This window comes from Oncorhynchus kisutch, linkage group LG5 (assembly GCF_002021735.2).
Source record: "Oncorhynchus kisutch isolate 150728-3 linkage group LG5, Okis_V2, whole genome shotgun sequence".
Classification (NCBI taxonomy): Eukaryota; Metazoa; Chordata; class Actinopteri; order Salmoniformes; family Salmonidae; genus Oncorhynchus; species Oncorhynchus kisutch.
The window spans coordinates 13919267-13991355 of record NC_034178.2 but is presented as its reverse complement, the minus strand read 5'-3'; the positions used below and the strand labels follow the sequence as shown (position 1 = coordinate 13991355).

Sequence of the window (72089 nt, the reverse complement as noted above, 5' to 3'; positions counted from 1 at the left end):
TTGTAAGGCTGATTTCTATGCCAAACTTAGCGATTTCATAATTGCAAACCTGCCACACACTGAAAGCCTATAGGTTTGCCACTTCGCCATCATGTCTATAATACATATAAAGGCTGTTAAGATACTGTATTCATGTTTCAAGAAAGGAGTGTATATCTTTGGCCTGGCGAAGCGCTTTTATGCGCTGACTGAATGGAAGCTGATAATTATTTGTTTTTTTACTCTGCTGGTCTTGGCTGGTCTCACTGTTCGAGACCGAGTGAAGACCGAGTCCAAATGTATCTAACACCAAGACAAGACAGAGGCACTCAGTATGTGGTCTTGAGTACTACAACACTATACCAGCCCCAGGTGTAAAGTAGTAAAAAGTGGCTACTTCTCAGAGAGTTTTGAACTGTCAAGAGGAGTTAAAGAAGGGTGTCTGCTGTCACCATTCTATTCATTATGACCCTTGAAATGCTAGCTTTTGGTGTACATGTATGCCGATGACTCAAATGTTATATTAAGTCCGCAAGCTAGATCCCTGCAACGTCGTATTGAAGCTCTAGATAATGTTTCTGGCATCTCTGGACAAACAATGATAAGTGTACAATATTAAGAATTGGATCATTAAACAGCACAGCTTTTACATTACCCTGCAGTTTACCTATAAAATGGGCTGACGGTGAAGTAGACATACTTAGTATTCATATCACAAAATATATAAATGAGCTCTCCACAGTGAATTTCAATAGAAAATTCATAAAATTAGACAAGACCCTGCAACCATGGAGAGGTAAATACCTGTCTATTTATATAAAAAAATTACACTGATTAACTCCATAGTCATATCTCAGTTTACTCACTTACTTATGGCACTGCCTACTCCTGATGATTCGGGGGTTTTTTTCAAATCACATGAGCAAAAAATATTTCGCTTTATCTGGGATGCTAAACCAGAGAAGATAACGCGTGCCTATATAGTGAATATGAACTGGGTTGGTTGAGATGATTAAATATTAAAGCACTAAACCTCTCTCTAAAAGCTTCACGAGTTTCACTTGAACCCAAAATGGTTCTCAAGTAGATTACAAATAGAAAACCTCATCCACTGTTAAAAAAATTGCCTTTTTGCCTTTGTGCAGATTGCCATGTCTCATATTTGATTAATTGAAAATTAAACCTTCTTCAAAGTATCTCTCATTTTCAACCAAGCATTGCAATTTCATCCGCCAGAAAAGATAGAACAAATATTACAACAAATATTATGGTTGAACTCAAATGTGCTGGTTGATAAAAGACTGTTATTTATGGAAAAGATGTTAGAAAAGGGTATTTTCTTCCTAAATTATATTGTAAATTGGATTGGTAGAGTTATGTCTTTCATGGAGTTATGGGAAGGTCTGCTCATTTCAAGATTACAACTAATTGATTACAGCACTACACCAAAAATGGAGGAGGCAAGTGGCAGCGGTAGGAAGTAGGGAACTCGTCTGTCTGTCCAATATAAAGGATCAAAACTGGCGGAGGAACAAAAATAGAACAAATAGGAAAGTATACCAGTTTCATTTGAGGACCAGGATGTTGACAGCTGTGCCATACAGATTGTAAAAAATAACTGTGAATAGATTTTTTATGTACGGATTTCATGGCACAGGGTGTAGGACTTGATATATAAAAAGACGCAAGATTCAAGACATCGTGCTTTTCAGTTAAAATGCTTGTACAGAATTCTTGCCATCAACAAAATGTTGAATACTTGGGGCATACAATCATCGCAGCTCTACACATTTTGTTGTGAGGATACAGAATCGATTGACCTTTTGTTCTTGTCTTGCTCTCAGGTAGCCTGTTTCTGGTCTCCAGTTCAGGAATGCTTGAAAAAGCATAACATTAATCTAAAATTGACCATAGAAATAGCATTGTTGGGAAATCTGAAGAAACCTGGTTGGTCAATTACTAATATACTACTACTCTTAGTAAAAGTATTTATCTTCAACTCGCAATTTGTGGATTATATTCTATTAGATAGATTCAAATTGTATGTTAAACATCACAGTATAGTTGAAAGATGTATGGCGCGTAGAAATCCGGAGAGGGTGGCCATCAGAGATAGGTGGGATGGGCTGAGGGAAATTGAGTGTTGGGATGTGGAACTGGAGACAAGTGGGAATGGAGTTGCTGGGCGAGGGATAGAATGACGGTCAAAGATACAAGTAAAAAATTATGTCAAAATAAACAACAACAAAAAGCTGAGAGTGGAGGGAGAGGTTTTTTCTTCAGGGCGAGGGACTTTGGGTGGGGGTTTCGGATGGTTGAGGGGCAGCTCTTGGGGAACTGTCGGGGGATCTTGGATGGTTGGTAGCCTGGCAGTTGGGAGCTTGGGCCGGTGGCTGAAAAGTATTTTGTTCGGGTCCTCGATTTGACTTGGTGGGAGATCTGTCGATGTGCCCTTGGGCGGGGCGCTTGACCCTAGATTCTCCTGTGGGCCGCTCTGCATGGGAGTCTGCTAGATGACTGAATGTAATGTCAATGTTGGAGCGGCTTCACTGCAGGTAGGTTGTATGTTTTAATATTCAATAAATACACCAAAAATGAAATTACTTTTTTTTAAACAATCCAGTTTCTGCTAGAATTACTTCATTCTCCAAAAATTCTAGCCAGGTTATTCTGGATGTTGATAGTTTAATCCAGCTAATGGATGAAAAGTGATTTGGAGGACACTAGATTAAGATTAAGATCAGGACTAAGACCTTAAACACAATGTAGTCCTGTGTGGCTCAAAAAATGTATGCACTCACTACTGAAAATTGTGCTTTATAGGAGTGTCTGCCAAATGACTTAAATGTAAAAAGTGATCTCTCCCTTTCTGACTGCATATCAATCTGAAACTATTTACCTGTAAGTGTTATTGAATATTGTGACAATAACATGCCAGTTATTTTACAAGGCCATTAGGCTCTTTGACTTAAAGGGTTAATTGTGTGTCTATGTGACAGTGCTGATCCTCTTTGCTTGTGCTGTAGGACTTTGTCTCAACAGGATGTGGTAGCCCAAGGTAGCTAACCAGCCCAAGGTAGCTAACTGATCTATATACTTAGAAGTGATTAAAAGCCTGCTATGCATGTGCTATATCCCCTGTTTGATGATGACGCAAAACATGTTTGTTTAACATATAGCATTGCATCTGTTGTTCTCAGGTCTCTCTCATACTCAGGTCTCTGGTATGCGGGAGAAGAGAGTAGGCAGAAGGCACAGAAGCTACAAAGAGAAAGTCAACTCTTATCTACATGTGCATGCATGCCTGACAAATGACCAGCACAGGGAGCAGGACATGACCTTTGACCTAGATGCTCTCTATCTGGGTGCGTCTCAAAAGCATCCACACTTGTACTTTACCAACACTATAGTGTCTACATTTGTTTGCTATAGCCTGTTCATGGAATCCTGTATAAGGTCCATCTTATGGCAACACCTATGTTCACCACCCACAGACTGTGCCATGTAAAAACACCCTTTGGATAATTGTAGAGGAAGAATGCACGCCTGACTGTAAGTCACAGGATAAAAGCTGTAGATAAAAACGTCTGCTAAATAGCATATATTATTATTATTATATTACATGGTCATATAAAGATACAGGGCTCATCATGTAATCATATAAACATACACACCTCACACACACACCTCACACACCAAATGGATATGTGCACTCTGTTATAGACTGCTTGGTCACATGGAGTCAAATCTTCAGTTTTAATCTGCTATTAGACACAGTATGCAGACGTGTACACTTAAATGTACAACCTTTTATATGCCTTATTATAATAATCATCCACCTCGTCACATATGAGACCAGAAGTTAATAGTTTTTTCCTCGAACGCACAGTTACTGCAACCCGAAGATTCAGAGTTTACCGCCTTAGTGGTGTACGCCACCTGGCACCAATGGTAACAATGTGCAAATATAAATTGACATGTTGTATAGACTATGGGTTTTTCTTTAAAAAAAAATGTGTGTGAAACAGACACACAAACAGGCAGAATTTTATCATACAGATGTCGGATCTTAATTTGGCCTGTTTAATCAAAATAATCCTGCAGCAGAAGGGTTGGAATAGCTGAAGAAATATTTAGAATGACTGCCAGAGGGCAGCTAGAAGCGGTATTTATACAATGCAGTACCTTACATTGTGCCTTAGACTGCAGGTTCACTGGGTGCCAGTTCAAGTGGTCTATGTAGGCTACATGCAGTCTACAGCGCATCTCGCATGTGGATTATAATACCTGAACACATGTGTGGGGGTAAATGTATTTTTATGTTAGATTAATTGTTTTAGATCAATTATTTTACATGTTCAAGGCAATCAATATGCAGAATCAATGACTAGTGGCCTCAGTGCCTGTGTGGTCCAGCGGTTACAGATGCTGACTTCAATACACCTATGTTGGAGTCTGCATGGGTGTACACACACACACACACACACACACACACACACACACACACACAGGAATTCCAATAAAATATAAGCTACTGTACTACCTGAGAGTTTGAAGCACTCTATGCCCAGCCATCATGTTGCTTGCTATGACTACACACTACTACAACAATCTGAGCTGATCAAGAGTTTAGTTTTCTTCTGCTCCCTATTGGTCACAGTGTGATGAAACATGATGTCTTTTCAAATAGTTTATCTTTTCACATTTACAGAATCATGCTTCTCAATATGAGCTCTTTTTGGAGTGTATTTGGCCTAAAGTAATAATCAAATATTTATTACATTATCACAGTATTTGACACTAGCAGACACTCAAATAAGTGCAAGTGGTGAAAGTCATGGCCATTTATAATGTGTGTGTGTTCATTTTTTATTGTGCCTTTTATTTAACCAGATAATTCATTGAGAACACATTTTCTGCTACAATAAAGACCAAGATGAGAGCGATGAGACTGTGTGTGTGTGTGTGTGGGGGGGGAACAGGATATCCTAATACAATCATTAGCATTTATGACGTGTTGGTTGAGAAGTGAGAAATACATTTTTGCTACTTCTTTTGGACTTAATGTATCAAGACAGTAAAGATAGCACTAGTCAAGAAACAATAAGGTGCTGCTTGCATATTGTTTTGTACTACTGTATTTAAGTATCAAGTAAGAGAGAAGTTTTGAGAGGATGGCCAACGGTTTTTTCATGGTTCTGTTTGTCTTTTCAACATGCTGGGGTAAGAAGTCAAAGGTTTTACATTCATATTATGCAAAGTCTATATTTTTGTTTTGTATTTTTATGTATCTTTACAAACAAATTACGATTCAATCCATTTTATTTCCTCTTTGTAACACAATAAAATGTAAAGAAATCCAAGGGGTCTGAATACTTTTGCAAGGCACTTTATATTGTTTTATGTCCTGCGGATTCGAGAAGAAAGATGACAAGTTCAACAGAAAAGTGAGCCTGTCAGGTAGCCAGTAGCCTTCATTCTTTCACAGAATCTAACTGTGTTCTTTTTGCAGAGATGTGTGCTCTTTTGTGTGATGTATTCTGCTGATTTCTACAGTCTGTCGATATTGTTGTTACATATTATCGTGTACAAAACATCTTTATGTATGGTTAGGATTACGTTTATCAACCTATTGGACACACAGGTTCACATTCTCACAACCAAAACGAACATGGTGACAATGGAACCACCGGAACTGATGGGAAAACAGATGAAAAAAACCATGGTGAGTTACAGGATGACATGAAAATGTACTACACATCTGTAGTTATTAAATAATATATATGCATATCTTATTCAAAACATAAAGGCTCTGTACACACAACTGATGTTCAATACATTTGACACAGTTGTTGTGATATACACTCTCAGAAAAAAAGGGTTCCAAAATGGATCTTCGGTTGTCCCCATAGGAGAACCCTTTTTGGTTCCAGGTAGAACCCTTTTGGGTTCCACGAATAATACTCTCTGTTGTATCAATCGATCTGCCAAATGTGTTGTACGTCAGTTGTAAGACCTGACTGTGTACAAGGCCAGTAACATTCATGCTATGCAGTAGAATTACCATTAAGCAACAAGTAAAAGCATATTTTTATTTCCTTCTTGTCCTTCAGAAAGGAGCCGACTTCCTGATTTTACTCGACTGTCGATCACGTGTCTGGGTTTGTCGTTCATGCTCATTCTCTCATATGCTGTCATCACCCTCCTTCACAAACTGAAGATACACAGGTAGGTGATCGTGGCCCTGTTCGGATTTTAGCAGTACAATATCATATATGACCTTTAACAAAAACAATCAAACTGGATTTGATAAATTAATGCCTGGATTTTTTCAATTTCAGTGAGTCTCTTATTCAATGGGTAAAAGTAATGTATAGCAACCCAGTGTTGTGTTCGAGACCACCCAAAGCGAGACTGATTCAAAAACTAAGACCAGAGCACATTTTCATAAATTCTTGGATTGTTTGGAAATTATGTATACTAAGGCATTTGTAAAAATTCTATAGCAATATGAAGTGGGAAAGTGGCTGTGCTGTTTGGCCTATTAATAGACACTGCAGTAAATATAACCGAATAAAAACACAGACCTACAAAGACCGGTGCGCTATAGCCAATCAGAGCTACAGTAGGCCTTTATATGAACAAGACATTTGCCACCCATACCTGCAATCATTCACTTTGAACTGGACTGTGTGTAATCAGGCAGTTGCAACAGCGTGACTTTAGATCATTTGAGCACATTTGCCAAAAGCCACAAATAAACCTAAATGGATTTCTGCAAATATGTAAACACCACGGGAGTCCAATTACATTTGGGAACTTTACATTCCTATTGATCAAACAATCATGAAAATATATTCTCTCTCTCCCTCAGTTATAAACATCAACAACAACAAGATCAACAACTAGTGCAGGCCAGAGCAAGATGAGCTGAAATCTAACAAAGGAACATTACATAAACCCTCTCAAACTTTTTCAGCTAGTTGGCTGTCAAAATTGCACTGATAAACGATGGGGAATTGTAGCCTTGTTGTTCTTCTGCAGCTTGCATGCTTGTCCCAAGTAAGCACCCAAGCTAACTGTGTAAAGTTGGCTAGCTTGCTCGCTAGCTATTTCCAGAAACAAATGAAAGAACAACTCTGACCATTTTACTCACTGTAGCAGAGCTGGTTGGGCTGTTTACATGGTATCTAGAGCCTTCTTGACTAAATATTACATTTGTCTACGTTTACTGACACCGGTCATATTCAGCGGGTGTTGCACGTTCATAAATTCATCAGTTGTTCTGTGCTCTGGCACACTCAGATGAGAGTGCTCTGAAATCGGAGTAGATAGCCAGAGTGAATTTGCAAACACAAGAGACATGCTAATTGGATAACGGTCGTTCAAGTTCTTGCTAGCTAAACGAATGACACCTGTATTTCTAGCTGTGTACAGCCTCCGAAAAACGATATGAGGGGGAAGAGTCAGTCACTTACCCACTCCTCCAATAGCATGACATCCTCTTAGCAGCTATCTAGCTATCTAGCTAACGTTAGGCTCTTGGTTTTTACCTACATTGCTACATAAATAGATACGCTAGCCTATTAACCACATTATGACTGACCTGTGATCATTGCCCTTGCTAGTTTGATTGCATTGACATTCCCAGTCTTAGTTACATTCATCTGTTTTTGTCCAGAATATTGAGTCATTGAAACTGAAACTGTGCATCCTGAATGGAGGCAGCAAACAATGTACCAGGCCAGCTGTGATTTACAACCTGATAGCAATATGTTTTGGACTACCAATAAATGTATTGGTGAATTATCTTAATCATGCATTGATCATTAGTAATTTAGGTCAACATTGGATCATTCAGAGATCCTCACTGAACTTCTGGAGAGAGTTTGCTGCACTGAAAGTAAAGGGGCTGAATAATTTTGCACGCCCAATTTTTCAGTTTTTGATTTGTTAAAAAAGTTTGAAATATCCAATAAATATCGTTCCACTTCATGATTGTGTCCCACTTGTTGTTGATTCTTCACAAAAAAATACAGTTTTATATCTTTATGTTTGAAGCCTGAAATGTGGCAAAAGGTCGCAAAGTTCAAGGGGGCCGAATACTTTCGCAAGGCACTGTACATAAAAGTATTCAGATCCTTCACTTAGTACTTTGTTGAAGAACCTTTGGCAGCGATTACAGCCTCAAGTCTTCTCGGGTATGACGCTACAAGTTTGGCACACATCTATTTGGAGAGTTTCTCCCTTTCTGCAGATCCTCTCAAGCTCTGTCAGGTTGGATGGGAAGCGACGCTGCACAGCCATTTTCAGTTCTCTCCAGAGATGTTCAATCGTGTTCAAGTCCGGGCTCTGGCTGGGTCACTCAAGGACATTCAGAGAGACTTGTCCCAAAGCCACTCCCGCATTGTCTTGGCTGTGTGCTTAGGGTCATTGTCCTGTTGGAAGGTGAACCTTCACCCCAGTCTGAGGTCCTGAGCACTTTGGAGCAGGTTTTCATCAAGGATCTCTCTGTACTTTGCTCCATTAATCTTTCCCTCAATCCTGACTAGTCTCCCAGTCCCTGCCGCTGAGAAACATGCCACCACCATGCTTCAACGTAGAGATGGTGCCAGGTTTCCTCCAGACGTGACGCTTGGCATTCAGGCCAAAGAGTTCAATCTTGGTTTCATCAGACCAGAGAATCTTGTTTATCATCGTCTGCGTCCTTTAGATACCTTTTGGCAAACTCCAAGCGTTCTGTCATGTGCTTTTACTGAGGAGTGGCTTCTGTCTGGCCTGATTGGTGGAGTGCTGCTGAGATGGTTGTCCTTCTGGAAGGTTCTCCCATCTCCACAGAGGAACTCTGAAGAGCTGTCAGAGTGACCATCGGGTTCTTTGTCACCTCTCTGAACAAGGCCCTCCCTTCCCCCGTTTGCTCAGTTTTGGTGGTTCCAAACTTCTTCCATTTAAGAATGATGGAGGCCACTGGATTCTTAGGGACCTTCAATGCTGCAAAAATGTTTTGGTAAACTTCCCCAGATCTGTGCCTCGACACAATCATGTCTCGGAGGTCTACGGCTTTGTTTTTCTCTGAGATCCAATGTCAACTGTGGGACCTTATGTAGACAGGTGTGTGCCTTTCCAAATAATGTCCCATCAATTGAAGTTACCCCATGTGGACTCCAATCAAGTTGTAGAAACATCTCAAGGGTGATCAATGTAAACAGGATGCACCTGCGCTCAATTTAGAGTCTCGTAGCAAAGGGTCTGAATACTTATGTAAATAAGGTATTTAAATTTTTTGACAAATTTGCAAACCTGTTTTCGCTTTGTCATTATTGGGCATTGTTTGTAGATTGATGATACATTTTTTTTTTTTAATCAATTTTAGAATAAGGCTGTAACTTAACAAAATGTGGAAAAAGTCAAGGGATCTGAATACTTTCCGAATGCACTGTATGATTGACTGTTTGTTTGTTTCAAGTAGTTAAACTGCTGTCAGTTCCACTTTAAGTTTGTGTGCTAAACGTGAAATGGGACCAACTGGCTAATTATGTCAGTTTATGGACTGCTTATCCTTTCACATCATGCTGTGTGTGACTGCTGTCTTTCCATCGGCCCTATGCAGTGGTGTAGTGGTGCCTGGAGAAGTGAATATACTCACATTTTTCCCAAAAGTTCCTAAATGTACAGCCCATCAAAGGAAAGGCCTCCTGTGTGAAAAATGCTATTATTTCTTATGTTTTACAATAGATTTTTAACATTTTCACTCTCAAAATCACACTTTTTAAAATCTTTTACACAAATGTGATGGTCTAAGTGTCACACCCTGACCTTAGTTATCTTTGTTTTCTTTATTATTTTGGTTAGGTCAGGGTGTGATGAGGGTGGTTTGTTTTGGTATTGTCTTGGGGTTTTTGTATGTCTAGGGTTTTTTGTAAGTTTAGGTGTTTATATGTCTATGGTTGCCTAGATTGGTTCTCACTTAGAGGCAGCTGTTTATCGTTGTCTCTGATTGGGGACCATATTTAGGTAGCCATATTTCTTGGGTATTTTGTGGGTTCTTATTCTATGTTTAGTTGCCTGTCTGCAGTAGCCATATTAGCGTCACGGTTCGTTTTGTTGTTTTGTATAGTTTGTTCAGTGTTCTTTCTTTCATTAAAGAAGTATATACACTTACCACGCTGCGCCTTGAACGACCGTTACACTAAGTCCGCATCAATGCTTAAATCACATCAATCTGATTCAAATGTATTTATATAGCCCTTCTTGATATCAGCCCAGCTGATATCTCAAAGTGCTGTACAGAAACCAAGCCTAAAACCCCAAATAGCAAGCAACGCAGGTGTAGAAGCACATTGGCTAGGAAAAACTCCCTAGAAAGGCCGAAACCTAGAAAGGAACCAGGCTATGAGGGGTGGCCAGTCCTCTTCTGGCTGTGCCGGATAGAGAATTATAACAGAACATGGCCAAGATGTTCAAAAGTTCATAAATCACCAGCATGGTCAAATAATAGTAATCACAGTGGTTGTCGAGGGTGAAACAGGTCAGCGCGGCCAGGTGGACAGGGGACAGCAAGGAGTCATCATGCCAGGTAGTCCTGAGGCATGGTCCTAGGGCTCAGGTCCTCCGAGAGAAAGAAAGAATTAGAGAGAGCATACTTAAATTCACACAGGACACCGGATAAGACAGGAGAAGTACTCCAGATATAACAGACTAACCCTAGCCCCCGACACAAACTACTGAAGCATAAATACTAGAGGCTGAGACAGGAGGGGTCAGGAGACACTGTTGCCCCATCCGATGATACCCCCGGACAGGGCCAAACAGGCAGGATAGCATGTGCCTATCAGCATTTTTCACCCAGACCCGTCCATGTCTACACCCCTGATGCAAACAACCAACACTTTGGACTAAACTTTTCAATACCTGGTTTGCATACCCGTTGTTGACTTAGCATTTACTGGTAGTTATCATAAGTTCAAACATCTTTCCTACCCTACCTGCTACTGATGGCATTCTTCTGTGAGCTGCTCCATGTCAAAACCAGTTGAAAGCTGCAAACACTTGCTGTCTGCAGATAATATTCAGCTAAAACTAGGCTGTGTGCGGCGCGCATGTGAATATATTTCACGTGCTTTGCGATTGTGTAGGCTACTTTGTGCATGATTTCTCTATTGTACTACATAATTCATAAATCGTATACCTCCACTACACTACTTTGATATGCAATCAGTAGGAATTAAGAAGTGAGTATACGCAATGTGCACTGAAAAAAATGGGGTATATGGTTTATACTGTACCTGCGTATTGCCTACACTACACCACTAGCCCTTTGTGTTTTACAAAAAGTGCACTCTCCTATAGGTTTGCCACTTTGCCAACATGTCTATAATACATATAAAGGCTGTTAATTAAGATACTGTGTTAATGTTTCAAGAAAGGAGTGTATATCTTTGGCCTTGTGAAGTGCTTTCATGTGCTGACTTATTGGAAGATGATCATTTAGATTTTTTTACTCCGCTGGTCTTATGAAGAAATTACAAGTCCTCACTGTCCGAGACCGAGTCAAGAGCCAGTACAAATGTATCTAACACCAAGACAAGACACTCAGAATGTGGTCTCGAGACCGAGACCGGTCTTGAATACTACAACATCGTAGCAACCCCAGGTGTAAAATAGTAAAAACGGGCTACTTCTCAGAGAGTTTTGAACTGTCAAGAGGGGTTAAACAAGGGTGTCCGCTGTCACCATTCTATTCGTTATGGCCATTGAAATGCTAGCTATTAAAATCAGATCAAATAATAAAATTAGAGGTTTAGATATCCAATGAAATCCAAACAAAGGAGTCCATGTATGCCGATGACTCAAGTTTTATATTCAGTCCACAAGCTAGATCCCTGCAAATTCTCATTGAAGATCTAGATAACTTTCCTGGCCTCTCTGGACAAACAATTTTGATACGTGTACCATATTAAGCATTGTATCTTTAAAAAAACAGCATTTACATTACCCTGCAGTTGACCTCTATAATGGGCTGACGGTGAAGTAGACATACTTGGTATCCATATCACAAAATATATTAATGAGCTCTCCACAATGAATTTCAATAGAAAACTAGTAAAAATAGACAAGATCCTGCAAACATGCAGAGGTAAATACCTGTCTATTTATGGAAAAACTACACTGATTAACTCCATAGTCATATCTCAGTTTACTCACTTACTTATGGCACTGCCTACTCCTGATGATTTTTTAAAATCATATGAGTAAAGAATCCTTCTCTTTATCTGGGATGCTAAACCAGACAAGATGAAGCGTGCCTATCTATATAATGAATATGAACTGGGTTGTTTGAGATGATTAAAAATAAAAGCACTAAACCTCTCTCTAAAAGCTTTACAAGTTTCACTTGAACCCAAAATGGTTCTCAAGTAGATTAATAAGAAAAGCTCATCCATTGTTTAAAAATGACCTTTTTGCCTTTGTGCAGATTGCCATGTCTCATATTCGATTAATTGAAAATGAAACCTTCAAAGTATCTCTCTTTTTCAACCAAGAATCACAGAGCTGGTTACAATTTCAATTTCATCCCCCAGAAAAGATAAAACAAATATTACAACAAATATTATGGTTGAACTCAAATGTGCTGGTTGATAAAAGACCAGTATTTATGGAAATAGGACTAAGACCTTATACTCAATGTAGCTCCGTGCGGCTCACTTCGTAGAGCATTGTGCTTGCAACGCCAGGTTTGTGAGTTTGATTCCTACGGGGGAACAGTATGAAAAATATATGCACTCACTACTGTAATTGTGCTGTATAAAAGTGTCTGCTAAATTACTTAAATGTAAAAAGTGATCTCTGCCTTTACGACTGCATATCAATCTGAAACTATTTACCTGCAAGTGTTATTGAATATTGTGACATAATGGGTTAATTGTGTGACTGTCCTGATGCTCTGTTTGTGTTGTAGGACTGTCTCTCAACAGGATGTGGTAGAACACCAGCCCAAGGTAGCTATCTGATCTATTTACTTAGAAGTGATTGAAAGGTGTTAAAATGAAGAAAAAAAACTAATAGTTTGTTTTGCAAAGCCTGCTATAAATGTGTCTGTTTAACATATAGTATGTGATGATATGTAGACTCTGTTCTCAGGTCTCTAGTATGCACAAGAAGAAATTAGGCAGATGGCACAGAAGCTACAACGAGAAGGTCAACTCTATCTACATGTGCATGCCTGACAAATTACCAGCACAGGGAGCAGGACATGACCTTTGACCTAGAAGCTCTCTATCTTTGTGCGTCCCAAAAGCCTCCACACTTGTACTTTTTTGATCACTTCATATAGTGTCTAAATGTGTTTGCTATAGCCTGTTAATTGGAATGCTGTATAAGGTCCACCTTTTGGCATCATCTATGTTCACCACACTGAGACTGTGCCATATAAAAATACCCTTTGGATAATTGTAGAGGAATGCACACCTGACTGTAAGTCACTTTGGATAAATGCTGTGGATAAAAGCGTCTGCTAAATGGCATATATTATTATTATTCTATTACGAAACGCTCATTACGTGGTCATAAAAAGGTACAGGGCTCATCATGTAATCATATAAACATACAATGAGGAATGTCATACCTTACACACCAAGCCATACTGCCCACTTAACATGGAAGCCAGCAGCACCAATGTTTTGGAGGAAACACCATACAGCTGGCAACCGAAGTCAGCATGCATGCACCCGGCCACCACACTGGGCCAATTGTGCGCTGCTTCATGTGTCTCCCGGTCGCGGCTGGCTATGATGCAGCACGGTATCAAACTTGGATCTATAGTGATGCTTCTAGCACTGCAGTGCAGTGCCTTAGACTGCTACACTACTCAGGAGGCACATGCCAGTTACTTGACAAGATCATTAAGAAATAAAACATTTTTGGACAAAAAAGTTAGATTGTGAGCGGAAGGCCAACATAAAACATGATTATAAATAATACAAGGTAGGCTAAATTGATTCATAGAACATGCACAAACCTGTCTCAGAGCATTTCGTATTATTCTTTACGTAAATCCGATACACCACATTTAGTATGACATGTTACGTTTCGTATGGTATGTATTCATTTGTGGATGTCCATCATCCAATTGTTATGATTATGTTACGAAGTACAATTTGTTGTGGCTAACGTTAGCTAGGCTAAGTGTTAGGGTTAAGGTAAGGCTTAAGGTTAGGAGTTAGGGTTAGCTAACATCCTAAGTAGTTGGAAAGTAGCTAATAAGTAGTAAGTAGTTGAAAAGTTGCCAATAAGCTAAAAGGCTAAAGTTCTCCGTAATGAGATTTGAACATTTTGGGTTTCTAGACATTTGCATTATCCATCCACCCATCTTTTTTGCCTTATGTAACCATGTCTTTATGTAACCATACCAAATGTAACATAGTAAATGTACACTCAAATTAGTATGCTATGTTACGTGTAGTCTATGAGACCAGGCTGCAGACCTAGCAAGCAACAGTAGATGCTTTGCTAACTGATTACACCATTGAAAGAGAAGACTATATATGGTGATATTCAGGTCAGGTCCTTCAGAAAACTGTCTCAGCTCAACAAAATTGTCTTTGGTTAGGCTCAAATGCATAAACCTCTTGAAAGCTTTATGAAGTGAAATATTAAAACCACACAATACAGGCTTTATATCAACAAGGATGACTGGCATCAAACTGAAAGTACAGAATTCTCCATTGCTGTGACATGGTTGCTAGTTGAGATTTCTGCTCTTCACTCACAGAGTGAGTGAGTCAGTTTAGCCAACATTTCACTGATCTTAGTAGCAGAAAGCATGTTTTATTTGTGTCCTTCAAGTCAGGTCAATGATCACGTTAGGCTGCGGTTCATTTTTTGGGGGGCGGTTTGATCACGGGGAGGCACTAGTAATGTCTGCAGTTTTCGGTTTAGCTATTTGTTTTAACTGTATTAGTCTATAAATACATCTATTTGCTATTTGTTTCAAGTGTATTAGTCCATAAATAAATCTCTTTGCCAAAATTCGTCATTTCTCCCATGTCTTATTCTACTAGTAGTTGTTCTGAAATGTTTATTGCTTGCCTACATTTTACTCCCTCATCTATGTTTAATATAACACACATACATAATTTCCGTTGCCTATCCTGACTTGAAGTTTGTTCTATAGAAAGTATTTGACTCTGATGTGTGCCACAGAAAGTATTTGACTCTAGCCACAAAATTAAGGAAATTAGGGGGGGGAATTTCGGCTCGGCCCCAGTGATGTACTGAGTGTTTGCATCATTCTCTGTAGCGCTTTGAGGTAAAGGGCAGTGCATTTGTCATACCAAATGGAGATGAAGGCTTTCCAGATGCTCTCAATGGTGCAGCTGTAGAACTATTTGAGAATCCGAGGGTCCATGCCAAGTCTTTCAGTCTTCTGAGGGGAAAGAGATGCTGCCTTGCCCTCTTCACGACTGTGTGGGTGTGTGTGGACCATGTTAAGTCTTTAGTGACGTGGACGCCAAGCGAATTTAAGCTCTCGACCTGCTCCACAACAGCCCTGTTGATGTGGATGGGGGCATGTTCTCCCCTCTTTCTCTTATAGTCCACGATCAGCTCCTTGGTTTTACTGACGTTGAGGGAGAGAATGTTGTCCTGGCACCACACTGCTAAGTCTCTGACCTCCTCCCTGTAGGCTGACTCATTGCTGTCAGTGATCAGGTCTTCAGCCAACTTGATGATTTTATTGGAGTTGTGCGCAGCCACACAGTCGTGGGTGAACAGGGAGTACAAGAGTGGACTAAGCACATGCCCCTGAGGGGCCCCTGTGTTGAGGGTCAGCATGGCAGAGGTGTTGTTGCCTACCTTCACCACCTGGGGCTGGCCCATCAGGGAGTCCAGGATCCAGCTGCAGGGGGAGGGGTACAGTCTCAGGGTGATGAGCTTGGAGGGGACTATGGTGTTGAACGCTGAGCTGTAGTCTATGAATAGCATGCTCACACAGTTATTTCCTCTCTGGTCCAGTTGGGAAAGGGCAGTGTGAAGAGCAATTAAGATTGTGTCATCTGTGGATCTGTTGGGGCGGTATGCGAATTGGAGTGGGTCTAGGGCAGTGGTTCCCAAACTTTTTATAGTCCCATACCTCTTCAAACATTCAACCTCCAGCTGCGTACTCCCTCTAGCACCAGGGTCAGCGCACTCTCAAATGTTGTTTTTTTGCCATCATTGTAAGCCTGTCGCACACACACTATACAATACTTTTATTTAACATAAAAATGAGTTTGAGTTTTTGTCTCAACCCGGCTTGTGGAAAGTGACAAAGAGCTCTTACAGGACCAGGGCACAACTAATAATATAATAATAATCAATAATTTTGCTCTTTATTTAACCATCTTACATGTAAAACCTTGTTTGGTAATCGAAAATTGTGAATAACTCACCCCAGGTTAATGAGAAGGGTGTGCTTGAAAGGATGCACATAACTCTGCAATGTTGGGTAGTATTGGAGAGAGTCTTAGTCTTAAATAATTTTCCACACACAGTCCGTGCCTGTATTTAGTTTTCATGCTAGTAAGCCCGAGAATCCACTCTAACACAGGTATGTGGTTGCAAAGGGCATCAGTGTCTTAACAGCACAATTTGCCAATGCAGGATACTCTGAGCACAGCCCAATCCAGGAATCTGGCAGTGGCTTCTGATTAAATTCAATTTTCACAGAACTGCTTGTTGCAATTTTGATGAGGCTCTCTTGTTCCGATATCGGTAAGTGGACTGGAGGCAGGGCATGAAGGGGATAATGAATCCAGTTGTTTGTGTCATCCGTTTCGGGAAAGTACCTGTGTAATTGTGCACCCAACTCACTCTGTCATGTTCGTTGGAATGAATATCGGACCAAGGCGCAGCGGATGTTGAGTTCCACATTATTTATTAAAGTGAAACTATAAAACAAAACAAGAAACAAACAAACGAACAATGAACCGTGACTCCAGAGATGCTACGTGCAATAACTCAAAACACAGTAACACAAACAATATCCCATAACCCACAGGTGGAAAAAATGCTACTTACGTATGATCCCCAATTAGAGACAATGATAGTCAGCTGCCTCTAATTGGTAATCATACCAAAACCCCAACATAGAAAAAACATTATTTCACATTTGACATTGTCCGTAAGCTTGAGTTAATTTGCACACAAAAAAACCATACTATGATGGAAAGACCTGTGTGTTGTCCTTATTAATGCAGACAGAGAAGAGCTCCAACTTCCTAATCATACAGTCAATTTTGTCCCGCACATTGAATATAAAGTAGTTGTGGAGAGTCCCTGTAATCCTAGATTCAGATCATTCAGGTGAGAAAAAACATCACCTAGATAGGCCAGTCGTGTGAGAAACTCGTCAGACAAGTGAAAATGATGGTCAGTAAAGTAAATTTTAAGCTCGTCTCTCAATTCAAAAACACGTGTCAATACTATGCTCCTTGTTAACCAGTGCACTTCTGTATGTTGTAAAAGCGTTACATGGTCGCTGCCCATATCATTGCGTAGTGCAGAAAATACACAAGAGTTCAGGGGTCTTGCTTTAACAAAGTTACCATTTTCACTGTTGTGTCCAAAACGTCTTTCAAGCTTTCAGGCATTCCCTTGGCAGCAAGAGCCTCTTGGTGGATGCTGCAGTGTTCAACACATCTTGACCACCAAAGTCCATTTGATGTCACAAAGCTGTCCAGTACTTTAAAAATAACCTCTCCGGTTGTCCTGGTTCCAGTGGTTTGCTGAAGAGGATGTCTTCCTTAATTGACCCCCCATAAACGTAACGGACATATACCAGGAGCTGTGCCAGGCCCACCATGTCTGTTGACTCATCCAGCTGTAATGCATAAAATTCAATGGCTTGTATGTGAAGCAATAATTGTTTCAGAACATCTCCTGCCATGTCACTGATGCGTCGTGAAACAGTGTTGTTTGATGAAGCCATTGTCTGTATAGTTTTTTGGGCCTTTTCTCACAGTATTGTCCCAGCCATGTCCCAGCAGGAAGAATTAAGTCCTCCAAAATAGTATGGGGCTTGCGAAGTAATTTACAACATTAACAATGTCTACACTGTATTTCGGATCAATTTGATGTTATTTTAATGGACAAAAAATTTTGCTTTTCTTTCAAAAACAAGGACATTTATAAGTGACCCCAAACTTTTGAACAGTTTTATAGTTCTCATGATATTTGCACCTTTTCAATGGTCCAACGTCCCTGTCTGTTGGATGGTGCTTTCCCAGGTGAGGGGGCAGTAGCTCTTCGGCTGTATCAGATTCACAACTGTTAGTGTCCATGCTAGCTGGGCTAACAACAAATGTAGATTTACTGATGCTGGCATTCGATGTGCTCGTGGAAGCAGAACAACTTGTGTCATCGACAGGTGAAGTTGTAGTACTGCTGGTAGTAGCAGTACTTCCAGTAGAGCTGTTATGTGTCTCTATGGACATGGGCCTTACTTTTTTTAACCATTTATCAATTTTCGAGCAAAAGGAATGAGCAGAAGCTACATTTGGCTACACATGGACCGTTAGTGGAATTCCCGCGAGAGAGTAACGGTTCATGTGATTGAATGCTTATTAGTCAAATATTTGACGAGGCTACCTGTATTTGACATTGTGTTGTTATTTCACTGAACACTAGATGGTTTAATTTTATTTTTGGCAGTGTAACGAGGCTACTCAGGCGAGAGAGAAAAACTCACCCAATTGTATAGCCCCGTTGGAAAATATAAATGGATTTTTTGAAAATGTCAAGAAAAAATAATAAGAATATATATATATATTTAAAATGTGAATCACATTTTTATTTGGCGTAGCCCATTCCCCAGTTTGGGAATACCTGGTCTACGGTGTCTGGGATGATGGTGTTGATGTGTGTCATGACCAACCTTTCATAGCACTTCATAATTACAGATGAGTTCTACAGCGAGATAGTCATTTAGGCAGGTTACCTTGGCGCTCTTGGGAACAGGGACAATGGTGGTCATCTTGAAACATGTTAAGATTACAGACTTGGACAAGGATAGATTGAAAATGTCTGTGAAGACACTTGCCAGCTGGTTTTTGAGAATGCGCGCTGGTATTCCGCCTGGTGGCCTTATGATTGTTAACCTGTTTCAACTTTTTGCTCATATCGGCCACAGAGAGCGAGATCACACAGTCATTCGGAAAAACTGGGACAGTGTTATATTCCTCGAAGCAAGCAGGAAAGGCATTTAGCTTGTTTGGGAGTTCTGCATCACTGGGCAACTCATGGTTGGGTTTCCCTTTGTAATCCGTTATCGTCTGCAAGCCCTGCCACATACAACTAGCGTTCAAGCCGATGTAATAGGATTCAACCTTCCTCCTATATTGTCCTTTTGTATGTTTGATGTCTTCTCGGAGGTCATAGTGGGCTTTCATTTATGCGTCCATGTCCGCGGTAGCTCTAGCCTTTAGCCCAGTGCGGATATTGCCTGTAATCCATGGTTTTTAGTTTGGATATGTTCTTATAGCCACTGTGGGGACGATATCATCTATGCACTTATTGATGAGGCCCGTGACTTTTGTGATAAACTCCTCAATGCTTTCGGATGAATCCCGGAACATATCCCAGTCTGTACTAGCAAAACAGTCTTGTAGCCTCGCGTCTGTTCATCTGAACACTTCCGTATTTTGTGCATCACTGATACTTCATGTTTGCACTTTTGGAAGCAGGAGAATGGAGTCATGGTCAGATTTTCTGAAGGGAGGTCAAGGCAGGACCTTTCTGTGGGTAGAATAAAAGGGGTCTAGAGTTTTAGCGCCCTTAGTGGTGTAGGAGATGTGTTGGTAGAAGTGAGGTAGGACGGTTTTAAGTCTCCCCGTATTAAAGTCTCCGCCCAAACACTACCTCTGGGTGAGCGGTTTGTTGTTTGGTTATGGCCTCATACAGTTTGTTGATTGCCGGAGTGGTGTTGGCTTGGGGAGGGAAGTAGACAGCCATGATAATTACAAATGAGAACTCTCTTGGTAGATAAAGGATCTGCAGCTTACCATGAGGTATTCCATATCACACTTGAAGCAGCACACCAGTTGTTAATTATGAAGAAAGAAAACACTCCTCCTACTTTCGACTTCTCCGAAGCCGCAGTACAATCCTACCACTGCATGGAGAATCCACTGAGTACTATGTGCATAGCGTCATCATCAAGCCACGTTTCAGTAAGACATATAATATTGCAGATTTTCAAGTTTCAATTATAGCAGACTCTCGGACAAAGCTCATCAATCTTATTCTCGAGTGACTGGACATTTGCCAATAGAGCGGACGGGAGTGCCGTTCGGTTTTCTCTTCGCCTCAATTTCACCAGGACACCTCGTCTCCCGCGTCTACACCTGCAGCGTTTTGGTAGTCCATGGAACAAAGAACAAATTAAGATCCAACATCTGTATATGAAAACTTGCCTTTTGAATTTTGTCTAACGTTAGTTGCTTAGTCAAGGATGCATCGTGCTATATACACTCAGACCCCCCTCAGAACAGCCTGAATTCTTTGGGGCATTCTACAAGGTGTTAGAAACGTTCCCAGGGATGTTGCTCCATGCTGATGTGCTGGAATCTTGCAGTTGCTGCAGATTGGGTGGTGGTACATTCATGCTGCAAACAGCCTGTTCCATCTCATCACAAATATGCTCTATTGGATTTAGGTCTGGGGACTGCTCAGGCCACTCAAGTAAACTGAACTTGCTGTCATGTTATATGAGACAGGTGTAAATGACGTCGGAGGAGATGGCTGCCGTTTTCAGGGCTCCTAACCAATTATGCTATTGTGTGTGTTTTCGTGTTAATTGTAACTTATTTTGTACATAATGTTTCTGCCATCGTCTCTTATGACTGAAAAGAGCTTCTGGATATCAGGACAGCGATTACTCACCTCTTTAACGAGTCGGATGAGAAGGATTTACTTCAGAAACTTGACATGGCCCAAATCACCGTCATTCGCATAAAGAAAAGATGGCGATATCGGGGACATAAGTCAGGGTGCCTTGTAAGGATCCGACGGCGAGTGGGTAATCCGCCTCTACCATCAGTCATATTAGCCAACGTGCAATCATTGGATACTAAACTAGATGAGCTCCGATCAAGACTATCCTACCAACGGCACATTCAAAACTGTAATATCTTATGTTTCACCGAGTCGTGGCTGAACGAATACATGGATAGCATACAGCTGGCTGGGTTTTTGGTGCATCAGCAATATAAACTCAGCAACAAAAGAAACGGACCCTTTTCAGGACCCTGTCTTTCGATCTTCATTGTAAAGGGTTTAAACACTGTTTTCCATGATTGTTCAATGAACCATAAACATTTAATGAACACGCACTAACACAATTAAGGTCACAGTTATGAAAACGTAGGACACTAAAGAGGCCTTTCTACTGACTGAAAAACACCAAAAGAAAGATGCCCAGGGTCCTTGCTCATCTGCGTGAACATGCCTTAGGCATGCTGCAAGGAGGCATGAGGACTGCAGATGTGGCCGGGGCAATAAATTGCAATGTCGTACTATGAGACAGCTAAGACAGCGCTACAGGGAGACAGGATGGACAGCTGATCGTCCTCGCAGTGGCAGACCATGTGTAGCAACACCTGCATAGGATCGGTACATCCGAACATCACACCTGCGGGACAGGTACAGGATGGCAACAACAACCGCCCGAGTTACACCAGGAACGCATAATCCCTCCATCAGTGCTCAGACTGTCCGCAATAAGCTGAGAGAGGCTGGACAGAGGGCTTGTAGGCCTGTTGTAAATCAGGTCCTCACCAGAATTAACCGGCAACAAATTCGCCCAATGGCCACAAACCCATCGCCGCTGAACCAGACAGGACAGGCAAAAAGTGCTCTTCACTGACGAGTCTGGGTTTTGTCTCACCAGAAGTGATGTTCGGATTCGCGTTTATCATCGAAGGAATGAGCGTTACACTGAGGCCTCTACTCTGGAGGGGGATCGATTTGGAGGTGGAGTGTCCTTCAAGGTCTGGGGCAGTGTGTCACAGCATCATCGGACTGAGCTTGTTGTCATTGCAGGCAATCTCAACACTGTGCGTTACAGGGAAGACATCCTCCTCCCTCATGTGGTACCCTTCCTGCAGGTTCATCCTGACATGACCCTCCAGCATGACAATGCCACCAGCCATACTGCTCGTTCTGTGTGCGATTTCCTGCAAGACAGGAATGTCAGTGTTCTGCCATGGCCAGCGAAGAGCCCGGATCTCAACCCCATTGAGCCCGTCTGGTACCTGTTGGATCGGAGGGTGAGTGCTAGGGCTAATAAATGTAGGTGACAGTGAGAGGTTGTTTCTTTTTTTGCTGAGTTTAGAACAGCTGCTTCCGATAACACAAGGGGTGGCGGTCTGTGTCTATTTGTAAATAACAGCTGGTGAGGTAGAGTATCTCATGATAAGCTGTAGACCACACTATTTACCAAGAGAGTTTTCGTCTATATTTTTTGTGGCTGTCTATTTACCACTACAAACCGATGCTGGCACTCAACGAGCTGTATAAGGTCATAAATAAATAGGAAAATGCTCATCCAGAGGCAGTGCTCTTAGTGGCCGGGGACATTAATGTAGGGAAACTCAAATCTGTTTTACCTCATTTCTACCAGCATGTTATGAAAAAACTAAAGACCACCTTTACTCCACACACAGAGATGTGTACAAAGCTCTGCTTCACCCTCCATTTGGCAAATTTGACCATAATTCTATCCTCCTAATTCCTGCTTAAAAGCTAAAACTAAAGCAGGAAGTACCAGTGACTCGTTCAATACGGAAGTGGTCAGATGACGCAGATGCTAAGCTACAGGACTGTTTTGTACATACTGGAATATGTTCCCTGGATTCTTCCAATGGATTTGAGGAGTACACCACATCAGTCACTGGCTTCATCAATAAGTGCATCGATGACGTCATCCCCATAGTGACCATACGTACATACCCCAACCAGAAGCCATGGATTACAGGCAAGATCCACACTGAGCTAAAGGTTAGAGCTGCCGCTTTCAAGGAGCGAGATTCTAACCCGGACGCTCATATGAAATCCTGCTATGCCCTCCGACGAACCATCAAACAGGCAAAGCATCAATACAGGACTAAGATTGAATCGTACTACACCGGCTCTGACACTTGTTGGATGTAACAGGGCTTGCAAACTATTATGGACTACAAAGGAAAGCACAGCCGCAAACTGCCCAGTGACACAAGCCTACCAGACAAGCTAAATTACTTCTATGCTCGCTTCGAGGTAAGCAACACTGAAGCATGCATGAGAGCACCAGCTGTTCCGGACGACTGTCTGATCACGCTCTCTGTAGCCGATATGAGTAAATCCTTTAAACAGGTCAACATTCATAAGGCCGCAGGGCCAGACGGATTACCAGGACGTGTAATCCGAGCATGTGCGGACCAACAGGCAAGTGTCTTCACTGATATTTTCAACCTCTCCCTGACCGAGTTTGTAATAACAACATGTTTCAAGCAAAACTTGGATAAACATACCTGAATTTTTTCCAATAGAAACTCTCATTTGCAACTGATGGACTAATAATTACACCCTATATCAGCGAGATGCAGGCAAGAGTGTGCAAGATGGTATTGAATGTGTCACTGTCTATCCATGTGTCACTGTCTGTCATCTCAAAATCTTCTCTCGACCTGTGTGCACTTACTTTGCAATGGCGTGTATTCATGGATACCAAGGGAAGTCAGGCTTCCCAATGTATTAATAACATAAAATAATGTATATTTGTTTCTCTCTGTGTTTCATAATTTTCCTTCAATTAGAATGTGGCAATGTATCGCACAGGAGAAAGCATCAGAGCGAGCGAAACAGCGCCCCTCTGTTTCTCTACGTGTAGGCCATCTATCTGATGCTGTCTGGTCCAAACGAGTATGACATTGTTGCCGCCCATAGCATTGAAGGCAAGGGAAGCCAGCGAGCATCTGGCCTCCCTTGACAAAAAAAACTATTAAAATGTTGCCTGGGGCCTCCCGAGTGGTGCCTCCCGAGTGGGGCAGCGGTCTAAGGCACTGCATCACTACACTACATCACTACATCACTACACGACCGGGAGGAACACAATTGGCCCAGAATCGTCCTGGTTAGGGGAGGGTTTGGCCGGCTGGGATTTCCTTGTCCCATCGCGCTCTAACGGCTCCTTGTGGCGGGCCGGGGTCCTGCAAGCTGACCCCGGTTGCCAGCTGGATGGTGTTTCCTCCGACATATTGATGCGGCTTGGCTACCCCAGTGATTTTACCAAAGTGTAACAGTATAGACTTTACGTCCGTCCCCTCGCCCTGACCTGGGCGCGAACCAGGGACCCTCTGCACACATCAACAGTCACCCTCAAAGCATCGTTACACGTCGCTCCACAAAAGCCGTGGCCCTTGCAGAGCAAGGGGAATCACTACTTCAAAGTCTCAGAGCAAGTGACGTCACCAATTGAAACACCACTAGCGCGCACCACCGTTAACTAGCTAGCCATTTCACATCGGCTACACACGCACCACTACTGCTATGTTGTAAACTTTCATTCATATGCTAGGTTGTAGCAACCTCATGATGGGTATAGGGAAAAGTGTTATAGTATAGAGTACAGTATATACATATGAGATGTGTGATGCAATATTTACACACAATTAAAGTGATCAAGATAACGTAGAATAGTATAGTGTACAGTTTACACTATACTGACCTCACCTTCTGGATGATAGCAGGGTGAAGAGGCAGTGGCTCAGGTGGTTGATTTCCTTGATGATATTTTTGGCCTTCCTATGGCATCGGGTGCTGTAGGTGTCTAGGAGGGTGGGAAGTTTGCCCCCGGTGATGCATTGGGCAGACCGCACCACCCTCTGGAGAGCTTTGCGGTTGTGGGCGGGCGGTGATACAGCCCGACAGGATGCTCTCAATTGTGCATCTGTAAAAGTTTGTGAGGGTATTAGCTGTTGTGCCTTCTTCACCACACTGTCTGTGTGTGTGGACCATTTCAGTTTGTCAGTGATGTGTACGCCAAGGAACTTGAAGCTTTCCACCTTCTCCACTGCGGTCCCATTGCTGTGGATAGGGGGTGCTCTCTCTGCTGTTTCATGAAGTCCACGATCATCTCCTTAGTTTTGTTGGTGTTGAGTGAGAGGTTATTTACCTGGCACGACACTCCTAGAGCCTTCACCTCCCTGTAGGCTGTCTCATCATTGTTGGTAATCAAGCCTACTACTGTTGTGTCATCTGCAAACTTGATGATTGAGTTGGAGGATAATCTTGGAGGGTACTATTGTGTTGAATGCTGAGCTATAGCCAATGAACAGAATTATTACAAGGGTATGCCTCTTGTCCAGATGGGACAGGACAATGTGCAGTGTGGTGGCGATTGTATCGTCTTGTGGATCTTTTGGGGCGGTAAGCAAATTGAAGTGGGTCTAGGGTGACAGGTAAAGTGGAGGTGATATGATCCTTGAATAGTCTCTCAAAGTACTTAATGAGGACAGAGGTGAGTGTTACGGGGCAATAGTAATTTAGTTCAATTACATTTGCTTTCTTAGGTACAGGGACATTTTGAAGCATGTGAGGACAACAGACTGGGATAGGGAGAAATTGAATATTTCTGTAAACACACCAGCCAGCGGGTTTGCGCATCCTCTGAGGACGCGGCTAGGGATACCATCTGTGCCGGCAGCCTTGCGAAGGTTAATACGCTTAAATGTCTTACTCACGTCGGCCACGGAGAAGGAGAGCCCCCAGTCTTAGTTAGTGGGCCGCGTCGGTGGCACTGTATTATCCTCAAAGCGAGCGAAGAAGGTGTCCACAACGTAGCTGGTTTTCCTTTTATAAACCGTGATTGTCTGTAGACCCTGCCATATACGTCTCGTGTCTGAGCCGTTGAACTGGGACTAAACTTTGTCCCTAGCCTGGTTGATTGATTTGCGGAAGGAATAACTATACTGCTTGTATTTATTCCCAGTCTTCTTGCCCTGGTTAAATGTGGTGGTTTGAGCTTTCAGTTTTGCACGAATGCTCCCATCTATCCACGGTTTCTGGTTGGGGTAGGTTTTAATAGTCACAGTGGTACAACATCTCCTATGCACTTCCTGATAAACTCATTCACCGTATCGATATATGTGTCTATATTTTTTCTGAAGCTACTCTGAGCATATCCCAGTCCACGTGATCAAAACAATCTTGAAGCTTGGATTCCGATTGACCAGACCAGCGTTGAATAGTCCTCACCACGGGTGCTTCGTGTTGGAGTTTCTGCCTATAGGAGGGGAGGAGCAAGATGGAATCGTGGTCCGATTTGCCAAATGGAGGGCGGTGGAGGGCCTTATATGCATTCTGGAAGGTAGTATAACAATGGTCAAGACCTTTAGCAGCACGAGTACAACAATCAATATGTCGATAGAATTTCGGGAGCCTTTTCCTCAAATTTGCTATGTTAAAATCCCCAGCTACAATAAATGCAGCCTCAGCATATGTAGTTTCCAGTTTGCATAAAGGCTAGTGAAGTTCTTTGAGGGCCATCGTGGTATCCGCTTGGGGGGAGATAGAATGCGGTGACTATTATTGACTAAAATTGTCTTGGGAGATAGTACGTTCGGCATTTGATTGTGAGACATTCTAGGTCGGGTGAACAGAAGGATTTGAGTTCCTGTATGTTATCACAGTTACACCATAAGTCATTCATCATAAAACATATACCTCCACCCTTCTGCTTCCCGGAGAGATGTTTGTTCCTGTCGGCGCGATGTACTGAAAACCCAACTGGCTTTACAGATTCAGACAGTATATCTCGAGAGAGCCATGTTCCGTGAAGCATAGTATGTTACAATCCCTGGTTTCTCTCTGAAAAGCAACTCTCACCTTGAGCTAATCAATTTTATTATCCAGAGATTGGACAATTAGCGAGTAAAATACTCGGGAGCGGTATCCTAAGTCGGACCAAAAGACTGCCTTGGGTACCTCTCCTCCGCCGGCGTTGTTTTGGGTCAGCCTCTGGAATAAGTTCAATTGCTCTGGAGAGAGCAAACCAAGGATCCGCTCCAGGGAAGTCGTAATGCTGGAAGTTCTGGTGAGTTACCGCCGCTCTAATGTCCAATAGTTCTTCCTGGCTGTATGTAATAACACAAAACAATTCCTGAGCTAATAACAAACAATACACTGCAGAGTTACTTAAGAGCTTGTCGCGATGCTGCCATCTCCGTTCAGGCGCCATCAAATCATTAAGACCAAAGGTAAGTAAAATGGGTAAAACACTACTGTTTTACAGGATTCTCAGTTGTAATTTTCATGTACATATATGTAGCAGACATGAGTCAGGCTTATGGCATGATGATGAGATATACCTGTCTGCGTCTTCAAAATGGAATATCCTCTTGGTCTATTGGTCAAGACATTGGTTTTTCCCTTTGATGACCAGGGTTCAGAACTCGCAGTGAGAGTGAAGCCCAACTGGGGGACTGTCACTCATGGGAGATGAATGTAGCGGACATGAGTCGGGTTCATGGTCTTGTGATGAGGTAGCCCTGCCTGTAACTTCAAAATCAGTGTCACCTTCTGCCAAAGAGGGAATTAAAACAACAATTCCACAACAACTACCTTATACACACAAGTGTAAAGTAATGAATAGGAATATGTACATAAAAATATATAAATGAGTGATGGCTGAACGGCATAGGCAAGATGCAATAGAGTACAGAATAGAGTACAGTACATACTGTACATATGAGATGAGTAATGTAGGGTATGAAAACATATAAAGCGGCATTGTTTAAAGTGGCTAGTGATACATTACATCAAGATGTCAAGATGCAGTAGATGGTATAGCATACAGTATATACATATGAGATGAGTAATATAGGGTATGAAAACATATGAAGTGGCATTGTTTAAAAGTGGCTAGTGATACATTACATCAAGAGGCAAGATGCAGTAGATGGTATAGCATACAGTATATACATATGAGATGAGTAATGTAGGGTATGAGAACATTATATAAAGTGGCATTGTGGGTGGCCAAAGTCCATATCACGCCAGTGACATAAGATGGCAAGTCAACATAAGGAAATTCATTTTCAGTCAAAAAACATGTCCAGTATTTTGCAACTTAATATTAATCCATTGTTTGGTTTTCATTAAACAGCCCCTACAAACTTCAGCTAACTTCAGCCTTCGCTAATTAGAAATCATTGGAAGAGAAAGAGGCAGCCGCACAATTTTCTAAGTAATTAAGGCCAAATCAACTCAATAAACTGAATTCTTTGGTTTGGCTTTTTACGACCGTAGTTGCTTCTATTGCTTCCATTGATTTGAGCTAGATGCAGCTAAAGTTAGCTAAGGTTTGTAGTGGCTGTCTAAAAACGTATAATGTGTATTGCTATGAGTGACATCAAGGTTTGTGAATCAAACAAAGCAATTTAAAACCTCCAGGGATGGATGAAGTTTGACAGTTTTCTCGCCAACGGTTTTAAGGAATGACAGCAGACGAAACCTGGAATGACCGTCTTACAAGAGGAGCAGAACTGGTTATCATAAACAACCGAGAGGAACAGGTGAGAGACAGAGAGTGAGAGGTGGAGGAACAAAATATACTCTCATATACAATAACAGATGTTTATCAATGGTGTATGGGGATCAGGGACATTATCCTGGATTGGTTTGACTTATTCAGTGTCTGAAGGGACCTAGAAATGGTTGGATGTCACACCATTGACCACAGCGTAAGGATTGGGGCTGATCTTTTCTGGGTCCGATTCTCTGTGTTGTTCATAAGTTCTTAGAGAGTAAAGTAAGCCTTGTCAGAGCTGAAATGGCACAAAGGGCATGAGCCTATCTCCTGTTTCTGTAGAGTGAGACAGCGGATGTACAGTACAAGTACACCCCCTGGACAGGACTCTACCAAATACCTTACCACCAAACGCCGAGTGGTAAGCGGAGAGGCATCGGGTACCATTTTTGATGTCTTTGGTATGTATATCTTAGAGAGTGGCCAGGCTGATTCTCTGTGTTGTTTATGCTGCAGTTATTGGTGGAGTGGACAGCCTGACAGCACTGGAAGAGACCATAGTGACTGTGTGGAACTCAGACACACTCAGACCCAGGGAAGTGGAATGTGAAATCATGTTCTGTTACATGAATCTGGATCTCTGAGAAATGCGATTCTGATAGGTACTCTCAGAGCCTGTATTACAACTGTTACAACTGCTGATCTTCATGTTCTCTGCCTGCACATTTTCAACCTAACCGACTAGTTCAGCTTACTACACTTGGTCTAATTTTCTTTAGCCTCTTATCCATCTACAGATCATATGTCTCAGCTAATTTACAATAACATCCACTGCAAAAAAAGTACAAAGTTGAGGTTTTTCATCTGAAATGAATTGATAGGGTTACATTGTTAAACAACTGTTGGTGATGAAAGACATTGCTGTAAATTTGCTCCAAATGATACAAATGATGCCATTGAGTTTCTAACCAAATTAGAGCAATATGCGTGCGTTATCTGGATTTCAAAAGGGGCATAGTAACGCATGATATTATTTTAGTGATCTTACCATATCCAGAGCCATATCCTGCATTTTCAGCCTAACTTTTGGGGGATGAATATTGCACCAATCCTGTTAATAGAGACCTTGAAGAGTAGGAATATGTAAATAAATAGTTACAATGTAAAAAAGCTAAAAGCAAGAATTTTGTTCAAATTGGTTGCTCTGGCTAGGTTTATGGTGTTTGGCTTGTTAATTAACTGCTTGTGTGCTGTGGTGCTCATGCATCTATCCACTGAGAAAATTGACCAATATAACAGACAGTTGGGAAAGCCAATGAGGAAATGATTCTGTCACTCCTCAACCACAGACACAAACACAAACACAAGCACAGCAGATAGACAAACATCCACACACACCTAAGCACACACCCACAGACACATGCACACACACAGTTCAAACTTGGGGCACTCTAACTTTGTAAAAAAATGTGCTCAACCAGCAACACATTCAAGTTCATTTTTTCTATCGTTTTGGTACTATTTTCACAAGTATGTGGTACATTTTCACAACTCTCAGTAAAAAAAACTCCAAACTGGTCACACTTGTAACGCCGCCAGTCTTTCATTCAAAACCTGTCATTGTGCATTCATTTGCATTGTTAACATCTCTCACCGCACAACCATGGATTCAAAATACAAGTGTATTGTGAAATGTCATGATAACATTGGTGTAACCACCAAAACACAACATAATGATGATGATATCTTTTCAATTTAGTCGTTTTATATCTACCAGTTAATCCAATAGCAAACGATGCAAGATGGGTGTTTCAAATCGCCCTTAGAAATGTAATATGCAAATATTGTAAATTATACCGTTTTCACATTAGGCAATAAACGTACAGTACCCCCACCAAAATTGACAGAAAATCTATAACTTCCATAAAATCTATCCAATGTGTAATCAAAGGTGTGATCAATGAAGACATATTCTACAATCATTCATGCAACAAACAAAAAACATTTGTAACATAGGTGTACTGTCTGTAATCAAATGTAACAAATGAAATGAATGAAAATAAAACATAACGTTTAGCATTGCACCAAGCCTTTCTTGAGCATTTGGTCATACATTCTAATCCACATCACAGTGAATGTCTTCATTGTTCATGCACCATGGGGAAACCTTTAGGCATAGCGAATCCAAGCTTGACATTGGTCTGCATTGACGTCATCGCATGCCTCATCCATGGCCAGAAGGAGGGTGGCATGCTCATGGGGATGGCGATCATACACCTTCCACCCCCATGCTGATAAAAAAAAATCCTCAATAGGATTTGAGGGAAGGAGAGCATGGGGGCAGGTATAGGGTCACGAATCGGGGATGGGCCCGAAACCATGCCTGAACCACCTCTGCATGGTTGAACCTGACATTGTCCCACACAATAACATGACCCCTTCACCTTGACAGGCCTGCTCAATTTCATTAATAAACACAATTAGGTGTGCAGCATTTTAGGACCCAAGTAATGGCCTACGTCCTACCACACCATCTTCAGAGATAGCTGGAGATGTTTCCTCCACGTTGTCCAGGTCACCTGTTGGCCCGATGAGGTTCCGCCCACGGCGCCGAGGTTTGGCCAGTTTTGGAAGCCCGCTTCATCAACAAAGATATTATTGTGATGGTTCACAGCAGCATCAAGCACAACCACCCTCTAAAAATATATTTTGGTTAGTTATTTTTACAGTGTAGTTCCAATATGATATTGTGAAGTGTGCATCAAATACTAACAGTAATACAGTATATAGTGCTGTACCTGAACATACTCGGCCTGAAGTTGTTTCACCCGGTCGTTGTTTCTCTCAAAAGGCACCAGGTAAATGTGTTTCTAAGATACCTGGAGCCTCTTCAAAAGGCGAGTGATTGTTGGTAGGCTGATGGACGCCACATTGGTAAAGCAGTCATCGTTCTCCTAAATGGCCTGCTTTATTTCGGACAGCCGTACAGCTGTATGTCATTCCTGGTCCTCACCATTTCCAACACTGCCCATTCCTGCTGGTCGGTCAGCACACGGCTCGGCCACCACCATGAATTCTGATGGTAGAACAGAGCATGCTGTCAATAGATCATACTGTAAGACTACTGTAACATGCTTTGTGAATTTACATTGCATTAGGATATGTAATTTACTGTTAATGTAAAGGTAAAGCATAGTGCAAATCCTGCAGACTTGCCGGTATTCTTGGTGAAATGTTCTCATGGTCGAATTTACAGTTGATCATTTCAGATTTGGGTGAACTAATCTGGCAGCCTCTGCCACGGTAAGACCTCTTTTTACCACATGGTCAACAACGATAGCCCTGACTTCATTAGACATAACAGTTCCCTGCCGCCTGCCTCCCTCACTCTGACGTCCACCTCTTTGACGAGGCCCATACCCACCTCTTTGGTGGGGCCCATGCCCACATCTCTGACGTGCCCTTTGTCCTCTAGCTCTTTGATTTCTTCCTCTCCCTTGCTGTCTACCCTGCTCCACATTAAACATAATTGCAGGTGTTCACACACCCTCTTTTATGGTGACCAATTGTGGTTACCACTGTGTAAAATCAGATAGCAATAACGAGTAGTCATTATTTATGGGTATCTTGTATCATACATGTCATTTAGATGTTTATACTTTACAAACACACATTTTATTTCTGTAGTTTTCAAAATCCATATATAGTAGGCAAAACAGTTTAAAATCTATATGTTTACCAAACGGATAAATGATTAACAACTAATTGCAGTTGGATTAAATTATAGTCAAATGTATTTAAACAAATGAGAAAAGAATTACATGAAAAATATTGTGAGCATTGCATTGTGAAAGGCAATTTCTTTATATGAAAGGTATTTCTAGATTAAACACTTATTAGGTTGGTGAAAAAAAAAATCTGTTTGATTTTGTGTGGTGTACTTAAGTCAATTGAAAATGTGCTTAAACTTTTGAAAAAGGCTCTCTTTGATGATCTGTTTTGAGTTTTGTACGAAGCGTTGTCAAATTGAAGAGTTATGAAATTGAAAGTGTACCACATACTAGTCAAAATAGTACCAAAGCGATTAAAAAAAGGACTGTAATTGAATATTCATGTTTAGACACACAGTTACCATAATTTGTTCAAATGTGTTAATGTCCAAAAATTAACATACATTTGGGTAAACAAAATATTGGAAGTTCTTATTTGAGTTGTTAGTAGTAGGAATTGAAGGTGCCATTTCTTTTGTGCAAGAAGAGTTCAAATATTTTTCATGTACATTTTTTTTACAGTAATACATCGATTTGAAATAGCACATTCTTTCTTTTCTTTTTTGCATTGTGTCGTATATGCGTGCATTCTTCAAAATCAATACATCTATACAATTTGATTTATGATTCACATCATTATCTTGTCAGGTATACTACTGTACTTAATGTACATCTACGGTAGGTGTTATAACTTACCGTCAGAGGGCGGTGCTGCATTCTTTATATCCCATGACGGACAAACTGACATCTACATGCGAAGCCACTGTGCACTGGACTTTGCAAGTTTGATAAACTATTAAGATATGAAAAATTTTGATTCAATGTGGAATAGCACATATTGTTGTGTACTTATTATGATATGATTAGCCTATGATATATATTTTTTTTTAACACAGAAATTTGGGAGGGATTTTAAAAATGTAAATCTCCTGCGTAACCATGCCAGCCATGGTTCCTGAGTAAGTCAACTAAGGAACCATGGATGGCACATGTATTTTTTGATAACATTAAACGTTGAATCAACTCTCTCCACGTCATTTGTCCATCCTTGAGAACTTCACTTCTTGCTGCAGTTTCTCCGTCCCGATTCGAGTGCATTGAGCTCTATTGGCAGACGGGGAAAATTCCTCCGTGGTGCTCAAATTTCGCCAATCTAATTTTCCTCTCCTCCTTTGTCTCAGTCGGAACACTGCCGTCTCCCCTCTGCCTTTGGGTCATCACCCGCTAACATGGTACATTTTGGAAAAAAGGAAGACATCGTTTTCATAAATACTTAGGTTTCTTCCGTTTTGCTATGTTTTGACTGTCAGGCTGTCACTGAAGCAACTGTATTATTTGTGTTCTCCGCAGATGTTTCGAAGTGTCCTTTTGTGTCTACTAGTCGCAGTCGTTTGCTGTCATGACGAGGTAAATGCTTTTTATTATTTAGATTTTTTTTAAACGCTCTAGAGGACAATTCGTCTGTTGACAAACAAATGTTTTCCTTTTTTTCTTTCAAAAATGTACTTAGTAATTATTTGGCTATTGTACATAATCCAACAGTAACGTGCTTGTCTGATTGGTCAATTTAACTTGGGACAGTCTGATGCGTGTATATTTTTATATTAAATAACTAAACACAGTCATTTAAAGAAGACAGAGTTCAGAAAAAGAAGAGGGGGAGCCTTGCACATCTGTCCAGCTTCAAAGATGTAATGTCAGCATTCACTAAACCAGTGCCTTTGAGTGCATGTTGTGTGTACATTATGCGCCAATGAAATAGCAGCATATTCTAATTGGCTCCAAACCATCAGTATATCTATGAATCGTCTTTATCATACAGACTCATATATTTCGGTGAACATTAGAAGATAATTAATGTGCTGTCTGCCTTCCATTTATATCAAGCAAATCCTGATCACTGCTGTTGAATGATGTACTTCACTTCAGCATAGTTTTTTTGGGGGGGAGGGGGGGTTTTCACCCCTGTTGCCAGTAAACTACTTCTGATTGGTTTCCATGCAGGAACAGTTGTTCACAGTTGTTTGTAGAGCCTGCCACTTTGGTCATTGACCACCAGTGTAGTATTGCTGACATGTTGGTGGCTCTGGCTAGGTTCATGGCAGTTGTTAATTAACTGGTCTTGTGCTGTTATGGCCAGAGAGGTGATTGATGGTCCCAGAGAAAATAGACCAATATAACAAACAATTGGGAAAGACAATGAGGATTTTTTTTTCGCACCTCAACCACACACACAAGCACTACAGTTAGGCAAGCGTGCACACACACATGCACAAACGTAGGCACGCACACACACACACACACACACACACACACACACACACACACACATACACACATGCACTACCGGTAAAAAAAAACACCTACTCATTGAAGGGTTTTTCTTTATTTTTACTATTTTCTACAGTGTAGAATGATAGTGAAGACATCAAAACTATGAAATAACACATATGGAATCATTTAGTACCAAAAATATATATATATTCGAGATTCTTCAAATAGCCACCATTTGCCTTGATGACAGCTTTGCACCCGCTTGGCATTCTCTCAACCAGCTTCACCTGGAATGCTTTTCCAACAGTCTTGAAGGAATTCCCACATATACTGAACATTTGTTTGCTGCTTTTCAATTACTCTGCGGGCCGACTCATCACAAACTATTTGAATTTGGTTGAGGTTGGGGGATTGTGGAGGCAAGTGCATCTGATGCAGCACTCAATCACTCCCCTTCTTGGTAAAATAGCCCTTACACAGCCTTGAGGTGTTTTGGGTCATTGTCCTGTTGAAAAACAAATGATAGTCCCACAGAGCCCAGACCAGATGGGATGACGTATCGCTGCAGAATGCTGTGGTAGCCATGCTGGTTAAGTGTGCCTTGAATTCTAAATAAATCACAGACAATGTCACCAGCAAAGCACCCCCACACTATAACAACTTCTCCTCCATGCTTTACGGTGGGAAATACACAGGCGGAGATCATCCGTTCACCCACACCTCGTCTCACAAAGACACGGCGGTTGAACCAAAAATCTCAAATTTGGACGCCAGACCAAAGGACAAATTTCCATAGGTCTAATGTCCATTGCTCGTGTTTCTTGGCCCAAGCAAGTCTCTTGTTATTATTGATGTCCTTTAGTAGTGGTTTCTTTGCAGCAATTCAACCATGAAGCCTGATTCACACAGTCTCGTCTGAACAGTTGATGTTAAGATGTGTCTGTTATTTGAACTCTGTGAAGCATTTATTTGGGCTGCAATCTGCAATTAACTCTAATGAACGTATCCTCTGCAGCAGAGGTAACTCAGCGTCTTCCATTCCTGTGAGGGTCCTCATGAGAGCCAGTTTCATCATAGCATTTGATGGTTTTTGCGATTACACTTGAAGAAACTTTCAAAGTTCTTGAAATCTTCCGTATTGACTGACCTTCATGTCTTAAAGTAATGATGGACTATCGTTTCTCTTTGCTTATGTGAGCTGCCATAATATGGACTTGGTATTTTACCAAATAGGGCTATCTTCTGTATACCTTGTCACAACACAGCTGATTGGCTCAAACACATTAAGAAGGAAAGAAATTCCACACATTAACTTTTAAGAAGGCACACTTGTTAATTGAAATGCATTCCAGGTGACTACGTCATGAAGCTGGTTGAGAGAATGCCAAGAATGTGCAAGCTGTCATCAAGGGAAAGGGTGGCTGCTTTGAAGAATCTCAAATATATTTTGATTTGTTTAACACTTTTTTGGTTACTACATCGTTCCATATATGTTATTTCCTAGTTTTGATGTCTTCCCTATTATACCACTTCAGAGCCATCCAAGAATGCCCTCAGTGGAAACAATTGTTTGCTCTCCTACACAGAGCAGCTTGTAAAGCTCATTAAGGGAAAGGTTGATGTTTTTCACTGTGTTCTATGCCAGTTTAAGGTTTCCCCCTCTCTTTCTTTCTCTTTTGTCTCTGCCTTTTTTTCCCGCTCTCTCCCTGTCTGGCATGTTTCCCAGATTCATAGAGCGAGAGAAGGAGAGCGAGAGAAAGAAAGGGAGAGAGAGAGAGAAGGAGACAGAGAGAAAACCAGCCAATTTCTAGACCTATTAGGGGGGCAATTAGTCTCAAAATGTGGTCTGGATGACTGAAGCTGTGGCCTGAATGGCTGATAACACAGCACAAATGAGTGCATAACCGCCTACTGATAAACACAATCTTGTGGTGTAGAAAGGCTATTTACAGCAAGGTTGTCTTGTATTAACAGAATGGTCTAGAACTGTTTAGAACTGTTTATACGTTTATTGTGTGCTAGCGTGGCCCTACTCAACAGTGTGTGATTGGAACAGTGCTCTGCTTAAGAATGTCTTGTCCTAGAGTGTCTCCTCCTCCTCTAAACATCTGTCAGCCATTAGCTCACCCTCTCCGCCTGCACAGAGCAACACAGGAACACACCCGTTCTGCCATGACACCACTCAGCACCAGCCAAGACTAGCCAGGGAGAGAGGGAGATGAGTTATAGACAGAAAAATAAGAGTTTGAGACAGGAGGGTGGAAGAAAGTGGATAGGAGAGAGAGAGAGTGGGTTGAAGAAGTGAGGAACAAGAGTGGGAGAGTGAGATATAGGCGATGAGAGTTAGTTGAGAGACTGGCCTGGGTAGAGAGGGAGGGAGGACGGGGACGAGGAGGGGAGAAGAGGGGAGCTATACACAGTTAGAGGGGAGAGGAGTTGAGTGGACAGAGCTTCCCAAGGATAGTATGGGAGATGGTACAGTATATACAAGGCTTTTGGGTGGATGAGAGAAGCACTGTAACGGCATTCCATTCACCCAGCATGAGAAGGAACTTGAAACAATAAGGCTATAGGCTGATTAGGCTGTTAGAGCCCGCCTTTTTGATCATGACATCACCTTTGCTTTTATTGGTTCAAACAGCCGTTAGGAACGAGACGCTCTATCTTAAACCAATCACTTTTAATACAGTGAATGAATTAAGAAATTAATTTGTCAGAGATGATCAAAGAATGAATGAGAGCCTGTGGAATGCCTGTTTATAACCTCTCCAAGATCTCATTAATGAAAGCTTTTAATACATAATGAATGATGCAAATCTGTCTACCAATATTCTAATTTAAATGCATGGAATTCTTTCAATGCTCATTTTAGAGCGACAGACAAATAAATAGAATACGTTCTACAGTAGCAGCTAGGACACTGCAAATTCAGCCACAACTCCCAAGGAGATCTGTGAAGAGAAATGGAAAAGATGGAAAATCAGAAAGGGTGTTCTCAAATAGAATTTGTATCTAAACTTTTTTTTAACACGGGCTGAGTTGTCACTGCTCAGGTTGAACGTGTGAGTGGAGGAAAATGCTGCGAGTTCTTTGGGTTAGAAACTGGCCTTTTTGGATTCGAGCCGAGGCGTGAGAGAGCCTATGAGGAATTCACTGCCCCCCCCCCCTTAACGCCCTACTAGCTCTGTAAAGCTTAATGTGAAACGTGTGTTTTGTTCAGGGAATCCATGTTCTTATTTATTTCTGCAAGCATACTGCTTGTTGGGAACGCAAAATTAAACAAGGAAGTAGAACAAACTAATTGCCAGCTTTGGAAACAACTGTGATTCATTACATAATGAAATATATATGCGTTGACTCAATTCACTTTGTCAGGTACCATTTTAGGGGGGGTATAGCGACTATTATTAGTACCTATTGACCTATCTGATGCCCGACTCAGGGTCTAAAACTGAGAGGTTAACAAGTCACAGTTGTCAAATAATCACTTTGTGCTAGTGTCTTCTAATCCCGCCTCTGTAGTTAACACAAATCCTGTGGTTAAGCAGCTGCTTCTTCTTGAAGATGTCTCGTAAAGACTGATATGGAGTTTACAAAGTTTCACTCCCAGCTGGGCCACCTCAGGCCAGATGTCCTCTTACAAGCCAGGGGCCACACAGGGTCACCTCCCCCATGATCAAAGCCCTCTGACCCCCCCCCCCCCCATTGTGGAAGTCTAGTATCCCCCTACCTCCCTCACCCTCCCGACAGCAGCTTACTTCCCAACATGGTGATGGTTTCACACACAGCTCAGACCCTTGTGCGTGCATGTGAATTAGGACTGGGAATTCCCAGGGACCTCTCAATACGATATTATCACGATATGTATTGCGATTCTCACGATTCTATATGTATTGCAATTCGATGCTGTGATTTTATTGCGATTCGGTGTTTCAAACATATTGCTCACCATCTGCTGCAGACGAGAGAGCCATGATATAATGAGTTTTGATCAGTCATGGAAATGAAAGTGCTGGAAACAAATGGGCTCCCTATTTAGAAAGGAGATGGAGAACATGAAAGGAACGTTTTGGCATAGCTACAGCAAACTAGCACAAAAATAATATTGCAATGTTGTTAAAATGATACGATATGATATATCGCCAAAAATAATATCCCAATATGTAATTGTATTGTTTTTTCCCCCCATCACTAATGTGTATGTGCGCTCATGCATGGGTGAGAGCATTCCAGTGTGTGTGTGTGTGTGTGTGTGTGTGTGTGTGTGTGTGTGTAGGCTAAGCAGCAGGATGTGGGCTGTGCAAGTGCTAAATGGGTCAGCATAGCTGGAGCGATCAGCCATGGCCCTGGAAGTCAGAGGGTTTGTCTGGGTGAGCAGTCCCCCGAATCAGGCCTTTGACCTGAGCAGGAATGCCTGGTATGTGGGGTAAGCTCTCTCATTTGGACCTAACCTGGGAGATTGACTATAGTAGAGGGAAAGAATGCTGTTCACTTTAGACACGACTTAACTGATTGTTATTGATTTGTGTGTGTAGTTTATACCAACATCATGATGCTATGTAGATGGATCAGGCAAGTTTGAAGTTGTTCTGCAGTTACATGTAGTTCTGTACTGTATGGAACGTAATTGCTGGAAAAAGTACCCAATTGTCATACTTGAGTAAAAGTAAAGATAATAAATTACTCAAGTAAAAGTGAAAGTCACCCAGTGAAATACTACTTTATTCAAAGTCTAAGAGTATTTGGTTTTAAATATACTTAAGTAACACAAGTAAATGTAATTGCTCAAATATACTTAAGTATGAAAATTAAAAGTCTAAATCCTTTAAAGTTCCTTATATTATGCAAACCAGACGGCACAATTTCTTTTTTCTTTACATTATTTTGGCTACCATGGCTATGCCCCCATAGGATGACAATGCCCCCATCCACGGGGCACGGGTGGTCACTGAATGTTTTGATGAGTATGAACACATTGTAAACCATATGCCATGGCCGTCCCAATCACCATATCTAAATCCAATTGAACACTTATGGGACATTCTGGAGTGGCGCCTCAGACAGCGTTTTCCACCACCATCAACAAAACACCAAATGATACAATTTCTCGTGGAAGAATGGTGTCGCATCCCTACAATAGACTTGTAGACTCTTGTAGAATTTATGCCAAGGTGCTTTGAAGCTGTTCTGGCTCGTGCTCGTCCACCGCCCTATTAAGATACCAAGTAGGCGCCTCCTTCATTTTGGCAGTTACCCGCACATTGTCTCAGCAGGGAGACAAGAGGCCCTTCTTTGTTTGTCCTTCTGTTCAGATGGATAAGGCCCCCTTCCCCAATAGCCACAGACACAGCCTTACATGAGACGGAGGTTACGGTACAAAAACAACATTTCCTCTACCTCCATCTCAATTGTTTTGTTGTCTGCCTGCAAAGGACTAATGGGGCTCATATGTTCAGTACACTGTGGGCCTAGTGATTTGGGTCTTTGTGAGTTATGATACACGCGCTCCTCTCCTGGAAGGCACTTTAGAATGAAAGAGTATAATCAGTATAATATAGAGTACAATCAGCCTCTACAGCCTTTTTATACTGGCTTTCAAAGAGACATTTTATGTAAAGCCCTTTGAAGCTTTGGTGACAAAGGATCTTGAAGTTACAGATAGGGTGTGACTGGTTTGTCATTGAATGGTATCTGTCCATTACGCACGCACGCACGCACACACACACACACACACACACACACACACACAGACAGACAGACAGACAGACAGACAGACAGACAGACAGACAGACAGACAGACAGACAGACAGACAGACAGACAGACAGACAGACAGACAGACAGACAGACAGACAGACAGACAGACAGACAGACAGACAGACAGACAGACAGACAGACAGACAGACAGACAGACAGACAGACAGACAGACACAACAGAAAGGAGAGAGTATTTTCTTCCAATATGACATCTTTGTGACCTAAATACCGTAATAGTTTATTATAACAAAAACCTTAACATGGTTGTTTTTCTGTCGTGTGTGTGATCTCTCCTTGTTTTAGAAAATATTTATTTGCCAAATAGGACGATGAAAGTTACACTTCCTTTGTTTGAATCGAAGGAAACCCATGTTTGTTTGTTTTTGGGACTAGGTCTGTTTCTTGTCTACAACTGGGCGCTGTAAGGTTTCTCCAAAGTGATCACTCACTGTTGTGTAGAATTGTGTACTCATTGTGTTTTGCTCACAATCAGTCCACACTCACTTCCTGTGTTTGAGTCGTACGGGTGTCTAGTAACTAGTGTTGCTGGTGTGAACCTCACAGAAACTCAGTGTTGGCCTTATAGTTCATTCTGTCTGTAAAATACCATTATCCAATATATATCCAATAAATGGACCTTTGGTTGTCTGACGATGCATGGTCATTAGTCATAGTTTAGTGTAAGTCGTGGTCATCCCCACTACAGTACAGTCCCAAGTGATAACTCAATCATGGAGTGGCACTGGTTTGAATATTTACCACAGTTGGAGAACACAGTCGCTCTCCTCACCCTGTGGAGTGACCAGGCCAGACCCATGTTTGCTGTCTGTCTCTCTGCTAAAGTAATCACTGTTCCCTGTGTGTTCTTTCCTGCCTGGCCTCTTCTAGGCCTCTCCCTCCAAATGACTCAAAGTGGCTGTGAAATAAAGAGCAGAAACAGTTATTATCCCTGGCATCTTCCCCTGAGGCCCCTCCGAAGGTGCTGGTGGAGCCAGAAGGTTTTTATTGTGAAAGCCATGTAGGCAGTGTTGTGTAGAATTATGTACCCATTATGTTTTGCTCACAGTCCATTCACACTCACTTCCTCTGTTTGAGCCATATATGCAAAGATGGTGGATAAATGAAGATCAGGGAGTTTACCATTGGGGGAAAATTGTCAGCCTCTCATAGATACCAATGCAATAGCAGCTGCGTCTGGTCTAGTTAGTTCAGTGACTTTCATTGAACCCGAAAAAAAACAGCGATTGGGGTGTCTCGCTTCCTTTTCCGTCTCTGCTATGGGTCTCCAGTAGCTCTCTGGATACACCAGAGAGGAAGAGACGATGCGAGAGCATTTACTCTGCCCAAAATCTGTCCACATAATTAATAACAAGAAGTGAGGGATTTTGGTATGTAGGTCAATGAGAGAGTGTCGAATTTGGGGTTAACCGGAGTTAAGTTATACTCAGATAAGTAGGTCGTTTAGAAACGAGATTCCTTGGATAACAGATGAAAGGCTCTCTCCCCAACTGATTGGTTCTTCTAACCCTATTAAAGCCATGATTGGTTTGGTATGCCCCTGACGTACAGCTTTTCTTTTTTTCAGTGTCTTGACGTTGCCCTATAAAACAAGTTAGGAGTGGATGGGAGAGTCACAGGTTGGACATGCTCCCAAATTCCTCATCTTGGCTCTGCAGGGGAATGTTTGCACCCTCGTTTCCCTTGAAATGTCTTTCTTCTTGTTGTCTCCCACTCACGCTATCTATCTCCCTCTGGACACATAGAGAGAGAAGTCAGTCCAGACCAGACGCTCTAGGTCCAACAAATCTGTGTGTGTGTGTTCAAGTGTGTGTTCAAGTGTGTACAGCTCCTCTGTTAGACAGCTCGAAGATGGATGTCTTTTTTTACCATCAGCTCTTGGCCTGTGGACCGACCCTGCCATAAATCTTCACGTGTACTAATTTCACGCCTGAGACAGGGGGTCGACCTGACCTGCATATCATACAGTGTGTGTGTGTGTGTGTCTGCGCGCGAGAGCGTGCACTTACTGTACGTGCGTGTGCATGTGTGTGTCAGGCCTAGGTTCAAATAGTATTCAAAATAATTTCAAATGTTGGGCTTGATTGGGCTTGCCTGGCACAATGGAGCCGATAGAATCGAAACAACTGCAAACCCTCTTGATTGTTTAGCTTAGGATACTTGTATAGAGCGAGAGAGATTGCACAAGGCTGTTGGTCACTTGTCACTTTTTTGACTGCATATCTTTTGTCTGTGAAAATCTCAAAACACATGCCAGCCAAGCAGTGACATGCCAGCCAAGCAGTGACATGCCAGCCAAGCAGTGACATGCCAGCCAAGCAGTGACATACCAGCAGATAGTTATGATTGTTACGTTCTTTTTGTAACAATATTTTTTATTGGAATTTCACAATTTCCACCCATATTAAGAGATACAACAACAGAGACAAAGCACACAAAAACCAGCTCTCACTTACACATACCTGCGTATATATACAGTGCCTTGCGAAAGTATTCGGCCCCCTTGAACTTTGCGACCTTTTGCCACATTTCAGGCTTCAAACGTAAAGATATAAAACTGTATTTTTTTGTGAAGAATCAACAACAAGTGGGACACAATCATGAAGTGGAACGACATTTATTGGATATTTCAAACTTTTTTAACAAATCAAAAACTGAAAAATTGGGCGTGCAAAATTATTCAGCCCCTTTACTTTCAGTGCAGCAAACTCTCTCCAGAAGTTCAGTGAGGATCTCTGAATGATCCAATGTTGACCTAAATGACTAATGATGATAAATACAATCCACCTGTGTGTAATCAAGTCTCTGTATAAATGCACCTGCACTGTGATAGTCTCAGAGGTCCGTTAAAAGCGCAGAGAGCATCATGAAGAACAAGGAACACACCAGGCAGGTCCGAGCGGGATTTGGATACAAAAAGATTTCCCAAGCTTTAAACATCCCAAGGAGCACTGTGCAAGCGATAATATTGAAATGGAAGGAGTACCAGACCACTGCAAATCTACCAAGACCTGGCCGTCCCTCTAAACTTTCAGCTCATACAAGGAGAAGACTGATAAGAGATGCAGCCAAGAGGCCCATGATCACTCTGGATGAACTGCAGAGATCTACAGCTGAGGTGGGAGACTCTGTCCATAGGACAACAATCAGTTGTATATTGCACAAATCTGGCCTTTATGGAAGAGTGGCAAGAAGAAAGCCATTTCTTAAAGATATCCATAAAAAGTGTAGTTTAAAGTTTGCCACAAGCCACCTGGGAGACACACCAAACATGTGGAAGAAGGTGCTCTGGTCAGATGAAACCAAAATTGAACTTTTTGGCAACAATGCAAAACATTATGTTTGGCGTAAAAGCAACACAGCTCATCACCCTGAACACACCATCCCCACTGTCAAACATGGTGGTGGCAGCATCATGGTTTGGGCCTGCTTTTCTTCAGCAGGGACAGGGAAGATGGTTAAAATTGATGGGAAGATGGATGGAGCCAAATACAGGACCATTCTGGAAGAAAACCTGATGGAGTCTGCAAAAGACCTGAGACTGGGACGGAGATTTGTCTTCCAACAAGACAATGATCCAAAACATAAAGCAAAATCTACAATGGAATGGTTCAAAAATAAACATATCCAGGTGTTAGAATGGCCAAGTCAAAGTCCAGACCTGAATCCAATCGAGAATCTGTGGAAAGAACTGAAAACTGCTGTTCACAAATGCTCTCCATCCAACCTCACTGAGCTCGAGCTGTTTTGCAAGGAGGAATGGGAAAAAATGTAGGTCTCTCGATGTGCAAAACTGCTAGATACATACCCCAAGCGACTTACAGCTGTAATCGCAGCAAAAGGTGGCGCTACAAAGTATTAACTTAAGGGGGCTGAATAAGTTTGCACGCCCAATTTTTCAGTTTTTGATTTGTTAAAAAAGTTTGAAATATCCAATAAATGTCGTTCCACTTCATGATTGTGTCCCACTTGTTGTTGATTCTTCACAAAAAAATACAGTTTTATATCTTTATGTTTGAAGCCTGAAATGTGGCAAAAGGTCGCAAAGTTCAAGGGGGGCGAATACTTTCGCACTGTAGTTTGGACCTTCCCAGGAAGCGTTGAACTGACCTCCATACTTTGAGTGTGTTAAGTGTAATGGGATTATTGCAGTGATCTTCTACAGACTTGAAACTTCTGAAAAATAAAAGATCCTGTAAGGGGTATTTTGAAAGAGAAGTCACAATGTCTAACCAAATAGAGGAGTCATTGTTTGTGATCCAGTCAGAAATATAACATAGGTGGGCACACCACTGATATAACCAGATATTGGGCAGATCCAAGCCACCCATAGAACTTGGCAGCTGCAATATTGCCATCTTAAGTCTTGGCTTGCGTTTACTCCATATAAAGGAACTTAGCCATCCATTTACATCCTTTATTACCTTATTGGAGAGTAATACTGGGATCATTTGGATTGGGTAAAGTAGTCTAGGTAAAATGTTCATTTTCAAGAGGGATATTCTTCCCGACCAAGAAATCGGGAGAGAGTTCCAGCGCTCCAGATCCTGTCTTATTGTATCAAACAAGGGAACAAAATTGGCTTTGTACATTTCCTGGAATTTAGGAGTTACAAATATACCCAGATACATAAAACCTGAGGGAGACTATTTAAAAGGGAAGGGGGGAGAAGTATTAGGTACAGAGTGGCATAGCCTCTGATTTAGTTAAGTTAATCTTGTAGCCTGAGAATTCGCTGAATAATTCAATAATATTAATAAGAGATGTAATTGAAGTCTCGGGACTAGAGATTAATATCAGGACATCATCAGCATACAAGCTTATTTTATGGTGAACATCACCAATGAGCAGCCCCTGTATAGCAGGCGTTACCCTGATGGCCTCGGCCAGTGGTTCCATAACGAGTGCAAAGAGGAGAGGAGACAAAGGACAGCCCTGTCTGGTACCTCTGTATATAGAGAAGCTATTTGACCTTAGCCCATTAGTAAGGACAGCAGCCTGAGGATCATCATATAACATTTTCACCCATTTTATAAAGTTGTCCCCTAGACCAAATTTATTTAGAGCAAAGAATAGGTAAGACCACTCCACACAATCAAATGCTTTCTCAGCATCTAGGGAGAGCACAAGACCATCCATAGCACTTTGCTGGTAGGCTTGAATTACATTAAGAAGCCGCCTGACATTGATGCATGACTTACGGCCCTTAATGAAGCCAGTTTGGTCTCCTTTCACAATTAGTGGCAGTGAGTCCGATAATCTTGTGGCTAGAATTTTAGAAAGCTATTTTCTATCCACATTCAGAAGGGAAATTGGTCTGTACGAGGAACAAGACTCTGGACATTTTCCCTTTTTGAGAATAAGTGATATGTTGGCTTCTCTCAGCGTTTGAGGGAGCTGGTCATTTGGAAATGAGTGGTTAAACATATCACGCAATGGCTCAAGGATCAGGCCATGGAACTCTTTATAGAACTCACTACAAAACCCCTTCTGGTCCTGGGGCCTTACCATTTTGCAGATTCTTAATTTCGAACATTATCTCTTCCTCGGTAATAGGGGCATTAATGTGCATCATTAATTTGGGTGCATCATTTGGGAGTTCTGAGACATAAAGGTTTGCATAACATTTCTTAAATTAGTCATTTATCAATTATATTTTCATATAAATGATTGCCATCAGAATCAGTAATAGTAGCAATTGACTGAGAGTCAGCTCTCTTTTTAGCTAGGTATGCCAAGTACTTTCCCGGCTTATCAACATGTTCATATAGCTTTTGCCTGACAAATCTCATTTTCTTTTCAGCGTCCTGTGTTAGGAGAGAGTCCAACGTTGATCTAAGGACTGATATTTCCTTTAATATGGCAGGAGTGGGAGTTTTAATGTAGTCCTTCTCTTTAGTTCCTAATTCACCCTCTAACGTTTTTTGCTTTTCATGCATGTTCCGTCTCTTAGTGGCTGTGTATGACATAATCAGACCCCTGGAGTACGCTTTACAGGTCTCTTAGTGGCTGTGTATGACATAATCAGACCTCTGGAGTACGCTTTACAGGTCTCTTAGTGGCTGTGTATGACATAATCAGACCCCTGGAGTACGCTTTACAGGTCTCTTAGTGGCTGTGTATGACATAATCAGACCCCTGGCGTACGCTTTACAGGTCTCTTAGTGGCTGTGTATGACATAATCAGACCCCTGGAGTACGCTTTACAGGTCTCTTAGTGACTGTGTATGACATAATCAGACCCCTGGAGTACGCTTTACAGGTCTCTTGGTGGCTGTGTATGACATAATCAGACCCCTTGAATACGCTTTACAGGTCTCTTAGTGGCTGTGTATGACATAATCAGACCCCTGGAGTACGCTTTACAGGTCTCTTAGTGGCTGTATATGACATAATCAGACCCCTGGAGTACGCTTTACAGGTCTCTTAGTGGCTGTGTAGGACATAATCAGACCCCTGGAGTACGCTTTACAGGTCTCTTAGTGGCTGTGTATGACATAATCAGACCCCTGGCGTACGCTTTACAGGTCTCTTAGTGGCTGTGTATGACATAATCAGACCCCTGGAGTACGCTTTACATGTCTCTTAGTGGCTGTGTATGACATAATCAGACCCCTGGTGTACACTTTACAGGTCTCTTAGTGGCTGTGAATGACATAATCAGACCCCTGGAGTACGCTTTACAGGTCTCTTAGTGGCTGTGTATGACATAATCAGACCTCTGGAGTACGCTTTACAGGTCTCTTAGTGGCTGTGTATGACATAATCAGACCCCTGGAGTATGCTTTACAGGTCTCTTAGTGGCTGTGTATGACATAATCAGACCCCTGGAGTACGCTTTACAGGTCTCTTAGTGGCTGTGTATGACATAATCAGACCCCTGGCGTACGCTTTACAGGTCTCTTAGTGGCTGTGTATGACATAATCAGACCCCTGGAGTACGCTTTACATGTCTCTTAGTGGCTGTGTATGACATAATCAGACCCCTGGTGTACACTTTACAGGTCTCTTAGTGGCTGTGAATGACATAATCAGACCCCTGGAGTATGCTTTACAGGTCTCTTAGTGGCTGTGTATGACATAATCAGACCCCTGGAGTACGCTTTACAGGTCTCTTAGTGGCTGTGTATGACATAATCAGACCCCTGGCGTACGCTTTACAGGTCTCTTAGTGGCTGTGTATGACATAATCAGACCCCTGGAGTACGCTTTACATGTCTCTTAGTGGCTGTGTATGACATAATCAGACCCCTGGTGTACACTTTACAGGTCTCTTAGTGGCTGTGAATGACATAATCAGACCCCTGGAGTACGCTTTACAGGTCTCTTAGTGGCTGTGTATGACATAATCAGACCCCTGGAGTACGCTTTACATGGCTCTTAGTGGCTGTGTATGACATAATCAGACCCCTGGTGTACACTTTACAGGTCTCTTAGTGGCTGTGTATGACATAATCAGACCCCTGGAGTACGCTTTACAGGTCTCTTATTGGCTGTGTAGGACATAATCAGGATGAAAAGTTCTCCAAACATCAGCATACCCCAGATCATCACAAATAGCTTTAAGTGACTTAGCTTGAGGAAAGAGTGAATACCGCTGGGAAACTTATCAATAATTAAAATCTCCTCCAACCACTGCAGTGTCTGAGTTTAATTCTGAAAGTCTAGAAATACCTTAGTGAGGAAATCAGGGGGGTGAGCAGGGGGCAAGTAAATATTCATTAGTAGAAATGTTCTGCCCTTGTAAAGTACCATTAATTATAACAAAGCGACCAAATTTATCTTTCACACAATTCAAGACCTTAAGTGGTAAGTTCTTTTTCACAAGAATTGCCACACCTCTACTTCTGGATGTAAATGATGAGAAAAACACTTGACCAAACCCCCCTTGTTGCAATTTCAGATGGTCCTTATCATCTAAATGAGTTTCTTGCGACAGGACGATATCAATATTTTTCAAAAAGAGACAGTACCTTCTTCCTTTTAATGGGGTTATTTGCTCCCTCTTATGTTCCATGTACATGCAGTCTGTGACCTGCCATTGCACCTTGACCATTCAATATCCAGACTGAATCCTACTGTAAAAGTGAGGTGGTACCTTTTTCCATGTGTTGAACTCTCTTCTATCTCACCGAGCATAAACAAACGATATGAACACTGAACTCGAATTATACTAAACCCAAAAACGAAACTTGTAAAGATCCAAAAGAGGGTTTCCCACTAGCTAACTTGCAGGGGATTTCAACTTTCCAATGTAGACTCTTAAGTCCGCATTGCCACTCAATAACCTCATCCTTTATATGTATGGACATGAAAATCAATAGAAGAAGATTGAGGCTCTTCCACCTAAAACCAAGCCTGGGCACCAATATAGATTAACACATATCTCAGCCTGAGCTATAGCGGCAGTTACTTTAGCAAGAAAAATAATAAAGATACGAATATTACTGAACCGGAGCACCTGAGAACTCACACCACTGTTTCATGATCAGATTCAAAAAAATAAATAAAAAAGTTATACAATGCTGCGGAGGTGCAGCTTAAAGTTATTTCCCCAAGAGTGTCAACAAACGCAGCAGCCTCTTCAGGTGTGTAGAGTTTTATTAGGCGATCCGTTGACCATAATCTTAAATGTGGCCGGGTACAACAGTGCGTAGTCCATATTCATTCTCTTGAGTCGAGCCTTCGCCTCATCAAATGCTTTGTGTCTTCGTACAACCGCTGTGGAATGATCATTGAAGAATGAGACCTTTGGACCTTTACGATGACTACCGTCAGAGCCGATGTTTCTAGCCACATCCAGGACGCGCTGCTTGTCGGTGAAGTTGTGGAACTTTATAACCACTGTCCGTGGGCGCTGGTTGGGACCGGGTATCGGTGCTTGAGAGTGATGGGCTCTGTCCAGCTTCACACGTCCAGCCTTAGTGTCCATTTGTAGGTAGCCAGTGATCCATTCCTCAAAATGTTTTACTGAACGTGTCCCTTCAGAATTTTCCGGGAGTCCCACAACACGAATATTGCATCTGCGTCCTCGATTATTCAAGTCGTCAATGTGCTCCGCCATTTTGCGCACCTGTTTCTCAAGTGCCTTTATCTTAGTGTCCATAGATGTAGTTGAAGTTTCCACTGTAGCAATTCTTCCTTCTGCCTCATCAACACGTTTGACAACCCTCTGTAGTTCAGCTGAATGGCCTGCTATTGCTTCCAAGACCGTTATTATCTTAACATCGATCACTTTAGTAATGTTATCAGTCATCTTTTGAATCACCAGGTCCATTGTGCCTGGATCCGCAATGGTGTTAGCTTCGCTAACGTTAGCTAGCTCCTCCTGCACATCTACAGGGATGGTGGTTTTGGTCGAGTTCTTAGTAGTTCTGTTGGGCATATAGTCAGAGATGTTTGAGAAATAGCCATCAAGACTCATTGTAGGATAACTTATTTAGCCAATTCGACCACTTTTTCAAGCTAGGAGATGAATGTAAAAATATACATTTACGAATGCCACGGGAGCTCGCTGAAACACAGTGTTCTCGCTATGGCGCCATTTTGTCCCCCCCTATGATTGTTACTTAAGTAGGGCTGTGTGGCCGGGCAGGAAGTGTAGCTGTGGCTGTGTGGACCCTAATGGGGATCCTAATAAAATACCAAAAAATATCAATGGTGAGAGGTCAGGGGTCACTAGGCTCAGGCAGCTGGTGATCTCTGACCCCCCCCCCCCATGCCATCTGTGACACCAGCTATGCAGATTCCAACTTGAAGGTATGGTATTGTGGTATACTGGAAGAATAGAGGGTCTCCCATTCACCATCCTGACCCACTACTCTTTTGTGGTGGAAGTTAGACCTCTTGGCTTCATAGCAGTCTTGTTCTTTCTCTGTTTACTTCATCTCTGGGCTGTTCAAAGGACCACCAAATGTTGGATTCACATAGATTGATATCCGTTTTCCTGAATGGAAGGCCCTTTCTGGACAATGCTGTAGTGTGTCACTCACTGTTTTCCATTTGTTTGGAGGAATTTCCTGTTCATAATAGCAGAGCCTTGTGGGAAAGAGTTGACCCGTAAAGGAATAAATCCCTGTGGGGGTTTACTATCCTTGTGGGGACTAGAAGTCCTCACAAGGATAGTAAAACAAGGAAAATACAGACAAGTGGGGATATTTCGCAGGCTATTTAGGCTTAAGGGTTAGGGTTATAATTAGTTAGGGTTAGGAGTTCGGTTAAGGGTTAGGAGTTAGGTTAAGGGTTAAGGGTTAGGAGTTAGGGAAAATAGGATTTTGAACAGGAATCAATTGTTTGGTCCCCACAAGTATAGTTAAACAAATGTGTGTGTGTGTATATATATATATATATATTATGTGTGTGTGTGGGGGTTTGTTTGTGTTATTTAGTCACCTGGACACTCCATGACATGCTGGTCCAGTGTCTGTCTGTCTACCATCTGCCCTATAAAAGTGCTGGTGTCTTTTGTCTGACTGTGTTGGCTGAGAGAACATGTGTCGCTATGCGTGTGTGAGGGCATTTGCTGAAACATTGTTATGCTAAAGTCACTGTGGCTTTTTTATTTTTATTTTTTTATTTCACCTTTATTTAACCAGGTAGGCTATTTGAGAACAAGTTCTCATTTGCAACTGCGACCTGGCCAAGATAAAGCATAGCAGTGTGAGCATACAACAAAGAGTTACACATGGAGTAAACAATTAACAAGTCAATAACACAGTAGAAAACAAAGGGGGGGTCTATATACAATGTGTGCAAAAGGCATGAGGAGGTAGGCAAATAATTACAATTTTGCAGATTAACACTGGAGTGATAAAAGATCAGATGGTCATGTACAGGTAGAGATATTGGTGTGCAGAAGAGCAGAAAAGTAAATAAATAAAAACAGTATGGGGATGAGGTAGGTGAAAAGGGTGGGCTATTTACCAATAGACTATGTACAGCTGCAGCGATCGGTTAGCTGCTCAGATAGCTGATGTTTGAAGTTGGTGAGGGAGATGAAAGTCTCCAACTTCAGCGATTTTTGCAATTCGTTCCAGTCACAGGCAGCAGAGTACTGGAACGAAAGGCGGCCAAATGAGGTGTTGGCTTTAGGGATGATCAGTGAGATACACCTGCTGGAGCGCGTGCTACGGATGGGTGTTGCCATCGTGACCAGTGAGCTGAGATAAGGCGGAGCTTTACCTAGCATAGACTTGTAGATGACCTGGAGCCAGTGGGTCTGGCGACGAATATGTAGCGAGGGCCAGCCGACTAGAGCATACAAGTCGCAGTGGTGGGTGGTATAAGGTGCTTTAGTGACAAAACGGATGGCACTGTGATAAACTGCATCCAGTTTGCTGAGTAGAGTGTTGGAAGCCATTTTGTAGATGACATCGCCGAAGTCGAGGATCGGTAGGATAGTCAGTTTTACTAGGGTAAGCTTGGCGGCTTGAGTGAAGGAGGCTTTGTTGCGGAATAGAAAGCCGACTCTTGATTTGATTTTCGATTGGAGATGTTTGATATGAGTCTGGAAGGAGAGTTTGCAGTCTAGCCAGACACCTAGGTACTTATAGATGTCCACATATTCTAGGTCGGAACCATCCAGGGTGGTGATGCTAGTCGGGCATGCAGGTGCAGGCAGCGACCGGTTGAAAAGCATGCATTTGGTTTTACTAGCGTTTAAGAGCAGTTGGAGGCCACGGAAGGAGTGTTGTATGGCATTGAAGCTTGTTTGGAGGTTAGATAGCACAGTGTCCAAAGACGGGCCGAAAGTATATAGAATGGTGTCGTCTGCGTAGAGGTGGATCAGGGAATCGCCCGCAGCAAGAGCAACATCATTGATATACACAGAGAAAAGAGTCGGCCCGAGAATTGAACCCTGTGGCACCCCCATAGAGACTGCCAGAGGACCGGACAGCATGCCCTCCGATTTGACACACTGAACTCTGTCTGCAAAGTAATTGGTGAACCAGGCAAGGCAGTCATCCGAAAAACCGAGGCTACTGAGTCTGCCGATAAGAATATGGTGATTGACAGAGTCGAAAGCCTTGGCAAGGTCGATGAAGACGGCTGCACAGTACTGTCTTTTATCGATGGCGGTTATGATGTCGTTTAGTACCTTGAGTGTGGCTGAGGTGCACCCATGACCGGCTCGGAAACCAGATTGCACAGCGGAGAAGGTACGGTGGGATTCGAGATGGTCAGTGACCTGTTTGTTGACTTGGCTTTCGAAGACCTTAGATAGGCAGGGCAGGATGGATATAGGTCTGTAACAGTTTGGGTCCAGGGTGTCTCCCCCTTTGAAGAGGGGGATGACTGCGGCAGCTTTCCAATCCTTGGGGATCTCAGACGAGATGAAAGAGAGGTTGAACAGGCTGGTAATAGGGGTTGCGACAATGGTGGCAGATAGTTTCAGAAATAGAGGGTCCAGATTGTCAAGCCCAGCTGATTTGTACGGGTCCAGGTTTTGCAGCTCTTTCAGAACATCTGCTATCTGGATTTGGGTAAAGGAGAACCTGGAGAGGCTTGGGCGAGGAGCTGCGGGGGGGGCGGAGCTGTTGGCCGAGGTTGAAGTAGCCAGGCGGAAGGCATGGCCAGCCGTTGAGAAATGCTTATTGAAGTTTTCGATAATCATGGATTTATCAGTGGTGACCGTGTTACCTAGCCTCAGTGCAGTGGGCAGCTGGGAGGAGGTGCTCTTGTTCTCCATGGACTTCACAGTGTCCCAGAACTTTTTGGAGTTGGAGCTACAGGATGCAAACTACTGCCTGAAGAAGCTGGCCTTAGCTTTCCTGACTGACTGCGTGTATTGGTTCCGGACTTCCCTGAACAGTTGCATATCACGGGGACTATTCGATGCTATTGCAGTCCGCCACAGGATGTTTTTGTGCTGGTCGAGGGCAGTCAGGTCTGGGGTGAACCAAGGGCTGTATCTGTTCTTAGTTCTGCATTTTTTGAACGGAGCATGCTTATCTAAAATGGTGAGGAAGTTACTTTTAAAGAATGACCAGGCATCCTCAACTGACGGGATGAGGTCAATGTCCTTCCAGGATACCCGGGCCAGGTCGATTAGAAAGGCCTGCTCACAGAAGTGTTTTAGGGAGCGTTTGACAGTGATGAGGGGTGGTCGTTTGACTGCGGCTCCGTAGCGGATACAGGCAATGAGGCAGTGATCGCTGAGATCCTGGTTGAAGACAGCGGAGGTGTATTTGGAGGGCCAGTTGGTCAGGATGACGTCTATGAGGGTGCCCTTGTTTACAGAGTTAGGGTTGTACCTGGTGGGTTCCTTGATGATTTGTGTGAGATTGAGGGCATCTAGCTTAGATTGTAGGACTGGCGGGGTGTTAAGCATATCCCAGTTTAGGTCACCTAACAGAACAAACTCTGAAGCTAGATGGGGGGCGATCAATTCACAAATGGTGTCCAGGGCACAGCTGGGAGCTGAGGGGGGTCGGTAGCAGGCGGCAACCGTGAGAGACTTATTTCTGGAGAGAGTAATTTTCAAAATTAGTAGTTCGAACTGTTTGGGTATGGACCTGGAAAGTATGACATTACTTTGCAGGCTATCTCTGCAGTAAACTGCAACTCCTCCCCCTTTGGCAGTTCTATCTTGACGGAAGATGTTATAGTTGGGTATGGAAATCTCTGAATTTTTGGTGGCCTTCCTGAGCCAGGATTCAGACACAGCAAGGACATCAGGGTTAGCAGAGTGTGCTAAAGCAGTGAGTAAGTCAAACTTAGGGAGGAGGCTTCTGATGTTGACATGCATGAAACCAAGGCTTTTTCGATCACAGAAGTCAACAAATGAGGGTGCCTGGGGACATGCAGGGCCTGGGTTTACCTCCACATCACCCGCGGAACAGAGAAGGAGTAGTATGAGGGTGCGGCTAAAGGCTATCAAAACTGGTCGCCTAGAGCGTTGGGGACAGAGAATAAGAGGAGCAGGTTTCTGGGCATGGTAGAATATATTCAGGGCATAATGCGCAGACAGGGGTATGGTGGGGTGCGGGTACAGCGGAGGTAAGCCCAGGCACTGGGTGATGATGAGAGAGGTTGTATCTCTGGACATGCTGGTAGTAATGGGTGAGGTCACCGCATGTGTGGGAGGTGGGACAAAGGAGTTATCAGGGGTATGAAGAGTGGAACTAGGGGCTCCATTGTGAACTAAAACAATGATAACTAACCTGAACAACAGTATACAAGGCATATTGACATTTGAGAGAGACATACAGCGAGGCATACAGTAATCACAGGTGTTGAATTGGGAAAGCTAGCTAAAACAGTAGGTGAGACAACAGCTAATCAGCTAGCACAACAACAGCAGGTAAAATGGCGTAGACTAGGCAACGGGGCCAACAGATAAAACAAACAAGCAGAATGGAGTACCGTGATTTATGGACAGTCCAGCGTGCATCAGCTATGTAGCCAAGAGATCAGTGTCCAGGGGGCAGCGGTGGATGGGGAAGGGAAGCTGGACTGGCGAGTGTTATCCAGGTTAAAAAAACGAACAATGACTAAATAGCTTGTAGCTAGTTAGCTGGTTAGCTTCTGGAGGTTCTTGAGTGTGTTCTAAAAATAAATAAAAAATAATAGCGATTCCGTATCACATTGGGTGAGGCAGGTTTCCGGAAGGTATAAACAAATTAAAAGTCAAAAGAGATAGAAAGTAAATATGGGTCCGGTGGGCGTTTGGGACGCGGCGATTCAGGCGGTTAGCAGGCCTGTGCTAACAAGCTAACAGTTTGTAGGCCCGGGCTAGACAAGGTAGCAGTTAGCGGACCGGAGCTGGACAAGCTAGCAGTTAGCAGGCCGAATTAGCAAGCAGGGAGATAGCGAGGGCTAGAGAGTTAGCCTTTGGGGGACGTCGCGATGGGGTGAGTCTGTTTATTCCTCTTCATGCGGTGACATCGATAGACCGGTCGTGGGCCCGGGTATTGTAGCTCAGGAGTATGCTACGGTGGTAGCGCAGGCCGGGCTAGCTTCAAGCTAAGTGGGTGGAAACGCTAGCCAGGGGTAATCATCCGGGGTTGCGGTTTAGCTAGATAGCTAGTTGTGAAGATCCAGCGTATTTGGAAGCTTAGGTTTAGCAAAATGTTTTTAAAGGGATAGCTATGTAAAAAACGAAAAATATGTAAAAAACGAAAAATAAACAAAATATAAACAAAATATACAAAATATACAGGGACACGACACGACAGGACGACTTACTGCTACGCCATCTTGGACGCCAACTTGGACGCCAGCGAGGGACGCTTAGCGGCCCTCGCTGTGAATGAAAGGTCACAGTTCAACGGGCTGTTCAGACTTCCATCTGCAACTGTGGGTCTGGATATCAGTCTGGAGGATTTAGATAGCAGACAAGGGCAACACACTTTTCTCTCTCTCTCTCTCTCTCTCTCTCTCTCTCTCTCTGTGTGTATGTGTTTGAGTGTAAAAAGTCTATATATATTGAAATGACATGTAGTGTTTCTTAAAATGTAACATATATCAAGACATCTAAAACAGAATGTAATGGTATACACATTAGAAAACCTACCGCTAGGAAGTGAAGGGCATGTCGCCATCTAGTGACAGCCTTCACAAAAGCATGCATGCATACGGTCTGTCTGTCTGTCTGTCTGTCTGTCTGTCTGTCTGTCTGTCTGTCTGTCTGTCTGTCTGTCTGTCTGTCTGTCTGTCTGTCTGTCTGTCTGTCTGTCTGTCTGTCTGTCTGTCTGTCTGTCTGTCTGTCTGTCTGTCTGTCTGTCTGTCTGTCTGTCTGTAAAATGTCAAATGTAAAATGTGGTCATTGAGCCATTGAGTAAAATGTGGTCAATGTTATCTGACACAAGCCAAGTAGACCAGGTTCCAGTAAAATCACACGTTTTCTGAATCTAACATTACTCAAGAATTGTATAATAATGCATGTTTCTCAAATAAACCTAAAATTACTGCAACCCCGTCAAATTTTATACCTGTAAATCTAGCTATTTTAGTCAACACTAGATGGCGGTGGCCACCTTCGAGAAGAACCCTTCCCTATTACTTATTACTGTTCATTCTTATGCATTTCCTTGGTGTTTCCTTGTATCTTTCAGATAATGTATACTAGAAGAATGCATGTAAGAAGTGGAATGTCATCTCAATTTCTTTGCAGGAGGAGAAGTTGATTTGTATTTATATAGATGTCCATACATCATCACACAAGTAGAAGGCATCAGATGTATAATCTCCCATGTCTTCTGTGTCTCTGCCTGGAGGAGGGGAACAGCAAGTCCAGGGTGTGTGCCAATGTATTCTGTGGGGCTGGCAGGGAGTGTGCTGTGACAGAGAAAGGGGAACCTTCCTGCCTGTGCATTGAGGTGAGTCTTAGCCTATACACACACACACACACACACACACACACGCAGGCATGCTTGCACTCGCACACACAAACACACACACATATGCACTTGCACACACACACACACGGTACGCACAAGCATGCATGCATTCTCACACATAAACACACACATTCCTGGCAAAGACCAAATGTCTCACTGCACAGATTGAAAATGGGTGCTCTCTCTCTCTGTCTTCAGCAATGTAAAGCTCACAAGCGCTCTGTGTGTGGCAGTAATGGTAAGACGTACCGCAACCACTGTGAGCTCCACCGCGACGCCTGCCTGACCGGCCTCAAGATCCAGGTGTACCACGACGGACACTGTGAAGGTAGGGGACCCTGAAAATAATCTCTAGGTTGTCTGAGGCATAGAAATATATTACTAGAATGGACAGAGCCCCTCAGCCCATACACATTTCAATGAAACACATATGTACACTCAATATGACTGCTGGTCTTCCCATCACAGAGCATTACCTAGAATAGGAAAGTCTGTCCTGGGAATTTTATTTCTGTGTTCCAACGGACAATCTGCAATAAAGAGGAGATTAAGCAGAGTGTTTTGATTGTGTTGTGATTTCTTTCAGAGAAAAAGACAGACAAAGCTGTTGCTGCTAGCCCAAGTAAGTATACTGCTCAAGGTCATGAGGCCCATTGTCTCAGAGAGGTGAATGAATAATTGATTAATGATAGCAGTAGGTTCATTTTATACTATCCTTGCATGCACTGTAGAAGATACACTGTTGGATATTCCTTTACACTAGCACACAACAGCTATGTGCTCAAGGGAAACACACACACACTCACACCCAGCCCTCACCCAACACACACACACACACAAACAGAAGTACTCTCACATACTTAGTTCCAGTAGAAATACGCTGTAAATATGAGCGAGTCTGTATAGTCATTTAGCTGTCTGCAGTACTGACCCTCTCTACTCTCTCCCTCTCTGCCTGTGTAGTCGTGTGCTACCTGGCCAACAGGAACGAGTTGCGCAGCCGGGTAATCCAGTGGCTGCAGAATGAGGTGGTCCCTGACGGCTGGTTCGCCAAGGGCTCCAACTTCTCCAACATCCTGCTCAAGTACTTTAAGGTAGGTTGGACTTGTGCGTGTTTGTGGGGTTGGGTGGGTGGTTACGTGTGTGTGGTTGTGGGCCCAGTGTGTGCCTGGTTGTGTATGTGTGTGTGTGTGTGTGTGTGTGTGTGTGTGTGTGTGTGTGTGTGTGTGTGTGTGTGTGTGTGTGTGTGTGTGTGTGTGTGTGTGTGTGTGTGTGTGTGTGTGTGTGTGTGTGTGTGTGTGTGTGTGTGTGTGTGTGTGTGTGTGTGTATGTGTTTGTGGAGAGAAGTAATGATACTTTCGTAGTTGAACTATTGCTGGTAAACTGCAAGGAAAAGTACCGGACAGCTCACAGTATTTAAAGTGGAGTTGTATTTATTTCTAGTCTTGTACTTCTAGAAAGTCCTCCTCTGTCCTCATATTAATAAAATGGCTAAGATTACAATCCGTTAGCATGTATGGACTACTTAATGACTCCGTAAGCAGCGGAATGATACACTTCACTTGCAGCAGCTCTACGGAGACAGAATCAGTTGGAAATTCACCAAGTTCTCCCCCTCTGTCAGTTAGTTATCTTGTTTGTTCTGTGGGCCAAGCTACACAGCAAAGAAAACGCCCCACAGCAAGAACAGACTGTTTAACATTCTTCCCACTGCCCAGCACTTGAACACATAACAACAGTTATGCAACAGCTCTCCTGCTCTGCCCCCCCGCCCCCAAAGAGTCAAGATCATCTCCACCTGTGTGCCTGTGTGGTTGACACTTCTCACAGAAAGTCCATAGAGCTCTGATGGTCGTCTCCGCCATTTCTTTTCATACTCAATAAAATGTTAAAAATGTATGAATGAATATTCCTACAGGACTATGACAATGGAGACTCCCAGCTGGATTCCACTGAGTTCCTTAAGTTCCTCCAGCACAACGAAACAGCCATCAACATTACGTCATATGCTGACGAGGAGAACAACCGCCTACTCAGGTGAGCCCCAACCACTGGCCCAGGGTCAGTAGTGCACAGCTGTCAATCATGACAGGTATAATGCATTCTAAAGGCATAATGTCTTATAATCACGTCATAATGATCCTGACTGAGCGACAGACGTTTTGAGTTCGTATACATTTTCATCAGTAAGTGTTACTTACTGCTATTTGCTGAGTGCAGTGCATTCTCTTCAAGTAGTAGCAACATAATGATGGTTTATCTCAACATATTGGTATCTCGGTAATGTGGATTTCTGTGTTGAATAAGAATGCTTACTTAAAAGACTAATGACTGTACCTGGCAATCATTTGTTTTCAATTGCTGCTTGAAGAAAAGAGAAGAATTCTCCACCGACACATTAGCATATTATAAATGGGGCTCAGCACTTAATGAGCTCCCTAAGCAAATTAGCAGGGTTTTAATTTCCAGCACCAAATCAGGAACTTAACTTCAAAATAAGTTAAATAAGCCATTTTGTGGGACTAACACTAATTTAATTCAATACATGGAGTAAATGGAGCAATTGAAAGGCCATCATGAAGCTACTGCTTGCACTGCTAATAGGTATTTGATTGAGTTCTTTCAGTGAATCGGTTATTGCCATATTGATATAAAACTACCGTATACAGAAGCAATAGCAACCTGTATAATACATCAATATATTGTCACGGGCGTCGTAAGAAGTGGACCAAAGTGCAGCATGGTGAGCGTACATATTCCTTTTATTTATAGAAATGTAGCCAACAAAACAAGCAACCGACCGTGAAGCTTAACTTCGACTATAATGCCTCTAACAATGTCAACTACCCACAAACAACAGGGAAAGAAGGCTGCCTAAGTATGATTCCCAATCAGAGACAACGATAGACAGCTGTCCCTGATTGAGAACCATACCCGGCCAAAACAAAGAAATACAAAAACATAGAAAATAGAACATAGAATGCCCACCCAAATCACACCCTGACCAACCCAAAATAGAGACATAAAAAGCTCTAAGGTCAGGGCGTGACATATATGCTATTCAAATTCTGTGGAATTCATTTGTTCAGTTCTTGCCCTAACTCTGATGTTGAACTGTTCAGTTGTTAGTATCTAATCACCCTGCTGCACCTTTGCAGCCATGGTGAGTGTGCTGTAGATTACTACAGTTGAGACTGTATGGAATCATCAAAAAATGTAATTGATTAGGATGAGGGATGTAGATTTGTTATATCACAGTTGTTTACATGGTGACCTCGAGACAGGGTGTACAAGGGCAGGGGGATGGGTGATTTGGGGGGGCTGAAAGTGTTTTGGCAGTTCTGCAATGGTGAGGCGGCTTGTTTTGATGGGAAGTGGTGGTGGGTGTGGGTGGCAATGGAGCCGGTGCTCAGTGGCACCACACTGGCTGTCCCGTGGGACCATACCCCTCTCCCATGCATCATGGGTCTGGGAGCGGGCGCAGAGAGCGACACAGGGATTTGGGCAGTATCAACTCTCATTCATGTTTGGAATCTTCCTCCCAATTTGTGTCGGCTGGCTATCTGGGGTCATCTGTGAGATCGACTAGAGTTAAAGGGCAACTGGACTGGCAGTAGGCCCAGTCTAAGGAACATTGAGGAACATTTACAGTGCATTCGGAAAGTAGTCAGTCCTCTTCCCTTTGTCCACATTTTGTTATGTTACAACCTTATTCTAAAATGGATTCAATTCATTTTTTCCCTCATCAATCTACACATAATGACAAAGCAAAAACAGGTTTGAAAATATGTTTACAAATGTATTAGAAATAAAAAACAGAAATATCTTTGAACGGGGTATGGTAGGAGGTGCCAGGCACACCGGTTGGTGTCAAGAACTGCAACGCTGCTGTGTTTTTCAACGCTCAACAGTTTCCTGTGTGTATCAACAATGGTCCACCACCCAAAGGACATCCAGCCAACTTGACACAACTGTGGGAAGCATTGGGGTCAACATGGGCCAGCAACCATGTGGAATGCATTTGACACCTTGTAGAGTCGATTCCCCGACGAATTGAGGCTGTTCTGAGGGCAAAAGGGGCTGGGTTGCAAGTCAATAATGTTTCGTCAACTCAGTGTATATACATTAGCTCCAGTGAAATGGCAGTAACAGTAGTCTGTTTAACTGTATTTCCCTCCTGTGTCTTATTGGTCCTATTGTTCATGACCCCACCTCTCCTGTTGGTGTCTAGGAGCCTGTGTGTGGATGCCCTCATTGAGCTCTCAGATGAGAACACGGACTGGCAGTTGAGCTTCGATGAGTTCCTAAACTGCTTCAAGCCTGGCTTCAACCCACCAGAGAGAAGTAAGACTTACACCATATGCAGTATGTTCCTGTTATGTGTTTTTCTATGTCCCGTGTTCAATCCCTACGTTTTTTAAAATGTGATTTGATTATTCAACCATTTTAAAAACACATTAAAAAAAGACCCTTTCATAAATGAAATACTGTTACCAAAGAAAATTAAAATTAAGATGTCCAGAAACTGCTTCTCCAATAAAGATCCCCGATTACGCTTGTAGGCAATGTCATGGCAACGTTAGCTATCTATGGTTATGTGCAGAAACACGTCATCGGGTCTATAGGTTCTGTCTATCGATTGAGTGTCACGCCTGCTCCCGCTCTGAGGCTGCCCAGCAGTACGCACTCCTGCCACCATCATTACGCACACCTGCTTCCCTCGTCACGCGTATCTGCGATCATTTGGACTCACCTGGACACAATCACCTGCTCTCATTACCTCCCCTATATCTGTCTGTTCACCAGCTCTGTTCCCCGCTTCAGCATATTGTCGTCATGTCGTTTTGTTCCCCCCGTTCTGACGCTGGTCCTGTTCTATGTCCGTTCATTAAATTGTTAGGTTCTAATCTTCAGAGTAAAAACTCTACGGACACTATGAAAGCTTAACCAAGTTTATTCTTCCCAGAGGATCAATACAGCTGCATCAGGCGACCACGTATTCACACAAGCACTGATATGTAACTATGCTGAGTCTCCTCCTACACATCTGAACAGCCAATGCATCTCTGTTGCTAGACAGAACCTTAGTGATATCTGTTCTTCCTCACTTCATCTAACCTGACATCTACCCCAAAGAGATCACTCCTCCCCAACTCGCGGCTGTTATGGTGACTGGTACCAGACTGTGTCTCTTCTCATCCCAGAGGATCCCTCCCATGGGATCCCTGATGGCTAACAATAACATATCCTGACATAATGTAAACGTTATACATTAGCCTCTCTCCCTCAGTGACATGAATAAGTATATTTCTCATTCTCAGAACCCAACAAAATGTTAAACTCCCTGTAACTGCTTCTCGTCATCAGCGTCGGTTCTTACATTTAAAGAACATTCAAAAATAAGGAATCATTTTCACTTCTCCTACTGATTTCCCAAAACCCGGTCTGGTCCGGTCCGTTGAGACTGCTTCGTAAGGCGCTCCCAAAAGTATTGGCCACTTTGATCTCTGGGTTTGAAAACTATGTGCTGTTACTGATCAACATGTCATTTCCTGTGATGTCCATTGACTTCCTGTTATCTGCTTCCTGTAGAGTGTGCCCTGGAGGATGAGACCTATGAGGACGGGGCAGAGACTCAGGTGGAGTGTAACCGCTGTGTCTGTGCCTGTGGGAACTGGGTCTGCACAGCTGTGACCTGTGAAGGTGAGACTAGCTGTCTTACACCTGCCTTTATAGTAGGCCCTTACTGATCTGGGTCATAGTGTGAGGGGATTGTGCGCTAAGATGAATTATGTTCTTTCTCTCTCTCTCTATTTCTCCCTCCCTCCCTCCCTGCAGATAAGGTGCCTGCTGTGGAGAAGACTGAAGGTGCTGACCAGGAGATGACAGAGGAGGAGTGGACACGGCGAGTGGCTGAGCTCAATAAACATCAGGTTAGTCTGGAACAATGAATAGCACATTACGTTTTGCTGCTACTTGTTAAAGGGGCAATCTGCAGTTGCTACATACATTTTTGGACTTAAAAATAATAAATAATTATAAATTTTTGGACTTAAAAATTATAAATAATTATATGTACCCATTGATTCTTAAAGAGTATAATTTGTAAATGCCTCATGAGCTTAGTTCAACTGTCACACTCCATCCGAACCCAAAATGTAAGCTTGTTTTACTCCAATGTTTGTAATCAAAGTAAATGTAAACAAACATTGTATATAGCCTCAAAACATGTTTAAACTATAATTCTGATATAATGGATGTTCAGTCCTTACATCCATAGCTCTGTCTATGAATTTGAGAGTGGTTACAGTACATTTCTCCAGCCCAACCCTCAGCTTTTAATCAAAACACTTAAGAAGTGTTATTGTTTCAATTGTGGATTGCCCCTTTAAGTAACAGTATAGGTCAATGAGGCTGTGTACTTATACAATACACACACCTGTACTTAGAACTTTATGAGTCAATTACTGTAATAATCAGAGCCGATATTTGTCATAGTTTACATGCCCATGCTTCTAGGAATGTCTCACTTTTTGGCTGCGTCTTTACTGTACATCAGACCTGGGTTTTGCTTTCTTTTTAATACTAGGCACATTTGATTGAGCCTGCCTGGGGTGCCAGATGGGCGGGGTTTGCACATATGAGACTATTCCATTGGTTCCATCGCGTCAGGCAAGCTCAATCAAGAGCAGCTAATCCCATGCTGTGTACACTGTTTATCATAAGGGTACTTGTTCTACAGTAGCCAATAATCTTGTTCCTTTAACTCCTGTTAGGAAACTGTGGAGAAGATGAAAGTGAGCACTAAGGACATTTGAGAGAGAGCGAGAGAGAGAGAGAGAGAGAGAGAGAGAGAGAGAGAGAGAGAGAGAGAGAGAGAGAGCACTCTTTCAGTCCCACCATCAACAATCACTATCAGGCTGAAGCTTTGCAGCTTGTACTGTTGCATCACTATTGTTTTTAGATTTAAAAATGTTAATTATTATGATTTTTTTAAAACTGTACCAATGTCTATTGTAATTGTGTATAGGGGAGACTAGTTGAATTGTGTGTACCGTACCATCAAACACAGTCCTGTTATCCTATTTGAGTAACACTCCGAAAGCACAAGTTGTAAGAACTACTGTTAAAAGAAAATGACTTCACAGTTGCCACGTCACATACCCAACCCCATCACAGAGGGTTGAGATAAGCAATTCGGCGAGAAAGCATAATCAAATGCATTGACCTTACAGGGTTGCTCTTCCAGACACCTGGGTATTTTATTGGGCCAGTAAATCACATGAAGGATGAACACATGGCTGAGTTGTAAATGTACCTGACCATTGTAAATCCATCAACAGTGTGATTACTCTTGCCTGGCAGTGTTACTACTCATATCATATCTGTAATATATACAGTTAAAAACCCATTGACCCATAACATCTGATGGTGCCAGGGTTCAATCTGTTAGAAAAAAAGGAAATTAAGAAAGTCCACACTCAGTCTTAGACAAGAACTTGTATTCCAGCTCTATTTTCTGATCTGCTGCCCTACTCATATCAATATGGGGCGGCAGGTAGCCTAGTGGTTAGAGTGTTGGACTAGTAACCGGAAGGTTGCAAGTTCAAAACCCCCGAGCTGACAAGGTACAAAATCTGTTGTTCTGCCCCTGAACAGGCAGTTAACCCACTGTTCCTAGGCTGTCATTGAAAATTTGTTCTTAACTGACTTGCCTAGTTAAATAAAGGTCAAAAAAAATAAAAATGCTAGGGTTCAATCTGTAGGCTGCATGTTTACACTCATGGGGTAATGCTGTCCATCTGTTTACAAATGGCTTTTCTATCAACGGGGTTGTAAGAGTTATTACTCCATAAAATGAATTGAATGCCAAAGCACTAGCCTGGATTTGGATTGTGAAGTGAAACTGAAGAATTCAGTATGGATCCAGGCTGTAGTGACAGTACTTTGATGTAGTGGATGAAGTGTGTGGATTTGTAATGAACAGGATAATAGTACTTGAGAGTGCTATGGGTCACTCTTACTCATTTGAAATACACGATTGTGTGGTCCGTCTGAGACATACATCGTCTGTGCATGCTTTGCCAACAGTACTGCAATTCATTTGATCGTTGATGTGTCTTTTGGGGAGCTGATGCACGTCGGTCTCTCGGGATATAGGTGCTTTGGTTGGATGACTTTGTTCGGGTACAAGGATTGGGGAAAACAACTTCTACAAAACATGTTTGATGGCATAACTGAAACCAAAGTTCAAATGCAAGATACCTGAAGTACAGTATGTGTAGTAACTTTTAGAAAGTAAGTGCCTTACATTTTCACTAAGACCTCGGGGACGTCTGTCACTATGAAACCATGCCAAATGTATGGTCTAATTGAAGTTAGTAGCCTGTGTTTCTTTTGTTTGTTATGTGTTTATTGTCTCACTTTTAGAATAATACCAGCTCACTTTGTTTGCTTGTTTACAGGAGACTTTTAATTAAACATTTACTCCCTGTTGATTATTAAGACTACTGTATTGTCAAACAGGTATGCAAGCTTTATACATGTCAATAAATACATTTAATAGACGTACTGGAATGGTTATGCACATTTTTATTAATACACTTTTGACCGACCGAATGTGTGTGTACTGGGTGTGGTATATGGCCAATATACCACGGCTAAGTGCTGTTCTTATACCCGAACACAACGCAGAGTGCATAGATTCAGCCCTTAGTCGTGGTATACTGGCCATATACCACAAATCCCCGAGGTGTCTTATTGCTATTATAAACTGGTTACAAAGTAATAGGAGCGATAAACAATAAATGTTTTGTCATACCCGTGGTATACGGTCTCATACACCACGGCTTATAATGGTCATTATATCATTTCACATGTCTCCAGACCTTTGTGACATAAGGTCTACCACTAAAACTAGTAGGGCATATTACAAAATATTAGATATGGTTCCTCATAGGCTAATAGAAACGAGAGCTGGGGTGTCCAATTGCAAAGTTAAATGACCATGTATTTCAGTGTGAAAACAGATAACCGTTTACAAAGCATCCACACACGCGCAAACGTGATTTCTGGACATGGAGACGTTCTGTGGCACCAGCAGGCATGTACGGGTTAATTTAAACTGGGGGCGGAGAATCTAAAGCTTGACCAGCCTTGTAACACCCGCTACATGTGAACGTGATGCCAATGTGACAGCTGTGCGTGTACGGTCCGTGGTGTGACTGCGGTCTGTATTTAATGGACATTTATTTGCAGATTAGCAGAATGCGTAGAGGCTTTATACGGTCTTAACCAGTGCTGAAAGATCTTATACTTTGTAAAAAATAACACTTAATTAATTCATATTTTTGAACTCGCTGGATAGCAATTGATATTGAATATGGAGCTGTTTGCAACAGTTGATCAGGGGGGTTGCATTTTGGACATGTCCCATCTGAATCTGGAGAGCTTAAATTTGGACACTGTCGGTGACGAACGGAGGAGAGTGACCCGACAACTCTACCTGTATAACAACCGACTGATTGTGTTTCCCGCTTCGGTATGTCTATTCTCCAATTTGGAAGTTCTGGATATAAGCAACAATGGATTAACGGTTCTCTGTGAGGACATTCAACGTTTGTCAAACCTCAAAACACTCATAGCCAAGAACAACCGTTTGAACGAATTCTCGTTCCCAAAGGAATTTGGGTCCATGCAGATAGACACATTGAACTTCAGTGGGAATATATTTGAAGAGGTGCCCATTCAGTTTCTAAAACTCCAGCGATTAAAATATCTGTCTCTTGGGGGTAATAGACTCAAAGCTATCCCCTCAGAGATAGAAAATGTTACCAGGTAAGACTACTGATACATTATAGCGGCAATAGAGTTTTAATAATATAGGCTAACGGTATTAGTTACAATGAAACTAACTACTTACACCATAGTACCCCATGTAACGTTAATTACCATGCAATCATAGGTTTTATAGGCACTTAATATAAATGGGGACTTTTAACAAACAACAACATCTATGCCTGACGAAGTGAGGTTGTTGAAATTTAGATGAGCTTTAAGCTTTTAAGCTTCTGAGCTTATACACTCGTTGCTTCTAATAGCGTAACGTTGGGACGCTCAAATGTGAATAAAGAAATCGCCACATCAAGGTTATGTTGCCCTTATCAAATATATTTTAGTCATTTAGCATACACTCTTAACCAGAACGAGAGTCCCATAGGGCGGCGCACCATTGGCCCAGCGTCGTCTGGGTTTGGCGGGTGTAGGCGGTCATTGCAAATAAGCATTTGTTCTTAAACTGGTTTGCCTAGTTAAATAAGGGTTAAATAAAAATGTAAAATACGAGCCATTAGGGTTGAGTGCCTTGTTCAAGGACTCATCGACAGATTGTTCACATGGGTCAGGGATTCGAACCAGCCGCCTGCCATTTACAAGCCCATCACTCTTAATCGCTAGGCTACCTGCGCCTTACCTGATAATAGCATGCCCATAATAGCCATTATGTAGTAGTAGGCTTGAATAATAAGCTCTGTTGCTGTCTTAATGAAATGCCTGGGACTCCATAACTACAGCGGTAATGTCAAGGTGTGCATTCAGGAACTAGATGGCGAGGGTTAAGATAACGGGCAAATACATTTGCATAAAATCAATGCTGTTGCTGTATTCAGCTAGATAGGTTCCACATCTTGGTGCTGCATTGACACAAATCTTTGGAATCAGCTCATCAGTGTAGCTTAGCCTGTCTGGCTGGCTGTGTGACATGTTACAAAACAAGGTCATTTGACATATTGCCCACAGTGGGGGACTGGCACCATGAGAGAGGAAAACGGGGGTTTAGGACTTGGAACAGAGTGGATAATAAGTTATAGACTAAAGATAAGATGAGAAGGTCAATTGGACACCCCCCCCCCCCCCCCCCCCAAAGCATACAGCAGTTTCAGACTGTATTGAGGCTAAATTAGCAGCTGTGCTTTGCATCATAAGGCCTCCCATCTTGACGTTTCTCTCACAGGATTTCTCGTTCTCTCTCTCTCTCTCTCTCTCTCTCTCTCTCAATCTCCTAAAAGGAGAAGACGTTTTACAATCAGAGTTCTTTTACAATCATCTCTTCTCTTCATTCTGTATCTCTTCCGTTGAAATAAAAATAAATTGTCAAACACTGGAGTTAAATTCTTAACTAACTCTCCCTTTATCTCCTCTCTTTTTCTTCTGTTGTCAGCTTTATCAGAGAAAGTTGGCAGGTGTTCGCTCTGGAGGTGTTCAAGAGTTTAGTATGTGTGTCAACTTATCACAGCGGTTCTCCAAAAACAAACAGACCACTCAGTCCAATCTTTGAACCCTGGAATTTCAACATGCTTCTTCTGGATTTAGACAACTGTTTGGCCATTCTTGACCTTTGAACATTGTGCATTATATAATCCATGTAATAATTCACATTTCCTGTTGCTGCGGGATTATTTTTATGCTGTAGAAAACTGGTTCAAATGAAGATACTACATCTGTATGTTAATTTAGCAATGTTCCCTGTCATTCCAAGCGTGAAGAAAAACATGTTTTTTTTCTCTGATCTGATGCAGTCTGGAGATGCTTTATTTGGGTGGGAACCTCATCACCTCCATCCCCCCAGAGCTGGCCAGCCTTCACGGTCTCAGATACTTGGTCCTTTGTGACAACCGGATACAAAGTGTACCCCCCCAACTCACCAGGTGAGGGCCATCCCATAAGAGAAACACTGACTTTACATCATTTATTAATTTGACCGACAGTTCTCTTTTTCTTTTTTAACTTGGGTCTCCTGTGTGTCATAAGACTGTGTTAGCCTGCTGAGCTAAAGCCATGATTCACTGTCATGTCTGAATATGTCTGTTTGTAGACTCTACTCCCTGCGCTGCCTCAGTCTCCATAACAACCTACTCACCTACCTACCGCGGGAGATCCTCAGCCTGGTGCACCTGCAGGAGCTCAGTCTCCGCGGCAACCCCCTGGTGGTCCGCTTCATCAAGGACATGACTTACGACCCTCCCTCCCTGTTGGAGCTGGCCGGACGGACCATCAAGTCCTGCAACCTGCCCTACCACACCAATTACCTGCCTGGAAACCTGGTGCATTACCTGGACCTGGCCAGCAAGTGTCCCAACCCTAAATGTACCGGTAAGTGGAGGAGAGGGGACAGGTTTAGGTTACATACTTATGTACTAGTATTTGTGAGTGGATCAGAGGAGGCTCGTCCAGGGAGGAAGAGGAGGCTGGTCCTCCTCAATAATTTGAGGAAAAATTCAAATGAAACATGTTCAAAATCCTCTTTGAAAATAAAATCAAACCTTGAGATATTTGTATTGCTCTCATATTGTTGTGCTACTTGTCTCCTTCCTCTCAGGTGTGTACTTTGACTCATGTGTGAGGCACATCAAGTTTGTGGACTTCTGTGGGAAGTATCGGCTACCCTTCATGCACTACCTGTGCTCCCCAGAATGCACCTCTCCCTGCAGCTCCAACCCGCAGAGCGACGCTGAGTCGGAGGACGAGAAGTGCGTGTCGGCCAACAGGCTGCAGAGAGTGCTTCTGGGATAGAAGAAAGTGGAACGTGAAAGGACCTCGAGTTCACTGACACACATACTGGATGATGGACAGTTTTCATGACTCCCAACTCACCTGACTAACCCAACTTCTCCTGTGCCATACACGATAGACACCGACACTGAGCTGTTCACTTACAATGGAGTGCCACATTCAACATGAGATGTAGGATTCCTCAAGGAGTGATTGTAAAGTAAATTAACCACAGTTTATCATTTATTTTTTTTCGAGCCGTAGTGTTTTAAACATCTAACTGAAGCTTATGGAGGACTGATTTTGTTGTGGAGCACTCATCAAATGTATTTTAATGTAGAGCCTCAGTTTGTAGTTTCTGTGTTAACACGAAGGGCTGAATGAATTGTATGTAAAAATGGATTTTCTTTACAATATAGATTCAGAAACGCAGAATGTGTTCCATGCTTCTTTCTTTTTTAAATCACCTCTCTTAACAGTTACCCTTTAATCATCATACTTCTGTTGACACTTTGGCTGCACGCACATGTAATCCTAATATACAGTAGTCTCTGTCCCCTGTAGCATTTACACACCAGGCATTAATGCCTTCCCTTATCTCACAAAACAACAATTTGTGTTGTTACAAACCAAGGGGAAAGTTGTGTATGTTAATGTGTGGATCTCTTGCTCAAAGATACTAATCCAGAGCTTGTACCTTGAATGAAATGTTTTACATTGGTTAGATTTTTTTTTAAATAATTTATTTGATTAAATCGAAATGAATATCTATATATTATATCTGTTGATTGTATAAATACAGTATATCATTGACATGAGTACTGTTCTGTTAACAGGATACATAAGATAATGCTGTTTCTTTTAATTAATTTGTTATTGAACCTTTATTTAACTAAGCAAGTCATATTCTTATTTACAATGATGGCCTATCAAAAGGCAAAAGGCCTCCTGCGGGGACAGGGGCTGGGATTAAAAAATAAATAACATTATAGGACAAAACACACATCACGACAAGAGAGACAAGACAACACTACATAAAGAGAGGCCTATGACAACAACATAGCATGGCAGCAACACATGACAACACAGCATGGTAGCAACACAACATGGCAGCAGCACATCATGGTAGCAGCACAAAACAGGGTACAAACATTATTGGGCACCGACAACAGCACAAAGGGCAAGAAGGTAGAGACAACAATACATCACGCCAAGCAGCCACTACTGTCAGTAATAGTATCCACGAATGAGTCTTTGAATGAAGAGATTGAGATAAAACAGCTCGCTAACTGCAGCGAACTGAAAAGACTAGCGACCCAGGGATGTGTGTGCTCTGGGACCTATAACAGAATGTGACTGGCAGAATGGGTGTTGTATGTGGAGGATGAGGGCTGCAGTAGATATCTCAGATAGGCGGGAGTGAGGCCTAAGAGGGTTTTATAAATAAGCATCCACCAGTGGGTCTTGCGACGGGTTTACAGAGATTGCCAGTGGTCTGGAATTTTCAAAATTTTTAGATGATCCGTCGGACAGTGAAATTATGTACTTTGAATTGCTTGAAAATGTATTTGTAACCCCTCCCAGACTCAAGGACATTAATAATATTATTCTGATGGCCTCGGATAGGTATTTTGATCTTTGCATGATGTGTTACCACACACGCATATGTTTAATACCAAACCAGACCAAGTTTCTAATCTTTAGGGGAGGCTGGCCCCTCCCAAGGTACTCTCTAATGATTTCTTAATCATTGTCACCGGTTTGGGTGCACCTGATCCTAATTTTAGCTATTTTAGGTGATGGTAAAGGCAGGGGGGTACAAATTATTTCTGCAGAAGGAAATTGTATTTTTGTTTATTTTAATTGCATAACAATTTCAAAGTAAATGTTTTGTGTGTGAGTTGTTAAATTGGGTTACCTTCATCAATTAATTTGGTTGAAATTTAGCTCAAATATCCATGTGTCCAAATACGTAAAAAAATACAATAAAAAATGACCACTTTCCAAAGAGTGTACTTACTTTTTCACATTTTTATTTATTACATGTTTTTATTTCACCTTTATTTAACCAGGTAGGCCAGTTGAGAACAAGTTCTCATTTACAACTGCGACCTGCCCAAGATAAAGCAGAGCAGTGTGACAAAAACAACAACACAGAGTTACACATGGGATAAACAAACGTACAGTCAATAACACAATAGAAAAATCTATATACAGTGTGTGCAAATTTCGAGAGGCAATAAATAGGCCATAGTGGCGAAATAATTTGAATTTAGCATGTGCAGATGATGATGTGCAAGTAGAGATACTGGGGTGCAAAAGAGCAAAAAAATAACTATATGGGGATGAGGTAGTTGGGTGGGCTATTTACAGATGGGCTGTGTACAGGTGCAGTGATTGGTAAGCTGCTCTGACAGCTGATGTTTATAGTTAGTGAGGAAGATATAAGTCTCCAGCTTCAGTGACTTTTGCAATTCGCTCCAGTCATTGCCAGCAGAGAACTGGGAGGAAAGGTGGCCAAAGTAGGTGTTGGCTTTGTGGATGACCAGAGAAACATACCTGCTGGAGCCCGTGCTATCGGTGGGTGTTGCTATGGTGACCAGTGAGCTGAGATAAGTTGGGGCTGTACCTAGCAAAGACTTATAGATGACCTGGAGCCAGTGGGTTTGGTGACGGATATGTAGGGAGGGCCAGCCAACGAGAGCATACAGGTTGCATTGGTGGATAGTATATGGGGCTTTAGTGACAAAACTGATGACACTGTGATAGACTACATCCAATTTGAGTGTTGGAGGCTATTTTGTAAATGACATCGCCGAAGTCAAGGATTGGTAGGATAGTCAGTTTGACGAGGGTATGTTTGG

The 72089-nt window shown here is 42.3% G+C and overlaps 2 protein-coding genes and 1 long non-coding RNA gene across 3 annotated transcripts; 2 read left to right on the top strand and 1 right to left on the bottom strand.

The window, feature by feature from the left end:
* Positions 1-30266: 30266 nt before the first annotated feature.
* On the bottom strand, positions 30267-31590 carry LOC116374169 (uncharacterized). The gene is made up of 2 exons (XR_004209954.1): positions 31318-31590; positions 30267-31215 (listed from the first exon to the last, which is right to left on the bottom strand). It is a non-coding gene; the product is annotated as an uncharacterized LOC116374169 (long non-coding RNA).
* Positions 31591-33237: 1647 nt separating this feature from the next.
* On the top strand, positions 33238-65247 carry LOC109887707 (follistatin-related protein 1-like). Its single transcript, XM_031824522.1, has 11 exons — positions 33238-33521; positions 33640-33696; positions 56554-56655; positions 56875-57004; positions 57263-57298; positions 57640-57770; positions 58595-58713; positions 60908-61020; positions 62269-62379; positions 62515-62609; positions 63453-65247. The coding sequence occupies exons 1-11, from the start codon at positions 33519-33521 to the stop codon at positions 63492-63494; spliced, it is 939 nt and encodes a 312-aa protein (XP_031680382.1). The 5' UTR covers positions 33238-33518; the 3' UTR covers positions 63495-65247.
* A 601-nt stretch (positions 65248-65848) lies between these two features.
* On the top strand, positions 65849-71233 carry LOC109890684 (leucine-rich repeat-containing protein 58). The gene is made up of 4 exons (XM_020482657.2): positions 65849-66513; positions 68253-68381; positions 68549-68826; positions 69053-71233. The coding sequence occupies exons 1-4, from the start codon at positions 66059-66061 to the stop codon at positions 69244-69246; spliced, it is 1056 nt and encodes a 351-aa protein (XP_020338246.1). The 5' UTR covers positions 65849-66058; the 3' UTR covers positions 69247-71233.
* Positions 71234-72089: the final 856 nt, after the last annotated feature.

Coding starts and splice junctions, on each gene's coding strand:
- LOC109887707 (XM_031824522.1), top strand. Junction 58,714..60,907: donor GAGAACAACCGCCTACTCAG/GTGAGCCCCAAC, acceptor GTTGGTGTCTAG/GAGCCTGTGTGTGGATGCCC. Junction 62,610..63,452: donor CTGAGCTCAATAAACATCAG/GTTAGTCTGGAA, acceptor AACTCCTGTTAG/GAAACTGTGGAGAAGATGAA.
- LOC109890684 (XM_020482657.2), top strand. CDS start 66,059: ATGGAGCTGTTTGCAACAGTTGATCAGGGGGGTTGCATTTTGGACATG. Junction 66,514..68,252: donor GAGATAGAAAATGTTACCAG/GTAAGACTACTG, acceptor GATCTGATGCAG/TCTGGAGATGCTTTATTTGG. Junction 68,827..69,052: donor TCCCAACCCTAAATGTACCG/GTAAGTGGAGGA, acceptor CCTTCCTCTCAG/GTGTGTACTTTGACTCATGT.